The sequence below is a fragment of the Peromyscus leucopus genome, chromosome 11, assembly GCF_004664715.2.
Source record: "Peromyscus leucopus breed LL Stock chromosome 11, UCI_PerLeu_2.1, whole genome shotgun sequence".
NCBI lineage: Eukaryota > Metazoa > Chordata > Mammalia > Rodentia > Cricetidae > Peromyscus > Peromyscus leucopus.
In genome coordinates, this window is record NC_051072.1 from 20,843,394 (window position 1) to 20,915,482 (window position 72,089).

The window sequence follows — 72,089 nt, forward strand, 5'->3', positions numbered from 1 at the left end:
CACATGGAAGTGCCATGTGCTTGGTGTTGTGCTGAGTACCCAGTGCATCTCTCTCCTTCAATCCTTCCAACACTGGCCTGGGATATGCGTGCCATCTCATTTAACAGGACAGGAAAGCGGTCCCTTTGGTGATTCACTGAGTCTCTCCAGCCAGAGTTGTAAGTTTAGCAATCTCTTACTCCGAAGCCTGGGTGTTCCTTACGAGGCATAGGATGAGATCAGTCAGACATCATAGGGCTGGAGGAGCCAGCCTGGCCTTTAGAGATAAAGACCAAGCTTCCAAGGCCCCCATTTGGAAAAGTGGTCACCTAGCACCATTTGTACCCCATTACTTAGAGTGATGTATTTTACCAGCCTCAGGAGAAGTAAGAATTTGGACCATCAGGTCTTGTCACAACATCAAAAGGTTGGATACCCTTGATTAGAGTGAGAACTGAATCTACTAGTGGAAGGAATAGAGCATTCTTGTGATTCCTCTTCCTTGTTTCCATTGTCTTTTAAGAGAAGGGGAGGGGCCCGTAGGCCACTAGCTTGTGTTGTTTGTGTTAGCATACAAAGTGATGGGGTCCATTCTGGCATCTTCATACACAGGCGTCGTAACCTTTGCTCTCATTAATGACTCTCCATTCACCTGCTGCTCCGGCTGTCTCCTTCCTCCCTTCTTTACACTCCCAGCTTGAGTATGATCTGATGTTGATGTTGTAGAGCTAGGAGTGGGGAGACTCAGAAGTCTGACCTCCTTGACAAATCTTCCTCTTCTTTGTGTTGGGGTCATACCACCGTTGACTGTTGATCTTTGTGTTGGGGTCGTACCACCGTTGACTGTTGATCTTTGTGTTGGGGTCGTACCACTGTTGACTGTTGATCTTTGTGTTGGGTTGTACACGTTGACTATTATTTTGTGTTGGTTGTACCACGTTGACTGTTGATCTTTGTGTTGGGGTTATACCACTGTTGACTGTTGATCTTTGTGTTGGGGTCATACCACCGTTGACTATTGATGCAGAAGTCTCCCTTTGTCTGAGGTGATGCTTCCAGGGTTTCACCTACCTCTGGACAACTATAGTCTTAAGATACCGAGAGGAAAATTCTAGAAATAAACAATTTGTAAGATTCTTTCTGTTTTCCATGTATTGATTGATTGGTGTGTGTGTGTGTGTGTGTGTGTGTGTGTGTGTGTGTGTGTATAGGTCACAGGACAACTTGTAATGGTTGGCCCTTTCCTATAATCTGTGGGTTCCAAAGATTGAATTCAGGTCACCAGATTTGGCAATCAGGTTGTCAGGCTTGGTGACAAGTGACTTTACCTCATGAGCCATCTAGCCTGGTCATTGCTCCCACACACACACACCTTTTTTTTTTTTTTTTTTTTTTTTTGGTCTCCTTATATAGCCCTGACTGGCTCTAAGCTTGCCATGTAGGTCGGGATGATTTTAAACTTGAGGTGGCCCTCTTGCCTCTACCTCTGGTGTGCTGAGATTATTGGAGTGTACTAGCATGGACAGCTTAATATCTTATAAATTTAAAATAACTCTTATTATACTATTTTCTTATAACCTTTTTATTTAATCAGTAATTATCACTAATCTCTCTCTTTTCTGAATCTGTAAATTAGAAACTCTACCATAGCGATGTGTATCTAAGAAAAACAGCAAACAAACGCTGGAAAAACAAACTGGTTTTCCTCTGTTCTCACTCCACAGTCAGCACAGAAGAACTTGGTGAGCTCAAAAAGCCATGGGGGATTTGTCCCCAGAAGTAAGCAAACAATTCCACAGCAGTGAACACCAGCTGCATGTCCTAAAGCCTAATAGAGTCCTGACTCTGTCACCTGGAGCTACGCCCTAAAAGGAAAAGACGCGAGGACAGATGGGAACTGACCGCCATCAGCCATCTCCTTTATGTTCTGTCCTGTTGAGACTGTCCCCTGATGAGCTCTTCCTGCTTCTGTTCTTCCAGTCTCCTTGTTTGTGCCTCGCTCAACAAAATGTTCACTTGAGGCGAAGGAAACTAAAACATGTCACTTCCTGTGGGAGCCCACAGAGGCTTCCTAGTGAGAACTTACTCAGGGTCAGACGATCTGAACTTCCTTTACCCAGCAGGGCTGCATAAGGAGATGATTTGACCACAGGCATGTTTACCAGGTGTTTGGAAGGGTCTACATTTGGCTGTATGGTGTGCTTTGATCTTGCAAGGGGGAGGTCTTTTGCCTCTCCCCTTGGCATATTGTAAAAAGCCCTTTTGAATAAAGGATGAGGCTGTTGGGTATTGACCCAGGCCCTCCCGAAGCTATCCTGTGTCTCTGTCTTTCTTCTCATTGTCTAGGTCTCTCTTTATATCTGTCATTTCTTAATTCCTCTCTCCTCCATCTAAGAACCCTTCAAAAGGTTGGAGCTCGACTTCCACAGACTCTCACAACTTCAAAAGTATGCCCCCTTGCCTTAAAAAAATCTATTCTTGCTAAAGCAAAGTGAAGAAAATCTCGCCTTTACCCACTCTGTGTGAGAATAGTGTACTTTCTCTTTTCCTGGACAGCTCTAAGCTCTTACCACCCCAGAGAAGAGCCAGAGGGCTCCACAGTCAAATCTTACCCTACAGGCATCTTCTCTACGCTCACCTCCCCATGGTTCCCCACTGCTGGGAACTGAAAAACCCTTCTCTTTGGCCCATCTTTTCTCTACAAATTTACTGCTCATTTTTAAAGATGCCAGAGTTCTTTAGCACTGCTAAAGAGAAATTAAGATTTCTCTTTAGAAATTGAGATTTCTTCAGCGTGGCTTGTGCTGTCCATGTTAATAAGCTTGTTAATAATATTTCTCTTCATAATTGTCTTTAGTTGTGGATAGTCCAAGTCATCTATAAAGAAAAATAGCCTGTCCTCCTGACAAAATGAAGTTTTGTGGAATTCTCTCGATATATATATATGATCTTATAGAGATACATGTTTTTCCTGTGATTATACAACAATTTGAATTTTCTTTTGACTGTGTGTGTGTGTGTGTGTGTGTGTAGGTCAGAGGACAACTTGTATTAGTAAACATATGAATACCTGAATTATCCTTTGGCTACACATAGTAAAGAAATGCATATTATCCCTATGAACATATAAATTTCCATGTGTAATTTCTTTTTCTCTCCCTTTGAGTCATTTTTCCCCTTCTTTGATCGGCTATCACAAAGGCAGTCTGAGATAAATCCTAGCAGGCATCCCATTTCCCTGCAGCAGGATTAGCTCTGGTGGGGAGTGTGCGATGGAATTATAGATGCAGAGACGAAAGGGGCATCCATTGTACATTTACCAAGAGCTCTTTCCTGGAGAAGAAAATCAGAGCCTATCGGGCAAACAGCCCCTTAGGTGTGTTTTCTCTCCGCATGCTTCTGTAGGCTCGAATGAAGACACAGAGCTTGAAGCTGTAGCAGCCATCTTGTGACCACTAGGAACGCCCCTGAAACTTCTGCCTCTCATGTATCACTTTCTCCACCGTCACCACCCTCCGTGAGTGCAGGGCATTTACTGGAATTAGTGAACCCACGTCGACACATCACAATCTCCCCAAATACAGCATTTTCATTCGGCTCGCTCTTGGTGCTATCCACCTGTGTATTGGATGACGTGTGGCTGTATGTCCCACCAATACAGCGTCATACGCAGACATTGCAGTGCCCTAAAAATCCTTGTGCTGTGCTGTGGCTGTTATACATCTGTCCCTTGAAACACCTAAATATTATTGATTTTTGTACTATCTCCGTAATTTAAGGTTTTTGTGATCCAGGCTCTTTAGAGTACCGGTAACGATCAACGATGCTTAACCTTTACCTGCCTCTTGCTGAATTCATCATCACTGAATCATTCTTCCATTAGATTTGAAATCACTTTTGGCAGGGATACAGTCTGTAGTTTCTTTGTACGTTGTGTTCACAAATACCAAAATGTTGTCAGCTGTGGGTGGGGTACCCTGTAATCAGACCCTGCTGTACAGTGGGCAAATGCGAAGAAAGAACTTTAGAGCCAGAATGGAACATACAGCTTTGGCTCGCTGGGTCCAGTCTTCTCATTTTCTATGGAGAATCAGGCAGGGTGCTTAATATTTGTTAGTGACCAATGTAGTGCCTTGCCCCTGTCTAGCCAGCTCTCCATTATATTGGACTTTCTTATCTTGGCTGTTGGGCCCAACTCAAGACCATTCCAGAACAGCTCCAGGCTCCTCACACGAATGCTTACAGTAACTTGTGTTGTGGATCCACTCGGAGGACCTACTCTCCGCCATGAAGTAGCAGCAAAGATCAGTGAGACACCCTGTGGAGAGGCTCATGCTTGTATTTTCGAACATTCGAGAAGGAAACCAGGGGTTCCAGCAGAGTTGGAGTTTGAACCAGATGGGAGTGAAGACACACACGGAAGGCAGACACTACCATCTCTCCAGGGGCTCTGTAAGTCCAGACCACGGCAATGTGCTCCGCAGGGGCGCTTGCCCATATCTCAGCCCTGACCCAGACTTAGTCCTAGTCTATTAGATAGGTGTGTAGGACTACTGTGACAGTTGATTTTATGTGCCCACTTGCTTAATCCTCAGTTACTGCTAGGATGCTACTGTTTTCAGATGTGATTAGCATTGAAATCAGTAGACTCTGAGAGAAGCAGATCACCATCCATAGTGTGGGCAGGCCTCTCCCAATCCTTCTAAAACCTTAAAAAAATAAAAAGAAGCAGGGAGTCTGCCTTGCTGACCACTCTGGACTTGAGCTGCATTGTTAACTTTTTTCTGGGCCTCCAGCCTGCTGGACCACCCTGCAAACTTGAACTGTTCAATCATGAGCCAATATCTTTTAGTTCCCTTCTCTCCACAGCCCTGCGGGCCCCCCCCCCGCCCCCGTAGTCTATTGATGCTTTTTCTTTGGAGAACCCTAATTAATTTAATGTAAATATTACCAAGTCCAAAGACATAGAGCTCTTGTACTTGCTAGACTTTGGTGTCAGAGCGGATATTTACAGGGCGCTTGGGCCCAGTCTTCTGGGGACAAGGCTGAGGAATAACCAATGGGTTGGGGGGGGGGCTTAGCAGAAAACACAATGTACGAGGGCCGCCCTTCTGAAAAGTACCAGGCATGTATACAGCCTGCCCTTAAAGGTGAGTGCTTTAAAAACCGCTGCCTTTCCTGAGTTGCTGTTGTCTTTCTATCCATCCTTCTGCTGAAATTTGCTCTTGTCACTCTCTCAAGGAATCCGCAGAACAGCAGCCTCTCCCCACAGCTTCAGGCTTATCCTCAGGAAGACAGCCAAGGCAGCAATGACACACTTTGGGAATTAATGGTCCATCTCTGTCCTGTCCCAGAGCTAATCACTCAGCCAGCTGTACAGGAGGAGGGGGAATCAGCTGCGCAGATGCTCAGAGGCCCAGCTTGAAGCAATGAAAGATGGATGCTCTGGAAGGAGAGAGCTGGGGGAGGCGGCTGCAGGCAGAACCAGTAGGGGAGGGGATGGGGCCGGAAGCAGGGGAGAAGCCTGGCCTGGCCCTGGGCATGTCCTTCCAAGAGGCAGAAGCAGTACAGGACCTATTATTATTATTATTATTATTATTATTATTATTATTATTATTATTTTCTGTAGCTATCATAGATGCAGGATGCACAAGAAAAGATGCCAATCACTTGCCACCTTGTTATGAGCATCCTTGTGCCAGAGAATTTCAGCTACACCACCATCCATGTCGCTGCTGTTTTCCATACTTAGAGAACAGCAGCTCCTAGAGTTGGGTTGCTGTATGAAGTGATTTTGTAAATATAAATGCTCATGTATGTTTTAGAAGTTCATGTATGCCAACTTTTCATTTTATGTGTACAGGTAAGGCTTTGGCACTTGAAACATAGTTTCTTAACTGATAGACTGTTGGGATTTCCTGAATTATACAGTTTAAAACACGGCAAGTTACAGCTGTTGGCAACATTTTCAGCCAAGAAGGGCAGAGTGACGAGCATCTGCTCTGGGGTGTGTGGAGGTGGGTGCTGGTGTAGAAGTCTCCGTGAGAGGTGTAGCAGGTCCCTTACCCCATGCCTCATTAATCAGCTTCCATTTGCTATATTAAAAATACAGTTGTCGTGTGTCTTTGGAGATCGGTCCAGGGTAACAGGAATGAAAGATTACTCCTCTGTGTTCAGTCAGTAGAGGAGTCCTGCTACCATCCAGAGTTCACAGGCATTCTATGATGTTCTATGAAAGTTCCCAGAAGCTGCAACAATGGCAACTCTCAGAAGCTGTGGTTTGGGCCAAGGACTATCTCCCTACAACCTCAGCGGCATTTGGGACTGCTTGGAAGACAGTTTTTGGTTATGACTGGGGGTGGGGTGGGTGGCACTGGCATCCAGTGGGTAGAGGCCAAGGATGCTGCCTATTGTCTTATAGCAGTGGCCACAACAAGGAATGACCTGAGTCAGAGTGCAATAGTGTGGAGGTCGAGGGACCCAGCCCAAGAGAAAGTCTCCCATCCTCCAGACCGGCCCCTCCCTTCCCTCCATGTACGGAACCTGAGCTTAAAGTAGAACCATCCACCGTCTCCGACCTGTACTCTCATCTTGCATTTTTGAAGCCCTTTTGAAATCTCGTGTCAAGGAGGTCCCTGGCAGCAGCTGCTGACGTGTTCTAAATGTAGAAAGGACAATCGTTCGTGTTTAGACGTTGGTGCCTTAACTATTTTTCACATTCGGCTTCGCTTCATGACCAAACCACAGAATGAGTCACGCAGGGGGGCATCCTCAGGATCAAGATCTTGCTGGGGCGTGAAGCCTCCTCGGTGCCTCCTTTGGTCCCCAAAGAGACTTGCTCAGGAGGACCCTGCAGACTCACAGCAGGGAGAAACCCACTGGGTGGAGGCCTCCTTTTCTATCTGCTTCTTACGGCTCTCTGATGTCCTGAAAGTTAACTTAGAACAAATGGTAGGAGACACCCAGCCTTTGTCTGAGAGCTCCTCCGGCTGAAGGAATGCCTTGCTTCATTGAAATTGTCTAGACTCAGAAAGGAGGGTGCCTGCTGGGGGTTATATTAAGAAGACTCATAAATTAGGCAGCTGAAAACGTCCTTCCTCTGGACTGAGGCTGTAGCTTGGTTGCTGGAGTGCCTGGTTAGCATGTAGGGAGCCCTGGATTTGGGCCACACTACCACATGAATTGGTATGGCATGATGGTGTGGGTCTGTAATCCCTGAACCTGGCAGGCTGAGGCAGGCGATCAGAAGTTCAAGGTCATCTTCAGCTACATAGGAAATTATAGGATAGCTTGGGCTACATGAGACTGTGTCTTGACAAAAAAAAAATCCTCCTTCAGATTGTTTAGATTTGTTGTGGTTTGAATCTGAGAAGGTCAGTCCTGTGTTGGAATGCTTTGACCTCAGGTTATGATGCCATTTTGCAGGCTGTAGAGCTTTTAGAGGTCTGGCTGATGGGGAATAAGTGACTAGGGATGAGCCTTTGAATTTTACATCTGCCTGTTTCTGGCCTGCGTTCTCTCTCTGCTTCCTTTTCTGTTCTGTGTATGTGCCACGTGTTCCCACCTCAACCTCAGAACCATCCCAGTGTTGTGCCTGAGGACTAAATCCTCCTGAAACTGTGAGCCAAAGCAAAGCTTTCCGTCAGCAAGTTGTTTACACACACACACACACACACACACACACACACACACACACACACACACGCACAGGCTTAGTATAGTCTTCAAGGAAATGTTGTTACTTTGTTTCTCAGAACTGGGAATTGGAAAAGAGAAGAAGAGATGCCACGGACACACAATTTAAGGAGTAGGGAGGTCTTCACTCTCAGAGTGCTCCATGTTCAGGGTCAGCTTGGTGTCTTAGTCACGGCTTCTATTGTTGTGAAGAGACACCACAACCATGGCAACTCTTTTTTTTTTTTTTCTTCTATACAGGGTCTCTCTGTAGTTTTGGAGCCTGTCCTGGATCTCGCTCTCTAGCTCAGGCTGGCTGAGATCTGCCTGGCTCTGCCTCCTGAGTGCTTGGATTAAAGACGTGTGCCACCCCCCCCCCCAAGGCAACTCTTATAAAAGAAAATATATTAATTGGGGTGGTTTGTGAGGAACCTGCCTGACTCCATTTTGAAGGCAAGAGCCGTTATGTTGTAGTTTTAAGAAATAAGTTTCTCTTTACTGTGGGAGTTGAGTAGCCCTATTTCCTGGAATCTGACCTTCCCCAGCCCAAGACCTTGATTTGTTTTTGAGACTACCCTGACCCTCCTTAACTCTCTCTGACCCTCCCTGACCCCTCCTAATCATGTGATGAGTGATCACAGGATTTTTTAAAAGTTTTTATTTTTTTGTATTTTTTTTTATTGCCCCATTGTCTCTCTTCTGTAAAACTACTCATGATTTTACTCCTTAAAAGGGACCCAAGAGGTGGATTTGGGGCTGCCCTCTTTGACTTAGGAGGCAGTTGCTGGCCAGCTCTTGGATGCACCCCAATAAAAAAAAAATCAAGCTTGCCTCTAATTCAGCTTGAATTGTGGTAGTGGTCTTATTCTCACCATTGGAATTAACACTTGCCAACAATTTCGGATGTCCAGTCCATTATCATCACGACAAGGAGCATGGTTGCGTGCAGGTAGATGTGGTGCTGGAGCTGAGAGGGCTAGGCTACATCTTGCAGGCAACAGCAAATCAACTGACAGTCACACTGAGGGAAGCTTGAGCAAAGGAGACCTCAAGGCCCGCCCCCACAGTGACACACTTCCTCCAACATGGCCACACCTCCTAATAGCGCCACTGCCTTTGGGGGTCATTTTCTTTCAAGCCACCGCATGTGGTCATCAGCTTGGCACTGCCCTTGGGGCTCTATTGTTTTCCTTGATGCAAGCATCCTGGCCTCGAGACACCTGGTCTTTATGAAGGACCAGTGGGTTCATTTGTTTGTTTGTTTGTATCACTGAGAAGGGCATAGAAGGATACAAAATGCTTAGCTGATGTGTCCAAGGTCATGAGTAATCCTGTGTCTCCTAGTCTCATTGGGAGATAAGCCCTCAGGTGGTCTCCTGGTGTCAGATTCCTCCCTTCTACCCCTTCTGTCCCCAAATCAGCCCATTCATAGTTCAGGATTATTCCCCTAGTTCTCTGTGCTGTTGTATTGTCTTGTTATTTCCAAACAGTTTAGACTCCTTTATCTGACTCTCTAAGCAGTGCTTTGTAGTGGGTAGCTGTTCCAACTTTGACCTGGAAGCACTACCCCTAGTGAGGCTTCTGGTAACTGCCACGCCTTCCTATGACCTGCTCCTGGGGTGGGACCAGGACGGGAGCCCTTAAGACCCGAGATCCGCATGTGCCGGGCCTCTTGGTTCCTGGTGATCCTGGATGCTGGATGGAAGACTGAACCAGAGTTTTCCAGAGAACCCCACTGGACTGCACTTCACCTCTCCTGGATCCTGTAACCAACCCCTTTACTGTCTGTAAGTTACCCCGAAATAATCTCCTTTTATGCTACGTTGAGTTGCCTTGTTAAATCCCCACATTAGTGCTTCTCTACTTGCCCAACTTACCCTTTCTTTTCTTGTCCTTATTAATGAATCAAGACACATAATATCCATGTCCCAGCGGCTGAGACCATTTTTACCATATACAGCAAAAGAAATTTGCAGGTATGATTAAGTTAAAGGTTGGAGATGGGGAGGATTTTCTGAATTAGCCAGAAGGACCATAAATGTAATCACAAACATCTTTTTTTTCTTTCTGAAATGTATGCGTGTCTGTGTGTATGAAGGTGTACATGTGTGTAGGTACTCATAGAGGCCAGTCACACATTATGGTGCTGAGATCCGAACTCTGGTCCTCTTCACCATACAGCCATCTCTCCAGCACCACAGATAGCTTTCAAAGAGAAAGGCTGTGGTGCTGTCAATGAGAATAGACCCCATAGGTTCGTACATTGGCGTGCTTAGTCCCCAGGTGGTAAGCTGTTTGGGAATGATTAGAAGGATTAGGAAGTGTTCTTCAAGAGATCCAGTAGCTATAAGCAGACACTGATATAGTTCTTTCCAAGTGGTCATTCCTGAGAGGTTATTTCAGAGACAGATCCTTAAGAAGAGATCTGAAGGGCTGGGGCATACATGAGACCTAGGGTTCTACACCCCAGTACTACAGAAACTGGGCATAGTGGGGCATGCCTGTAAGAAGGAAGATCAGAAGTTCAAGGTCATCCAGTTACACAGTGTGCTGACTAGTTTTATGTCAACTTGACACAAGCAAGAGTCCTTTCAGAAGGGGGGCCCTCAACTGAAAAAAATGACACAGATTGGCCTGTGGACAAGTTTGTGGTGCATTTTCTTGATTGATGGTTGTTGTAGGAGGGGTAGCTCACTGTGGGCAGGGCTACTCCTGAGCTGGTGGTCCCATGTGTCTTAAGAAAGCAGGCTAAGCAAGCCATGAGAAGCAAGTCAGTAAGCAGTACTCCTCCATGGCCTCCGCTTCAGTTACTGCGTCCAGGAACCTGCCCTAACTTTCTTTCATAATAGACTGTGGTTAGGACATGTAAGCTGAAATAAACCCTTTCCTCCCCAAGTCACTTTTGTTCATGGAACCCTTGCTAAGACACATAGTGAGCTTGAGGCCAGGTTGGGCTATGTGAGAATGTGTCTCAAAATCAATCAATCAATCAATCAGTTAATAAATAAATGGGAGTGGATATGACCCTTATACACGATTGTTGTGATCCTAATCTTTTTTCCCATATAGCACATGGAATAGGAAGGTAGATGTAGCTTGAGTCTCTAATAGAATCTTTGAGATAGTCCATCTTTCCTATACCACTTGCCTCCAAGCTTCTTGCTGTGCGAGATCTAGCTCCTTAATTGGCTCAGCCACTGTTTTGTGTTCTGTTATATTAACCCTATGACCCATTGCTTTATTTGTGGGGAGGTTCCTCCTTTCTGTTTTTGATTCCAGTGTTCTGGTGCATTGTATCTTAAGCTGTCATTAGATCTGAATGATCAGCAGGTAAAAGTAAGTGAGCACACTGGGGTTCGATAGCTCTGGTCTATTAGGTATGGCAAGGGTTCCAGGCATTATAGCAGATGTAACTAAAGTTCTTTGTGGCTTCACACAGAGAAGCTTCCTTCTTGTTTATATGAAGTGCTTTCTGGAGTATGTTGTCATTCATGGATGTGAGCCTTGCCTTCTTGTGGTTCTTTGATGCATTGTCTAGATATAGTAGTCTGGCACAATAAAGAAAATGGACACACATTCCCAGTTAAGAAAGGGAGGTATGGGAGGCCTACTCCCACTTTTTCCTTAGGGTACTCTTGAGGAAGGAGGAGGGAGAAGTATTTAGATAGAAGGATGGAGGGGAAAGAAACAGAAACACAGGATAGCCTCGGGAGGGCCTAGATCATTATCCACCGGCCCCTTCTGTCTCTTCTAAAAGACCTTTTATAGGAATGCCAAGAGGTGGAGCAAAAGACCTCCCCCAGCACAGCCAAGTGCAGACCCTTCCAATCATCTGGTAACTACATGGGTGGTCAAGCAACCCTCTAAGGCAGCCCTGCTGAGTAAAAGCAAGCTCAGATCTCACTAGGAAACCTTTGTGGGCCTCCACAGGGAGGATGTCTGAGCAGGGCACGGTGGTAAACTTCTGTAATCACAGCACTCGGGAGGCAGAGGTAAGAGGACCACATGTTTGAGGACGGCTTGTATTAGGATTCTGTTTAAAAAAACAAAAATATCATGCCTGCAGGGCCAGGCCTGTAATCTTAATCAAGGAACTGAGGCCAGAGAATTGCAAATTTGAAGCTTACCCAGGCTACAGAGAGAGTTCAGGGCTAGCCTGGGCACTTAGTGAGATCCCATCTCAAAACAAACAAAAGGTGTGAGGGGTGGGGGGAGCAAATTTGGCTCAGTGGTAAAACTTGTCTAAGTTGTGAGAGGTTACAGGTTCAGTCCCCAATATCAAACCAACCAGCCAGCCAGCCAGCCAACCAGCCAACCAACCAACCAACTGATGACATTTGAACACAAAATCAACCAACCAACTGGTCAACCGATTCATGACATGTGAACACAAAATCACCTACAACATGACAGATTCATAGGATTTGATCTAGTCTTACATGTGTGATTTTAAGCAAGGGGCTCTGCGAATCTTTTCTTCAAAGGTCCCAATGCTCTCTTAAGAAAGTCAGAGAATGTCTGCAAAGGACTTAGGACCACATCTGACACACAGTAAGTGACTCAAAAGGACAAGCCTTAAATTTTTAATTTTTTCTTTTCTTTTCTTTTCTTCTTTTTTTTTTTTTTTTTTTTTTTTTTTTACCCAGAACCTACCTAGTACAGAATCCTGGCACATGCTGGCCACTCTTTAATTACCTTCTTTTCAGAAGATAGAAACAGAGCTCATAGAGCACAAGTTCACCCTCTAAAGAGTAGGTGATTTGGAGGGTTTTAGGATGTTGATGAAGATGTGTCCCTGTCACCACAGGATCCTAGCCCAGTTTTCATTCTGTGGAATGAAACTTTACACCCATTAGCAGCCACTTAGCTTTTGTTTCCAAATGGCTGGCACAGCATCTTTCTAGGTCAATCGAGCTCCGTGTTACTGACTTTTATTTTATAGAGTTAAAGAAACAGTTCCTGTTTACTCAACCACCATTGGTACATAGCACCCGTGGACAATGCATACTTTCTACCCCCTAACAAAAAGGACAAAACAACAGCAGGGTCACTATTGCTGATGGTGACACTGGCTGTGCCTTTCCAGTGCCAGCAGGTGCCATGGCCTGAGCCTGTGCTTTGCCTCTGTAAGGGAATTCGAAAGGAAGACAAAGGGCAAGACAGCTGCAGTCACCACATTCTCACCTCTTCCTCCCTGCCCCAGTCATGGCAGCTGATGCTTCTGAATGAGCAGAGACTGAACCAATGTCCAGGGAATTGCCTCAAAAGTCCCTCCCCCACCAAAGTATTGACCTTTTGATTTCGGAAACTTTCATAAATAGCATTATTTTGGTCACGCACAAACAAGGGTGAGTCAAAGTGAAAACAGCCTAGTTCTCCTTCCTAGCTAAGAATGCCTACACCTACCAGACCACTCAGGGTGTGTCATCCGGAATGGTGTTTGATGAGGCTCAGTCAGAGCTGAAGAAGGAAATGCTGTTTTACCTATTGAATTTTTTTTCCCTCTAGGAGGAAATCCTTTTTTTTTGTCATGCACCTTAACAATCACCTTTTCTTACACTCTGTTTTTTTTTTTTCAATTTCATGCCTTCTAATGTTTTATGAGTTATTTTTATTTTTGTATGTGTATGTCTGTGTGTGGATAAGTGAGTGTAGATGCCTGTGGAGGCCGGAAGACAGAACTAGATCTCCTGGAACTGGAGTTACACTTGATTATTGTGAGATGCATGAGATGGGTCCTGGAAACCAAACTCAGGCACTTGGAAAGAGCAGCAAGCACTCTTAACCACTGAGTGATCTCTATAGCCTCCTCTATTTTTTTAAAAATGTGGAGTGCACATGGGGGTCGACAATTGGTTCTCCCCTTCCTTTGGTAGGTCCCCTGGACTGCACTCAGGTCATCAGCCATGGTGGCAAGTGCTCCTAGTGCTGAGCCATCTCACTGGCCCTAATTAATAATCAATTGTGTATGTATTTACTGTTATTGAGATACATTCTCATCCCTAACTAGCATGGAATTTGATAGACCCCAGTGAACCTTGAGGTCACAGAGATCTGCCTGATTCTGCACCCAGACCCAAGTGCTGGGGATTAAAGGCAGGCATGCACCACCATGCCCAATCTTCTAGTTTAACTTTTAAATAATTTAAGAATTCTTAAACTGGGGGCTGGAGAGACAGCTCAACAGTTAAGATCATATGCCCATCCTCTATCCTCCGTCATCACCTCTTTTTACTTTTATTCCAATCTACACACAGACACACACACACACACACACACATACACACAGACACACACACACACATACACACATACACACAAAGGCTAGATACTGCATATAGGAGAGAACATGTGGTTTTTGAATTTTTGAATTTGAGTAATACCTTGCTTAATATTATACTTTCTAAATCTACCTGTTTTCCTATGAAACTCATTTTTCTTTGTAGCTGAAGAAATTTCTATTGTTTATGTGTACCACATTTTCATTATCTATCCATCAGCTGATGGGCATCAAGATTGGTTCCATTTCCTTGCTATTTTGAGTAGACAGAAATAAACACAGATGTGCAAGTATCTGTCTGGTAAAGGTATGGACTCCTTGGGGATGTCCAAGAGTTGTGTAGATGGATCATACTGTAGCTCTATTTTCAATTTTTTGAGAAACCTCACTACTAATGTCCATAGTAGATACACTATTCTGCACCCCTGCCAACAGTGGGAAAGGGTTCCTCTGGTTCCTCTTCTCCACACTCTCCACAGTGTGATCAGATTTCTTGACGATGGCCATTCTGATTGGGATGAGGCATTATCTTGAAGTAGATTACATTTTCTTTGTCTTTTTTTTTTTTCTATGACTAGAGCCGTTGATGAAATGTCATCATGGAAAATAAGTCAATTTAATCTTGACATTACTCTGCAGGGTTGGTGGTTTCAAAATGCTAATTGCTGTCTGTACCTATGGGGATGGTTCATTGCTCTTGTTTTGGAAATAGCCCAGTTCTCTTTTGAAGCAGCTGTGGCTACGGGGCACTGCTCTAACTCTAGCCTTGGTTCTGCCCCCTTTCAGTCCTTCTTTGAAAGCAGGAGCTGCTGTCTATTGAGAGGAGCAACAACAGACTTGGCTACAGTTTCTTTCTTTGGACAGTGGGATGTATTGGATTGTCAATTCAAGGTACTGCATTTAAGAGTTTGTTTACCTAATTCTTGACGTTCAAGCAGGTGTGACCAAGAACAAGGATGTTTATACAAAGTGTTACTGAAGAGCAGAGCTTCTTGAAGGCAGAGGCACCAGTCTGTCTGTCTGTCTTGGTTCACTGATCACAGTTAAAACTGCAAGACGGAAAGTGAGGAAGTCGACTGCTTTCAAGCAACAAACACATGTTCTGAAGATAAAGCCCTCAAAATACGATCAGATGGCATCAGAACCTTGACCTGGCTGCTCCTTTCTTTGAGAGTTGGAGTTGAGCTTCCTGTCTAGCTGTGTATAACTCTTGGGATCGCTGAGGTGGTGCCCAACTGTATTCTATTTGGACTTATTAACATAGATGTCACTCAGGTCTGTTATCTCTGGTCAGTGAATTTGCAGGGCTTGAGCAGGTCCAGTCCTTATTTCAACTGAAACATGGCAGTGTTGGCCACTGTTCAGTTACTATTGCTTTCCTGCTCTGGTCCTTGCTACGGGCACAATTGGTCAATGCTAGCTTAGCATTGGGTCCCAGGTAAAGAGAAGTGAAATTGGGTTGGTGTTTTCAATTGGTTCCACCAACACAAGCATTACAACATAGTATGCATGTTAAAAATGAAGAACTGTGAACATTCTACCCAAGTAATACCACATGTAAACTTCTTCCTGGTGTCTCTTTGAGAGATTATATATTTATTCAGACACTACTTCCACACTTGAATTTATTAAAAAAAAAAACAAAAACAAAAAAAAACTTGTTAGTGGAGTCAATTAGTGGTCTTTATAAGATCATTATTTTATGAATGTCTTTATTACTCGCATTACTGATCTGATTTCTAGAAAAAACTCCAGTGCTTTACAAGTAGGAAATGGCCTCAAAAGCTGAGCATTTCTCATCACAGGGACATATAAAATATGATGCTTCAAGACGACTACTTTCTCGAAGAAGAGTTTTAAAAATTAACTTTGGCCAATGTCAGAACCATTGTGGTGCTTGTACGGCCTCCAAGATGACTCTTGAAGGAGAAAGACTTTGAGATGTGAGTTATGGCGTATTTACTAGAAACTGATTACACTATTTTATAGTACATTAAATAACGCAGTGTAGCTCCTAGGAGACGTACACCGTTCACCCGCTGAAGTTGGTCTACACATGTATAAAGTGCATTCTTCTATAAAAAGTGATACAGGATTTCTAATGAAAGTTGGAGCTAAGAAGAGCTTTAGTACAGAGTTCACAAGAGTCACCTTAGGGAAAAAGCGCTCAGCAGTTTGAAATTTAAATGCTCCCTTAATATAGTTTCCGTTGCTCATTGCATACGACCTTCACAGAACACACATCCATTTGTAATGATTTGCGTAAGGAGCATTAAATCTTAGGAGTTGTAACTTTTTCATATTGTACTATGAAAGTTACTTTCCAAGAGCAGATAAGGTTATGAACATGTAGCAGCTTGTTTGAGAAAATCTTAAATGATTCATGGGTCTGCCTATGGGGAAGCAAAGGCAGATTTTCCTGTTCTCTTTTTACCCTCTCCAAATTGTCTCCTTTAGGATCCAAATGAGCAGCACTGATTATAGCTGCTGGCAGAGTGTTGCATGCACTTTTCTAGGGGAAACGATCATTCGGTTACCCCAGATATGGCACCAATGGCAGACCAAAGGAATAAATCCCCTCAAATCTAGCTATGTGAACCAATGAGTTAGGTTATGGCTACTAACTGGGCGAGTGGGTTACTAACAAGAGCACGGGTGAGGTTTTTATTTACTGGAACAGGGAACAACTTCTGAGTGCTTACACCACCGCTATGATTACTCTCCCAGTAAGGATCAATGGTCTAAACATCCTGGGAGGGGGGAGGGGACTGGGGAGAGGGAGGCCTCTTCCCTCCCATCCCCCAGCAACTGTTAACTGCCTATAAAACCTATGGGCCTTCCCCCTACAATGGACCGTGAATATGCTCAGTCCTGTTCAGTTCCTGTGCTGGTCATCACAGCTTTGAGGAGCTGACAAGGACAATGGCTGTGTCGTGCCCAGAGGACTGTGTTTCACACCAGAGCAAATGTTGCCCTCTTGGTTTGTGATTGCTGGTGTCCTTCTGACCTGGAAATAGCCTGTCAGACCTGAACTTGTATAACACGAGGTGAACACAGAGAACTTGCTGGCTCCTTCCTCCTCTGCCTCCAGTTGACAGTTCCCAGTGTCTCAGCAGATAAGGCAGAGAAAGTGTGGTGGTTTGAGTCACAATGTCCCAATAAACTCGTGTGTCTAAACCCCTGACCCCCAGTTGGTGGCGCTATTTGGGGAGGCTTAGGGGAGGCAGCCTTTTGGAAATATGCCACGGGAGGCAAGCTTCTTGCCATTTCCAGTTTGTCCTTGAGGTTTCATGAATTCTCAGCTTCTTGCTCTGGCTACCTAATTATCTTCCAAAGGCCTTTCTCCTCCTCTTCTTCCTCTTCCTCCTTCTTCTTTGTTTGTTTGGTTTTTTTGTTTTGTTTTGTTTTGTTTTTTGAGACAGGGTTTCTCTGTGTAGCCTTGGCTGTCCTGGATCTCGCTCTGTATACCAGGCTGGCCTCAAACTCACAGAGATCCGCCTGGCTCTGCCTCACGAGTACTGGGATTAAAGGCATGCACCATGATGCCCAGCATGGCCTTCCTTCTAATATCACCCCACTGGATTTTATAGAATGAACAAGAGGAAATAAACATTCAAGCCACAACGACTCTCTCTTAGTTGTACCCTCTTATTCCCAGCTCTTAGAATGACTGTCTTGGAGGACTTCCAGGGTTCCCTTTCATTTGTTTTTTCTTCTTCTCTAGGATCCAGATGACCCCATCCTAGGTGTCTCCAAGACCTCCGTACATCCAGGGACACCACATCCTTTTATAGACTAATGGCCCCCGTTGGTGCTGCCATCCCTGGTACTCTGCGACCTTCAGCAGCATTCTCGCCAGAGTTTCCCTGAGGTTTTCTGGAGGAACTTACGCCCTGCTAGTCCTTCTGTGCTGAGATCTGCTTTCCTGGTCTAGCCTGGAAGCTGAACCAGAGGCTGCTGACCTCCATCCAGGTGCACAGGACTCCCAGCCCAAGCTCCATTCTTTCCCCTCATTTCTTGGGCCTTCATCTTTGTGCATTGCTGGTATGTCCTTTGCTCCAGATCCGAACTCTCAAGAATTGTGACTTCCTAGATTTTTCTATGACTGTCATTGACAATCACTATGGATTACCCAGGGTTGGGGATTTTGCTATGTCAGGTGAGGGATATCTGAGGGAAAAATTCTATGTACACTACATTCTTATGTCTGCTAACTTTATTCCTCTAAGACAAAATTCTATCAATACAGCTACAGCTCCGTCAGGCATTCAGGACAGGAATAACTCTAGGTACACCAAGCTCTTTGTCCGTCTACTTTATTTCTCTGGGATGAAATCCTGTCTCCATAGCTTCAGTTCCGTCCTGGCACTCAGTTCCCCTTTGTCCCCTCATTTACTGTCCTCTCATAGTCCTGTTAACGAAGCTCTTATGCTTCCCGCCTCATCTTCGTCCTGTTTCTTCTCCCTCCATCTCTATTTGCTCTGTACTCCTGGCTCTGATGAACTCTACAAGAGTTCTGCCTAACCATCTATGAAACCTCTGTGTTCTTCTCTACTCCCTGGTTATACAGTCTTCTCTCCCTGGCCACGCTGTTCTCTGCCTCCTCAGGAATGTTGCTCTACCTTCCACCTTGATATATAAAAGCCTCTTTTGTTCTCAGTCAGTTGCTCTGGAGAGCCACTAGGCCTCAAGGCAAGGAGATGATCTGAGCTTCATTAGCACAAGAAACAAAGCCATGCATCTCTCAGCAGCTTGTCTTTGCCTACGTGACCTTATCCAAGTACTGGCTCCAGCAGGGAAGTTAGTTACCTAGAAGTTCAGCAGGTCTGAGGAGCTGAACTGTTCGCCATATGGTCTGGGAATATTTGGGCACGCAAGAATTCCATATCAGAAGACAGCTGAAATATTAAGAGCTGGATAACACCAAATATTTGTAATAAATGGCTTGCCTTTTAACAGACCCTTGGCTAGTCAAAGTATAGCTTTAATACACAGCTGAATCTCTGCAATATATTCTTGTGGCCCACCACAAATCACTAGTTTAGTTAGTATAGGAACTTATTCTTAGCTAATTTCAGGTCAAACTCTTCCTCCTTTTCCCCCTTCTAAATCCTGTGTAGAAGAGGGAGTGGGGGTTGGGGTGGGGTGAACCTCCATGATGTCAGAGCGTCAGGTAAGGGGCTGGGGTCTGGCGCATTTTCCCATGTGTCCGTGTTGCTCTTAGGAATGGATGAGGCTTGGTTCTTGTCCTTCACACTGGCACTTGAGGTACCTTTGTTCTTCCCACTCACTATGCAGGTCATGGTTGGTGAGTCCTTGACCTGACTGTAAGGCTTTCTTTGAACTCCTAGGCAAGGTTCTGGAATTCAGTGAAGCTGTCTCAGTTTTTTTTTTTGTTTTTTTTGAGACAAGGTTTCGATGTGTAACAGCCCTAGTTCTCCTGGATCTCGCTCTGAGACCAGGCTAACCTCAATCTCACAGAGATCCGCCTGCCTCTGCCTCCCAAGTGCTAGGATTAAAGGTGTGTGCCACCACCACCTCCTGGCCATAGAGACATTTCTACCCTGCAGTCTTCAGAGTGCAGAGGACTGCCGTGGGCAGCCATTCCAGCTTTGGTCTGGAAATTCCAACCCCCACTGAGACTTCAGTAACTATCACACCTACAAGGCAGGGCCAAGGGAGGGCCCTGAAGACCTGAGATTAGGAGGCACCACACTCTCTTCCTGTTTTGGACCCTGGACACTAGAGGTAGACTGAGGAGAGTTCTCCAGAGAACACCGCCAGACTGGACTGCGCTGTGTCTTTCCCAGAACCCATCACCTACCTATCCCTTCGTTTGTAAATTATGCCATTAAATAAATCTCCCTTTTAACTATGTGGAGTGGCCTTAATAATTTCACCAATATCTGGCGCCCAACGTGGGGCTCAAACCCATGACCCTGGGATTAAGAGTCCCATGCTCTACCGACTGAGCTAGCCGGGTTTTTAATGGCCTTAATAATTTTACCAATAGAGGACCTCTGTGAGTCTGATGAGCTTACTTTGCTCTTAGTGTTGGTTAAATCAGCCAGCGTGCTGCTTTTGGCTGGCTGCAGCCCACAGCGGCCATGCCAGCAGAGGAGAGTGCTGATTGGAAGAATCACAGCCATGGTTACCTTTTTAGAGCTTTATTGGGAGGTGGGGGAGAGGGAGAGAGAGGGAGAGAGAGAGAGGGAGAGAGAGGACAGACAGAAGGAAGGAGCGGAAAGGAAAGAGAGGGACGCACAGAGGGCCCACCCACTTTTTAGGCTGGGATGCTGTCACAGGCTGATGACGTAATTAAGGACCAAATCCTTACACTTAGACCCATGAATGAGATTATGTTAAGCTGAATCACTTGAGGAAATGTAACCAGAAACGGCTTTTTGATCAGTCTTCCCCTGCATGCAGCAAACCATAAAATTCTTCTGGGAGAGGTTTTTTTTTTTTTTTTTTTTTTTTTTTTTTTAGCGTATTAAGGCCTGAAAATCACCGGAGACTAGTAGTTGGGAATGCAATGATTTGAATAAATGAATTAGTTGAAGCCACTCTCTTCTTCCCATAGCTCTGTATCGCCCCTACATGTATTTCTTATAAATATCCCCAGAATTAATGATTCTAGCCCAAATAGCCAGTGTCCATTATTTCTCGATGATTTTCTTTGTGTAAAAGCATCAGGTTTTGACCATTTCTTCTGACATCACTGTCTCATAGATCCCAAAGTACATGTAAATTTTATAAAATGTTTATGTGTTTTCTCTTGCTAATCAGAATAAATATTAATTAGGTCCCTAGATCCAACCACAGAGCCTGCTTAAGAGTTAATGGAGAATGGGGCTGGAGAGATGGCCCAGAGGTTAAGAGCACTGGCTGCTGCTCTGCCAGAGGCCCCAGGTTCAATTCCCTGCACCCACATGGCAGTTCACAACTGTCTGTAACACCCAGTTCCAGTGGATCTCACACAGACACACAATCAGGCAGAACATCAATGTGCATAAAATAAAATTAAAAAAAAAAAAGAGTTAATGGAGGTTGGAGGGGAATCCTCTCTTCCCTACATATACCCCCAAACTGTCTTTGGACTTCATGTTTTCTTCTTCCCCTGAGCTGTTCTGGAGAAACCATGTGAGCTACTTTGTAGGCACGGAGGAGGAATTGTCCCTTCTGACTCTTCCCTTTCACAGTTTCAGAAACGTCTAAGTGGAGTGGGGGCGGGAACAGATTTTTTTTTTTTTTATTTTCTGACTAAGCACATTTTATTTAAGTTTCTAATTTATGCCTGAAACTCTAATAGTTTAATGGCCCAGAGCCCACCACCTTTGACTCCAGGGCTCTACCGCCACATGCTCACACACTGGTGTGGGGAGGGTACGGATCAGACACCTGCGGTAGAGACGGGTACTGCTGGATGCTGTCTGCGAGAGCAGCCTGACCGTCACTGTGGCCAGGGTCTGGGCCAGGTGTTTCCGGGGGCTTAGCCTCTTATTCAAGCGTTGGAATAAAAACGAACACAGAAGGCAAAGTAGCAAGGAAACTGCCTTCAAACATGAAGTGACAGGACAGCTCAGAGAGAAATACCCTGTCAAGAGTGACAGCAGGCCACGTGAGTGAGAACATTCATTCTTGTTTGCAGCTTTCTTTTAGGGGGTTCAAGGAAGTCTTCCTTTTATGGGGTTCAAAGGAAGGTGAAGTGTGGTTACTAGGCATAATTTAGGGGGTTTTCTATTTTTGATCGACAGTTTTCAAATTGTATAACCTTTTCTCTACTGAGCATGTCTCTTCCTGGAATGTATCTGATTTTAATTACATGCATGCTCAATTATGAATATGTATGAGATGGTAAGTAGAGGATTCTCTCTAAAAGTTCACTTAGAGGACAGTTTTCCTTATTGTGCATGAACTCAAAACCAGTTCAGATCTGATCAGCTCCCCTACCTTTATATCCAGACACGATAGGAGCATAACTAAAATAGAATATGCACAAGTCTGATAGTTGTTACGAGAAAGAAAAACTTATTTCATTGTTCAGAGTAGAGTGTGCATGCAAAATGATGTATGTGGTAGTCTTTTTTATTTAAAGATTTATTATTTGTGTTGGTGTGTTTCACCCATGTGTATGTGTACCACATGCATTCAGTGCCCAAGGAGGCCAAAAGATGGTGTCAGATCCCCTGGAACCAGAGTTCCAAATGTTTGTAGTCTTCATATGAGTGCGGGGAATTGAATCTGGGTCCCGCGGAAGAGCAGTCAGTGCTCTTAACTGCTGAGTGGTCTCTCCAGCCCACAGGTGGGCATCAAAGTTGCTAAATTAATGGAGATATGCATGTACATAGGGCATGTAAGTAAGAGACGTAGGCTGTCAGTGGCATTATTATGAGTGTGTGACTATTCCAAGCCAAGTGGAGTGAGTCCCAGGGTGCTAAGCTATTCCTTATGCTTACTCACCCCATAAAGAGTTCTTTTTTGAGACCTCCACTCATTCGAAACAAGAATCTCAATTTATGCCACAGGAAAAGAATTTCAGGACACATGAGTATGAAACAAACTTATATTAATAAAAGGTGGACCTGGAGAGATGGTTCAGGAGTTAGGAGTGTTTTCTATTCTTGCAGAGGACCCAAGTTCAGTTCCCGAACCCATGTTGGGCAGCTCACAACTCAAAACTACCCGTGATTCTGTCTCCAGGGAATCTGATACCTCTGGCCTCCACAGCCACCTGCATTCATGTGCACACACAGTCCTACCCACCCATGCACACGGTGAAAAATAAAATAAATCTCAAAAAAAGAGAAAAGGTTTTAGGAGTTGGAGAGATGGCCCAGTGGTTAAGAGCACTGACTCCTCTTCCGGAAGACCCAGGTTTGATTGCCAGCACCCACATGGTGGCTCTCAGTTGTTTGTAATTCCAGTTCCAGGGAAATCCAGTGCTCTCTTCTGGCCTGGAGTGCTTTTTAAACTCATGGCAGTCCTCCTGCTTCAACTTTCTATGTGATGGGATTATACACATATACCACTGTACTTTGAAATTTTAAGTGTGCTAACATTAGTTATATGCATGATTTAGATGGATTTTGAATTTGTATTTTTTTAAGATTTATTTTTATTTTATGTACATTCGCGTTTTTCCTGCATGTATGCCTGTGAAGGTGCCAGCCAGATCCCCTGGATTTGGAGCAGTTGTGAGCTGCCATGTGGGTGCTGAAATTGAACCTGGGTCCTCTGGAAGAGCATCTAGTGCTCTTAACCACTGAGCCATCTCTCCAGCCCCAAAGTTACATTTTTCAAAGGATTTAGAATATTAAGGGCTGGAGAGATGGTTCAGAGGTTACCGGCATGTACTCCTTTGGCAAAAGAGCAGAGTTTGATTCTCAGACTCACAATGGGTGGCTACAAACCACCTGTAACTCCAGGTCCAAGAGAGCTCTACACCTCTGACCTCATCAGGCACCTTCAATGCCAATGTTGATTTATGTGTGTTGTGTATGTGTGGGTCTACACGTGTGTGCAGGTATGCTCACTGTGTGCATGTTTAAGACTGGGGGACTGATTTTGGATGTCTTCCTCTACTGCTATTCATCCTATTTTTTGAGGGTCTTTTGGTGAACGCGGAGCTCTCGTTCATCCCGTCTGGTTGTCCATGACATAGGGACTCTCTTATCTACTCCCCACATTGTCCTCCAGTGCTAGTGTTAGAGATGAGAGCTGCCATGGCCAGCTTGTAGATGCTGGGGACCCCAAGCTTCTCATGCGTATACAGCAAGCTCTTACCCACGGAGCCCTAGCCTTGACAGTGTTAATGTTTATTATGACTAAATGCTTCACAAAATATATTTTAGAGAATCTATTTGAATTTTTGTTTGCATTTTTTATAAGTCAACAGTTCTGAAGATTCAGAAATGGATGCTTGTACAAGACTATGACTCAGTTTCCTCTCACTCTGCCTCTACTTCCTTAACATATACCACCCCCACAGCTCCCCTTAGAGTATAGCATTTTTTTTTTTTTTTTTTTTTTGAGACAGGGTTTCTCTGTGTATGCTGTGGATATTGTTCTATATAAATAAAACACTGATGGCCAATGACCAGGCAGGAAGTAGGTGGGACAAGGAGAGAGAAGAATTCTGGGAAGCGGAAGGCTGAGGGAGAGACATTGCAGCCACCGCCAAGACAAACAGCATGTAGAGACTCTGTAAGCACCAGCCACGTGCAAGTATAGATTTATAGAAATGGTTAATTAAGATAAAAGAACAGTTAGCAAGAAGCCTGCCGTGGCCATACAGTTTATAAGTGATATAAGCGTCTGAGTGATTATTTTATAAGTGGATTGTGGGATTGCGGGGCTTGGGGAACCTGGAGAGAAGCCCTCCAGCTACAGTGTAGCTTTGCGCCTTTCCTGGAACTCCCTCTGTAGAGGTTCCAGGCTGGCCTCGAACTCACAGAGATCTGCCTGCCTCTGCCTCCCCAGTGCTGGGATTCAAGGCGTGTGCCACCACCGCCCAGCCAGTATAGCATTCTTCTTCCATGAGGGTGGAGTGGGTGGGGGGTCACAGGACTGGGGTAACTCCCTATGTAGAAGATTCCAGTGCTTTCTCAGGTTTTTATCTACTACCCCTATCTTGCCTTCTCTGGTACCTCTGCGACAGGGCTTCTCTCCTGGAGTTCTTCTCCCTCCTTTGCTCTTCTGTTCCTCTCTTACCCTTTGACATTCCTTCCCCTTTGCCCCACATTCTAAATCTTAAACATGTTAAGAATTAGATTTATCACCCCCCCACACACCCCTTAGTGTTCAGTTGTGTTAGTTGCTGTAAAATTTTAGCTTGAAGAAAGGTGATTTAGCTGAGATCAGGTTGGCCTTGAGTGGCCCATCTTAGTCTCTACTATTGCTATAACTATAGCCTCTGTGCCAGATTACAATTCAGTTTTTAACAGATTTATTTATTTCAATGTTTATTGAAGTAGACCTGTACACTGTAAGAAGCACAAACTGCAAGTGAAATTTTATATCTGGTACTCCTGTGTAACCACAGTGCTGTGGGATGGTCTGTATATCAAATCTGTTGCTCTGATTGGTCAATAAATAAAACACTGAATGGCCAGTGGCCAGGCAGGAAGTAGGTGGGACAAGGAGAGAGGAGAATTCTGGGAAGCAGAAGGCTGAGGCGGAGAGACACTGCCAGCCGCAGCCATGACCAGAAGCATGTGAAGACGCCGGTAAGCCACCAGCCACGTGGCAAGGTATAGATGTATAGAAATGGATTAATTTAAGCTATAAGAACAGTTAACAAGAAGCCTGCCATGGCCATACAGTTTGTAAGCAATGTAAGTCTCTGTGTTTACTTGGTTGGGTCTGAGTGGCTGTGGGACTGGCGGGTGACAGACCTGACTGTGGGCAAGGCAGGAAAACTCTAGCTACACCACAGTCCACACGGAGGTATTTTCAGCACCTGGCAGATCCCTCCATATTGTCCACAGTGATGTTCTCCAGGGCAACCTAGAGGTACATTGGCCTGTGCTTAGACCTTCCTGGACAAGTCCTCCCTTGTTTCATTTTTTTTTTTTGACAGTGTTGCTCTAGCTGGGCACTGCACTCAGTGTGGGAGGGCTGGGCACTTCCTTACCCTTAGTAGGTATCGGTGTGAGTCAGGACAGGGTTTGCATCACTTATTAACTTTTGTGGCTCTGTAACACGGAGACAATGGCCATGTCAACTTTGGAGTGTTACCATGATCAATATCTGTAAAATGCTTCATGTAAACCTTTGTGATACACAGCTCTGTATTCAGGGCTGGCTCCAGTAGGCAATCATCAAACACCCATCTTAAACAGTCTGCTTGTGGACTAGATTTCTTCTGTTGGACGCTGCATCCGTGTGTAGACAACTTGAAAGGGGTGAAGATTCAGTATGGCTCCCAGTTTCTGCCTATAGTTCTTAGCTCCTGTTATTCGGTGAGTCGGAACATTAAGTCCATGGTAACCTGTGGAGGAGAAAGCTGCGGAGAGAAAGAGATGCAGGGTAAGATACAGTCTCCAAGGACACACCCCGACCTTCTCCAGCGAGGCTCTGCTTACTCTCGGCCACCTCGTCATAATGCCATCATATTATGACTATACGAGGGCATTAATTCACTGATCAGAGCCCTCAGGATCCAATCTCTCCTGAAAAGGCCATCAGCTGACAGCCCAGGTCCCCAGCACATGAGCCCACAGAGGGCATTTGATATTCGAAGCCCTACTTTGCACCCCCAGAACTTCATTTTAGGAATAAGAGTTGCGCGGCTTAGGAGAGCTGCAAGATTTCCTGGACCTTCTGGAATTAAATACTGCGCCTCTGGCTGGTTTCCTCTGATTTTGGCAGCCCGAGTCACACATTAAAGGTGGAACCGGAAGATTTGTGGGCAAATGGGTCAGCACGTTGCTCTTTCTCAGGATAGCTCCTTCATTTCAGGACAGCATTTACTTAGCAAGCGCCAAGCCCCGTCATTCATGTTCCGTTTGTACCTCACTCTCTTTCGGGTCAGGCCCAGTCTCTATGGCATCTCACCGCGGCGCCATCTCCCATTTTTTTTTTAAGGAGCATCCATTTCGGGCTCCGCGGCGGTCCCTTTAAGGCCCTGGAAAGGGCCGGCTCGGCGGTTGGGCGGAAAGGCCACGCCCCCGTCACGTGTCCTTGGTGCCATTGGGCGGAGCCAGAGCCTCTAAGTCGCCGTCACTTCCGGCTCCCTGTCAGTCCGGAGCGAGCGAGCGAGCGGGCGGGCGGCTGTTGGACGGCAGGAGCGGAGCGTGAGTGCGCGGGACCCCCCTCCCGCCCGGGCCCCTCTCTCGAGGCTGCGGCCCGGCCGCCGCAGACCCTCCGCTCCCCTCGGCCGCCACGGCCACGAGAGATGGCAGCCGTGGCGGGCCTCCGCTCTCGCCCGCGCCCCCGCGCCCCGGGCCTCGCGAGGCGGCCGCGCCGGGAGCCGACCAGGGGCGGTGGGCGCGGGCGGCCGAGCGGGCGGGCGGGCGGGGAGCCGCGAGGGGTGGCCGCGCGCGCGCTGGCGCGCGTGCCCAGGACAATGTGGCGGGGCTCCGGGCGGAGGCGCGGGCGATCCGCCTTGAGGCTGCGCTCGCCGACCCCCCTCCCTCCCTCCACCCCCGACCCGGACCACCGGCTCGGGAAGGGAGGGCCTCGGGGACGGTGGCCCCGCCGGGCCTCGGGGAGGGGGGCGCGCCTCCGGCGAACATGGGCCGGGCTCCCGGGCGAGGATAAAAATGGCGCTGGCGCCAGGCCCTCCTCACCCGCACGTTCTCGGCGCCCCACGCCCCCTTCCCCAGACCGGTTGGAGCCCCAGCCCCTCGCCGCGGGCCTGGAGGAGCTTCCGGGCCGCGCGACCCCCTCTACCCCCAACTCCCCAGGCGCCCCGCGCCTTCCCACCCTCCAGGGCCCTGCGTGCTGCGATGTTGTCTCTGCTCCTCCCCCACGCAAGTCACCCCTTTAAGTTACCATTTGCTCGAATCACGAATCACTCCCCCCTACCCCGACACCCCCCCCCCCAAAAAAAAAAGCAACCTAGTAAAGCTTCATTAAAGTTACAAGTCAAAGTATAAAGAAAGGACTGGCTTTAGTTACCCTGACATTGTGTTCTTATTGGGTAGATTTAGGTTAGATAATGACGTGGTTCTTTGAAATCATTTCAGTTCCCTAGACAGCTTTTCGTGATGGAAGATAGGTAAGGCCGGCAGTTTACAGATGGAAAATGGTTTCTCTTCAGGTTAATTCTCTTTTCAAAACAGGTTTTTTTTTTTTTTTGGCCAGTTGCGTGAACAGCTAGCATGGGAAACTAACTTGATTTGGGCGACTGGGTTGTGAAATGGAGCAGCAGTAAGAGGAAAATGGATGAACCTGGTTACTGAGCCTTGCTGTTTACTCTTAATGGACTGACCAGTTGTGTTCAGAACAGTATGGTCGTGCTGGCTTGATCTGAGCGTTTTGGAGTTAATGGTCAGGGTTTGGATAGCCCACTTTTGCCTTGGCCTTATGTTCTGGAACATTGAATGCCAGTTTGGTCTAGAGAGCTGGGTTATAATTTTTTTGACGTCGGAGGGGGAATCAGAAGTCTTTTTGTGTTGTGTTTATTAGGCCTTTTAGGCCATATAGAAACTAATAGTCTTGAGATGGAGAGAGAAAAAGATACTTTGGTAATTAGCTTCTTGCCACCTGGAATAAAAATCTTGAAAAGGAGTTAGGACATGCCTTAGGATTCCTTGAAATTTGGGTTAGATTTAAGATAGTCTGCTCTTCGTTTTCTGGTTGGGCACCAAGTAAACATCAAGTGCTGGGCTGTGTCTCTCTGGTGAGTTTTGCTCTGCACATAAAGCCCTCAGATTTTACTTACTTACCAAAGTAGAAAGATGAGTGCAAAATACTGTGAACTGTGTTTAACATTGTGAACTCTGATTATTACCTGTTATTTTGATAGTGTGGCCACAAAGTGAAAATTAGTGTATACAAATAAGGTAAAAGATGAGTAATAATGGCAAGATTAATTAGGTATCACACTTTCAAGCTGTTTGTCTTATGTTGGAGCTACATTAGGTCTGATCCTAGCGTGAGTGGAATTACTTATGTACATTGCTTTTGATTTGAAAGTAATTGTTCTCAGCTGCTTTCTTACAGTCTACCCATAAACTTTATAACCCCTCTAACATCAGTTCTTAAAAAGACTCATTGACTTTGAGAAAGAGGTGAAGGAATGTGCACATGGCTTTTCTTTGTCCGAACTGGGCTCTGAGTATTTGGCTGTGCTTGTTATTTGCAATTTATACATGTGGCCAGTGTAATGTACCACAAAATGGCAGAATGAGCCATGGAACTTCTTGGGTGTTTTTTTTTTTTGTTGTTGTTGTTGTTTGCTTGTTTGATTTTTGACTGGGAGAGAGCTAAGATGAAGGTAATAAAGCACCTTGTAAATTATTCATGTAATGTATTTTTCTTTCAGAATGCCTAAATCAAAGGAACTTGTTTCTTCAAGCTCTTCAGGCAGTGATTCTGACAGCGAGGTTGAAAAAAAGGTAACTTTTTACTGTCCCAGATTTGTAGTGCATTAATTCCTCTATAATGCTGGCATTCAGTTTTGAAGTGAAAGGCGTATTGGTCTTTTTAGATAGGATTTGATTGCCTCCAACCACCTCAGGTTTCCCTGAGGACTGGGATTGTGCTACCAATGCTGGGTTCAGAACGTAAGAGGATCTGCAAGGGTATTTTTGTAAGGGTAGATGACAGATGGACTGCTTGAGTGGAGTAGGAACTTCTAAACTCATGTGCAGGCATTAAGTCAGACGTAAGAGGTTGTCTTTGTGCTGTACTTGGGGTTCAGTCTGGGGTCCCAGTGCATCCCAAGCAAGTGCTCACAGCTGAGTTATATCCCTAGCTCTGGGTTTACTTTTTATTTGCGACAGGGTCTCAATAAGTTGTCTGGGCTGACCTTGGACTCTTGTCCGCATGCCTTAGCCTCCTGAGTTGCTGTGAGCATAGGCCCAGCTCAGACTAAACAAATACTCTATTGAGCACCTTTAGTAACCTAAAGCCACAGAATTTCTTTTTAGACTCTGGAGCACTCGATTCTAATTAGGCCGAAGACACTACTTACCATTATTTAGAAATCTGTGTCATTCAGAAACCTGCTTAGTCTAGGCTGCTGAGGTGGCTCAGTGGGTAAAGGCTCTTGCCACCAAACTGACAGCCTGAGTTTGGTCCCCGTTTTTCCTCATGGTAGGAGAGGAGACCAACTATACCAAGTTTGCCCTCTGACCTCATGCACCACATACAAGCATCACAAGTGCCATACACACAAAGTAATAATAAATCAGACTCCTAAAAGTCTGCCTAATCTGTAGGTAGTAAGTCCCTAGTGGGGTGCATGACTGAAGTTTGGGATGAAGACACTAATTTTGATGGCTTTCTCAGTCATTGCTGGCCTCCCCCCCATCTTAGTTTTGGTACATTTTAAGTTTGAAAGTTACCTGCTTCTAGTAAATAGAGTCATCCAGCACAGTCAGCACAGCATGCCCCATTTTGTCAGAAAAAGCTTTCTCTGGGGTAGGTGACAGCTGCTTTGTCAACTTCATTCCACTTAATTGATCACATCAGTGAAGTGTGACGGAGCAACCCATCTTGTGGTCAAGACTTCCTTCCACACAGCTGTATCTTGATAGAAACTCATCTCTGAATAGACATTCATATCCTAGAAATTGAACAAATTGCATTCATCCTTCTTTGTTTAGTTGTTTTGTGGAAAATAGGTAATTAGCAGACCTACGGTTTGCAGATGTTTAAAGCAGCAAGCGGGGCTAGTGATGTGCAGTTGGTAGGGTGCTGGCCTAGCACTCAGAAGCGCTGTGGAAGTGGAAGCAGGAGGATCCGAAGTTCAAGGTCACCTGGGATACAGGGGGCCTGTTCTATGAATTTTTTTTAAGCAGCAGCTCCCCCTTTTTTCCTTCTTTCCTTCGTTTTTTTTTTTTTTTTTTTTTTTTTTAATTTTTTAAAGTTTTTTTTTCTTCCCCTCTCTTTTGCACTATCTAACAAAGGGGAGCTCTTTATAGAGAAATTTGGGAAAGCTGGAGCCTGTGAATGTAAAGATAGACTATATATCATTTAATTTGAAATTAGGAGGCTTCAAACACCATACCTAGCTGTACTTGAAGAAATCTTTGTAAAATTTGTATCAGTGTAACATCTAAGTATGTTTATATAACTAATTTATATTGAAGTTATTTGCTGGGCATGTACCAGTCCACAGAATTGCCTTTTGCTTGCTGAGCTGATTTTTGTAGTTTGTTTCACCTAGTACTGTTAATCCTGTAAGCATTTACATTAAATGCACCTATGTTTTTCATTTGATAGCTTATTTATGTGTATTCTTAACCTAGTTTTATCAAATTTAATAAAGTAAGTTTAGTAACATTAACATAGTAGTTTGTATTTATCCCCTAAGAAGGAGCATGTCTGCCCTCTACTGTTTGGGCTGGGAGCTTATGTGGGTTTTTTTTTTTTTAAACTGTTAGCTCATTCTATAAATGAGGATATATAAAAGGCTGCTTCTAAAATATTATGAGGTTGAGTGCTATTCTTAACATATCACTGTCTATTTTCAGTGTTCTTTGTGTTGAAGTTTTTGAGTTGCTGATTTTCTGTACCTGGCATAAAATATCATCTTCCTTTCCTAAGCATGTATCGTGCCCCACCCCCAACAGGGTCTCATTATATAGCTCTGGCAGCCTGGAGCTTGCTATGTAGACCAGGCTGGAAGCATACATTCTTGAAAACAGTTCAGATTCTTTTGGAATATACAAGGAGTTAGTAAGTATTCATATGTTAGTCATAGATATGTTGTTTTTGATTGTTTTTTTAGGCAGTCACTGTGTATAGCCTAGGCTGTCCTTGATCTTTAGTTTTTCTGCCTCAACCTCAGGGTTACAAGGCATACCACCATACTTTTTTTTTTTTTTTTTAAGGAAAGCTTTTGGTAAATTTGATTTCCAAAAGTTGATTAAAAAATTTTAGGTCACTTCCCTTCCCACTTCCAAAGAAGTATTGTATGGATTCTGGGCCACAAAATCACTGTTGTAGTGTCTGAAGTATCTTTGGGGACTCTGAGAACAGAGTTTAGAAACAATTATTAGTTATACGTGCAGACTAGATTCATAGTTGAATTTTTTCATGTACATATTTTTCTTTTTTTTTTTTTGTTTGTTTTGTTTTTTGTTTTTCAAGACAGGGTTTCTCTGTGTAGCTTTGCGCCTTTCCTGGGACTCACTTGGTAGCCCAGGCTGGCCTCAAACTCACAGAGATCCTCCTGCCTCTGCCTCCCGAGTGCTGGGATTAAAGGCGTGCGCCACCACCGCCCGGCTCATATTTTTCTTTTAATGAATCAAGAATTTTTTTTGGTTCTTTAACTCTTTAAAGGTAATGAAGTCTTTTGAGCTTGACATTTGTGTATTCTTGCCTTTTCTTTCAAGTTAAAGAGGAAAAAGCAAGTTGTTCCAGAAAAACCTGTGAAGAAGCAGAAGCCTGGTGAGACTTCTAGAGCTTTGGCATCTTCCAAGCAGAGTAGCAGCAGCAGAGATGATAACATGTTTCAGGTAAAGTTGGATTGCATTCAGTCCAGTGGAAACACCCTTGAGTGATCTGAAGAACACCAGAAATGTCTTGATCTGATAGCACATTATAGGATCTATGTGTTGTGATCCTCTTAACTAATGTTTATTTATTTTTATTTTTAAAATGATTTATTTACTTATTTATGTATTTGAGTACTCTATTGACTTTTTGCCAGAAGAGGGCATCAGATCCCACTATAGATGGTTGTGAGCCACCATGTGGTTGCTGGGAATTGAACTCAGGACCTCTAGAAGAGCAGCCCTCTCTTTAGCCCTGGACTAATGTTTATTAACAAACGAATAGGAAGTCAAGGTAAATTGTTCAATTCTGGGCTATTAGGTAAAGTCTAGAAGTCTTTAGTTTTGCTATATTTAAACAATGCAAATCTAATTGTTAGAGAAATCCAAAAGAAGATTTAGAACTGTACATTTGGGAAGCAGATTTAAGTAGGTAGGTTTGAGTATTTGGCTGGAAAGTATAAATTTGATAGTATTTGAGAGAAATGGCCTAACTTAGGCTTCATAAGAAACAGAAGGCTAGGGATATAGTTTATGTGTAAAGTGCTTGGTAGCATGTTTAGGCCTTGAGTATGAGTGTAAGCTGGAAAAAGAAAAGGTTGAATAGATAAAGTGAGAGATTTGAAAACACAGGAAGAGGCCTAGTTTGGCATCTTGAGTTTATTATGTGTTTTTAGCAACTCAGCATTTGCTTCACTGTTTAAGAATGACTTGTGAGATGAGGCATTGTAAACAAATGATGCTGTGAGATTGCTGAGGTAATTAGAGACTTTTATCTGTATTGAGAAGGAAGAGAGAGTGATGGTTACAAAGATGGCACTGAAGAGTGGACCAGAGGACAGACCCCATGATGAAGAGGTAGACCTGATAGGGTCCAGTAGCACCTGGAAGTCTTGGCTGGGAACTATTCTTGTTGGAGTCTACATATGCTTGACCAAAAAGCCATACACCAGAGAAAGCGTAAACCAAAGAGAGGAGGTGGATGACAATGTGTGAGTAGCTTTCAAATGGTCGATGAGAGAAGAGGATGCAAGTTGAGATAAAATGGTGAAAGAAAACTAAAAGTAGTGGAAGCAAGAAATAGACAGAATGTAGAATTAGTTACAGGCTTAAATCCTCTGACTTGTATGTAATTTAGGATCAAAATTTGTTTACTTGATAGAGAACATAGGTGAAGGTATGTGATGAGGAATTTAAAAAATGCTATTATTGCTTTGAGTGGATAATAAATTGGATGCTTACTGTGTTCTGTAATTCATTCAGGCTTTGCCAGGTTCTGGTAAGCCATGTGGAATGTGGTCTGTAACCTCGTGGAATTTAAGGGGACCACAGTTACATACACATGCATAGTAAAAATTACAATAAAGCCTGAGAAATAGTGGGCAGATTATTTGAGAGAGTAAGTGTGAGGACTCTCATTAAAAAGAAGTAGCCTTTAAATCTTAAGATGTGAAGGTTCAGCCAGCTGTGCAAAGTGTGTGGACAAAGGAAGCATTTTCAGGAGCAGGAAATTGAGTTAATACCTTAAAGTGGGAAAGAACTGGGGTTGTTTATGAATTGCAGAGCCTTTGTGGTGGAAGCCTGGAAAGTCTAGCTGAGTATCAGGAGTACTTGGTGAAGAGACTGAAGGGCAGATCTTACAGGGCCATTGGAATTTTACTATTAAAAGGCCTGTTAAAAATCTGAAGGGTTTTTTGAGGGGGAGTTGGGGATGGTAGCACTTTTGAGACTATTATAACATCAAACATGGCCTGGGACTCCCTATGTGGAATAGGCTGGATTTGAGTTTTTAGCAGTCCTCCTGCCTCCTTCTCAAGTGCTGAGATTATAGACATAGCTACCGTGTCCCGCTCATTTCTAGCCTTTTAACTTGGTTTGCTCTTTTACATAGGATCTTGTATTTAGGGTGGCTGTGAACTTGCTATTGTAGCTGAGTGAGGCTTTGAACTTGTGATCATCTTGCCTCTCAATCTCCCAAGGATGGGATCACAAGTGTGTGATACCACAGTTGTCTTGTCTCTCGATTTTTATCTTTCCTATTCTACTCCCTAATTTTATAAAGAAACCAGGACCCACATTTTAAAGATTTTGTTTTGTCAGATTTTTTTTGGAGGGGGGAAATGGGGTTTATTTTTAAGGGATGATTTTTCTCACTAAGGAAAAAAATTACATTGGTTCTTAAATCCTCATGTGGAAAGGTTCCTGTGAATCCTGTGGCCTAAGGCCAGTCAACAGGTGATCTTTTGAAAATGTGTTATCTAGGAGGAACCATAGTTCTTACTTTCAAATTGGCTTTCAGAGTCCCATTGATTGCACACTACTAAAGGAGACCTGCATTTTTATTAATAATAGTGGCTTGATCATTTGCATTAGGAAGATAGATAAAGGATAGGGTTTTTAAAAGAGAAAGTAGTAAGTCCGTTGTGTTTTGTTTTTATTTATTTAAGTGACTATATATTTTCTATATTTTTCATTTTTATCAAGAAAATACACATACCCACACAGATAAGCAATTAATTATTATATTAAAGATGGCTTTCTAATACTGGGTTGTGTACTAAAATGTCGTTTTGTATGATTATTTTATAATTTGTTTTTCTATTTACCCTGGGTAGACATTTGGCTTTTTTTTTTTTGAGTCTTGGGCTACTAGGAATAATATTGTGAATAATCTTTTTGTTTTTTGTTTTTTTTTTTTTTGAGACAGGGTTTCTCTGAAACAGCCCTAGCTATCCTGGAACTAGCTCTGTAGACCAGGCTGGCCTCAAATTCACAGAGATCTGCCTGCCTCTGCCTCCCAAGTCCTGGGATTAAAGGTGGGCACCACCACTGCCTGGCATGAATATTCTTAGTACAAGTCTTTATGTATACTTTTGGCTGGGAGGCGGAGGTGGGGACTGGGTAAAAACCATATTTGTTTGCTAAATCATAGATATATGTTTACTTTATAAGAAACCATTATTTTCAAGTAAGTTGTGTTGGTTTACTCTGTCATTGGCAGTATAATATCCTAGGTGCTCAGCATCTTCGATGTTTTTGGTCTTTACATTTTATTCAATTTAGTTTAAAATGTATGTATTGGGAATTTAAAGTGGTTTTATTTTGTATTGATTTTTGTGTATCTTTGATCATGTTCTTTGGCTATTTTTATGTTTTTTGAGAACAATTTTTTTTTTCCTTTTCTTGTTTTCCTATTTAAAAACAAAACTGATATACTGTGTTGTAAGGCTGTATTTTGGATATAAGCCCTTTGCTGTACCAAGTATAGTGATCTTTTATTTTTAGACTTAGGAAAAATGTAATACTTTACAAAAACAATGTGGTTTAAAAGAGTCAGGAAACAACCCAGGAGACATAATGAAATGGATTGGATGAACACAGACAGGAGAGAGGCAGGCCTATGCTGGCCAGAGCCTTTGGCAGGCATCAGGTCTCCGTCTTGGAGCCTTGTTGTCCTTTGTCTTCTGCCCCTTGTTTGTGTAGATTTTAATTCAGTTACACATTAGGGGTAAGATGATTATTGTTGCTGCTAAGTTTTGTTTCCTGTAATAGGCCTGAATTTCTCCAGTTCTGCCCATTAGATTATTATTTTTGTTTTAAAATAGTTTCTTATTTTTTGGAGTTAAAATTATTACATAGTTTTCCCTTTCCCTTTCCTCCCTCCAACCCTTCTGTTCTCCCCTGCTCTCTTTCAAATTCATGGCCTCTATTTCTTGTTCTTAAATTGTTACAGCACACATGCACACACACTCTTTCTCTTTCTTATATACCAAAATATATAAATACAATCTGCTTTGTCTGTGTAATGCTACTTGTTTGTGTATTTTCAGGGCTGGTCATTTGGTATTGGATAACTAATTGGGGTGCTCTTTGGGGAAGACCATTTCTTCCACTCTCAGCATTCCTTGGTTGCTTCTAGTTCTTTGTCTAGGGTTGTGGCCTTCTTAGCATTCATGCTTCTGCCTTAGCATGTCTGTTTGTGTCCTTGTTCAGGTCTTGTTGGGGAAGCCACATTGATGAGACTTCATGTGTATAGCATCTCTGACATTTCTAAGAGACACAATCCTACAGAAAACTTCTGTTCCTCTGGATCTTAATTTTTCTGTCTCCTCTTGCACAATGATCCCTGAGCCATAGATGCAGGAATTGTGTTGTAGAAGGATCAGTTGAACCCAAGGCCTTTTTGGGGTGAATCTGTACCCGCTACTCATGCTCATCTAGAAGACCAAATTTCCTGTGGCTGAGACTGAATTAATGCATTTTTTTTTTTTTTTTTTTTTTTTTTTTTTTTTTTAGGTATATGGTTAATCTTATTTTCTTTAAGGTAACTTGAGTTCTCTTTAAGGAAAGGCTTTAATTTTTAAGTCCTTTGTATCAATATTTTCCTGTATGATTAATGCCTGTTTTCTTTTTTCGACATCTTGCTTACCTTACAGGTACAACATTTTTGCCAGTATTTTGGTGTAGTTTAAGTTTTCTTGTTGGTTCATACAGAATTCTCTATATAATGTGAGATAAGGGTCAAGATGCTCCTTGTTCAATTCTCTTTGTTAGGTAGACTTTTGTCTTAGTCAGTGTTCTATTACTGTGAAGAGACACTATGACCACAGCAACTCTTATAAAGGAAAACATTTACTTGGGCCTGGCTTACAGTTCAGAGCTTTATTTAGTTCATTATCATCATGGCAGGAAACATGGCTGCATGCAGGCAGACATGATACTGGAGAGTAGCTGAGTGTTCTACATCTGGATCTGCAGGCAGCAGGAAGAGAGAGACACACTGGGCCTGGCTTGAGCTTCTGAAACCTTAAAGCCCACCCCCAGTGACACACTTCCTCTAACAAGGCCACATGCCCTAATCCTTTCAAATAATGCTACTCCTTCTGAGTTTATGGGGACCATTTTCATTTAAACCACAACTGATCTTCCTTTGAATACCTTGGATCTTTTCCAAATAACTTGGTGAGTTTTTAAATGTGTTTCTATTTCTGGGCTGCATTCTTACCTCTTCACCTATGTCTATCTGCTTTAGTACCACATTGTTCTTACATTTACTGAATCTGGAAAGTGAGGACACTCAAAACACATAGTTTGTGTGAAGCCAACATTCTTTTTTTTTTTTTTTTGGTTTTTCGAGACAGGGTTTCTCTGTGTAGCTTTGCGCCTTTCCTGGAACTCACTTGGTAGCCCAGGCTGGCCTCGAACTCACAGAGATTCGCCTGCCTCTGCCTCCCGAGTGCTGGGATTAAATGTTGAGCCACCACCGCCCGGCTCAACATTTTTTTTTTAAAGACAGCTTTTCACTATGTAGTGCTGGGTGGTCTGGAACTTGCTTTGTGTAAACCAAGCTAATCTTGAACATACAGAGAGCTACCTATTTCTGTCTCCTGAGCCATTTTTCTTTTTGGTTTCTATGCGATTGACTGCACTAGGCTTTAGGCATCTCATTTAAGTTGAATAAAAGAGTATTACTGTAACTCTATGACTGGTTCGTTTCACTCAGCGCAGAGCTCTAACATGTGACAGGGTTTTCTTTATAAAGGCTAAATTGTGTTCCATTACATGTGTGAATCACATTCTGTTTGTGTTTTCATCTTAGGATGAACTTTTGGGTTGCTTCTACTTAGCTGTTGTGAATAGTGCAATTAAAGACATGGATGTGCAAATATCTTTTGGGAAACCTTACTGCCAGTCTTTTGGATGTATGGTTATATACCTCTCAAGTTTCAGTCAATGATAGAACACATATACAGTGAGGGTGCTACAGGATTGGTACCACAGTGTGTATGTTGTCTCACTAAGTACATATTGATGTTCACACAGGAGACTCTTCTGAGTATGCATTCCTCAGAGTATACCCAGTCTGTTAAGTTGTACATGAGAGTTATATACCCCAAAGTGGGATTATTGGAACTTGTCATGTCTCATATTTTTGTCAAAGGACATCCATTCTATTTACTTTAGCAGTTGTGTTATTTTATTAATAATATTCATAAATTTAAAAGTGAGACTGAAGGGAGATAGCCCAGTAGGTAGAAGTGCTTGTACAAACATGAGTATCTGAGTTTGAATCCTCAGCACCCACATTAGGTACTGGATTTGTTACAGATGCCATATTCCCAGTACTAGGGGGCAGAGACAGGCAGATCCTGAGTTCTCTGTGGCCAGCCAGCTTAGCCTTACCAGTAAGAGACCCTCTCAAGGCAAGGCAGAGAATGAGATACCTGAAGTCATTTTCCTGGATGTCATAGGTCATGTGCATGTTATCCCGTATGTGGAAATTGGAGATTTGCTTTGTTTTCTTATGTCTCTTTTAAGCAGCGATTTTCTCTTGGTTATCAGTTGATTACTTATATTCAGGATTGTAAGTGGCATTATCCTGCAGCAAATTGTGAACAGCTCTCTTTATGAATTTTTTTCTTCCCTCCTTGGCTAGATTGGGAAGATGAGATACGTCAGTGTTCGGGACTTTAAAGGAAAAATTCTAATTGATATTAGAGAATATTGGATGGACTCAGAAGGTGAAATGAAACCAGGGAGAAAAGGTGAGGTTTTATTTCTTCAATTTGATGTTAATGGTGATTGCATACCTACCTTAAATTATTGTAGGGTGTGTATAGGTCAAGAATTGGACTTACTTAGTTAATCCTTTAATAATCAATTTGTAATGAAACCTAGGAAAACAACATCCTAATGTCACTTTAAATTGATTGCTAACTTACTTTAACTTTGTTTTTAATATTATATCAGTTCTGAGGCAGATTAGTTACTACTACTTGGGAAGTTGTAAAATGAGAAACGGAAAAATCCTGGGCTTAGTGTTTCCTTTGGATTTAGCTCCAACAGGTGTTCTTTAGGACAGACTCCTTCAAGTGGGTCCCTGACCTCTTACCTTTGGTGCTTCCGCCAGTTCCAAGCCTCTGAGCATGTAGGAACACTGTCAGCAAGTAGCTAGAAAACAGTTGTTGAACAACTTGTATTGAGTTACAGTTTTTTTGTGACAGAATATGGGACAGAAGCAGATGAGGGGGGAGGGTTTATTCTGGCTCAGTTTGAAGGCACGTGGCAGCTGTCACGTGGGGCCAGTCAGGAAGTGGAGAGAAGAGGGGCCTGCTGCTTGGTCTCCCTTTTATCAAGTTTGGGGCCTTAGGTGGGTGGTACCTTCCACATTCAGGGTGGGTCTTCCTCCTTCAGTTGAACCTGTCTGCAGACATCCTCCTGGACATACCACATGTGATTCTAGATTGTCAGGTTGACAGTCAGGATTAACTGTTAATTTGTCAGTCCTGCTCTAGGAGCAACACTCATGAGACCCATTGGCAAAGGCATGCACCCACAGGTAAAGGGAGCTAGTGGGAAGAGGAAGGTAATCAACAGGAGTAGCAAAGGGGACTACTAAAGAGGGGAGTGGAAGGTGAACATAACCAAAACACATTATATATGTGTACGAAATGTTATGGTGAATCTGTTTTTGGGTATGGTTATGCTGATAAACTTTTTAAAAAGATTAACCACTACACCAGCTAAATTTGGGTAGTTTTGTGCTCTAGGTTGATCTTGGGCTAATAAGGTATGATGCCTCAGTGGGTAAAAAAGGCACTGCTGCCAGGTCTGATGATCCCTAGCACCCAAGAGGTGGAAGGAGAGAAGGGATACTGCCTATACTGTTGTAAACTCTGTGGACATTAAGTAAATGACAGATTGTTAATAAAAGGAAAGAAAATGCCTCCTCCTCTAGCACTATCCTGCCTGTTGTTAAAAGTGGCACTTATTTCATTCAATTTTGGAGTTTGTTTTAAAAGCTTCCTTTTTTATGTTTGCTGTTTAATTCCTGTCTGAGTTTTCATTCAGGATTTTCCCAGGTGGCTAATGAATGCCAGATTTCATTCTTTCATTTACTGAAGGAACTCAGTTAGCTCAAAGCCTTTTCTTTTCTTTTTTCTTGGTTTTTCGAGACTGGGTTTCTCTGTAGCTTTGCACCTTTCCTGGAACTCGCTTTGGAGACCAGGCTGGCCTCGAACTCATAGAGATCCGCCTGCCTCTGCCTCCCGAGTGCTGGGATTAAAGGTGTGCGCCACCACCGCCTGGCCTGCTCAAAGCCATTTCTACATGCTGCTCATTATTATATTCTTTGCAATTTCATGGTCCCTCAGCAGTTTTCTAAAAATATTGTTTGCTTATTTGTTGGATATATTATATGTTAATATGCTAAGGTTTCATATTACTCAGTTTAATATCACCTTTTGATGTGTAAGTCTCAATTACTGATTAAGAAACTGAGCCTAGAAAATGCAGCTAGTAAAGGTGAGCCTGGGCTTTGCTTCCTGATAACATGAATCCAGAGTGTACTCAAATCTATATCTGAACTCTGCATTCTACCATGTTTCTTATGAGTCACTCTCTAGGAAGTTTCCCAAAGTGGAATGGGTGCACAGAGTCAAACACCTTGAATTTTGGTGGAAATGTGGAACAAACGTTGGAAGTGATAGGATGTAATAATGGCAGTGTCTTATGCCAAATCTGGGTCCTGACTCATAGCCTGTACATATTTGTGGAAAATCTTCAAATTATCATTAGTTCTTATTGGTCAAAACACATTATGCAGATGCACTGTTGGAAGTTAAACTGGATACAAACTTGAACCTGGGATTAACAAATGTAAGAGTTTAATATCTCAATATAGATCTCTCATAAGACCTCAATATTCTAGTATTGTGCCATTCACAATGACAGTTTTGGGGCTGGTGAAGTAGCTTAGTAATAGAGGGTGTATGTGGCATGTTTGAAGCCTGGATTCTGTTCTCAGCACTAAAAAACCCACATAAGTAAAGTGGCACTTTTGATAAAATATCTGGGAATATCAAAATCCCCAAAGCAGCTTGATTTTTCACCTTGTATTTCTTAAACTTTGTTTAGGTATTTCTTTAAACATGGAGCAATGGAGCCAACTGAAGGAACAGATCTCGGACATAGATGATGCAGTAAGAAAGCTGTAAAATCTGAGCCATATCAAACCTGTACTGTTGTAGTTGTTTTAATCTGTCTTTTTACATTGGCTTTTGTTTTCTAAATGTTGTTTTCCAAGCTGTTGTATATTTGGATTGCAGAACAATTTGTAAGGTGAATACTTTTTTTTAATGTGCATTATTAAAATGTTCTGAGTGAAGCTATAAATGTCATCTTTATTAAAGAGAATTGCATTGTGCCCTCTACCTAGTGTAAAATAAAGTCAGATCATTACAATCTTAACTGTTGTAGCCTTTTTTGATCAAAAGACTAGTTACTGTTTAAGGCCAAAAGAACAATCTTTATAGGCACATAATTGATGCGGCCTTTACATTCAGAAGGATTTGTATTGCATTGAGCTTCTTAGAGGATTGCTTTGTGAAGTGCATACTCATTCTCTTCCTTTCTAACCAAATTTGTTGAATTTTCCTTTCCACAACAATACTTTTCCTTCAGTTTTCCTAATAACTTACTATTTCATGTTCCATTTTTTGCATCACTCTTTACTTGGATATATTACGCTGGTTTGGAAAGTCAAACTGTCATTGTTAGTCTACTGTGTTAAGTCTTAGCAGATAGTCCTGTGGTAATATGGCTTGTATGAGAACTCCAAGCAAGTGTATGTCATTACTCACAGCTCTGTGTAGGTGTTGCTTAGTCTACAGCACATAGTGACTTGATGTCTGATGAGCTCACTTAGTAAACATATTCACACTGGGATGGTGTCTGTAAAGTCAGATGTTAAACTAGATTAGACTTTAGTAAAATTGTGAAATTTACTGGCCTACTATTCTAATGAAGGTGGATTATATGTGGACATGTCACTGAGCTTTACTGTCTTGGTAGGTTATGTGGACAGTTTTAAAGACTTGGCTGTTTTAATCTGGACAAGAGACTTCTAGACTTCATGCTAAAAAGTTTGATGGACACTGTTGATTGGTTTTCATTTTAACCACAATGATAGACAGGCACAGATTTCAGGGCTATTGCTCTAGTGAATAGGACAGTGTTCCTTAGGGAGAGAGTGCCTACAAAGGAACTCAGCACACTGAAGGGACCTGGCCTAGGATGAGAAAGGGATTTTCTTGAAACTAAATGGTGCACATGACATTTGGTGACAACAGTATGGCAGTGTTGGTAGAACAGTAAGTAACGAGGATGGTTTAAAGACATGTGAATTCTAACTGCCAGTACGCGCTGCCATATCAGAATTGCAGTATGTTATTACCAGGTTTGGTTCCCATTGTCTAAACATTTTATAGAATTGTCAAGGATTTAATCTAAAAATCCATCTGCCTGGCCTCATATTATTAACCTGTCCTCCCACAGATACTCTTTAGGTAACTTTTTAGTGTTGTTAGTTATTACAAATTGATAAATCTCACTTATTTCTCCTTGATAGGTACCAAAGTGTTAAAGAAATATTGTATATATACTTTACTCATTCTTGAGGGATACTCTCCTTATTTGGAACATAACATGTGCTACATTTAACATAATTAGTTTTGTAAAGTATTATTTTGCCATTTAGAGAAAGGGTAGTTAGAACATAAAACCTCAATTTTAGTGTAGTTTAGATAAAGAGGGAATAATAGGTAAATTTCCTAGGCCATGAATTCAGGAGTGTATTTCAGCCATCTGTTTTGTAGAGATGATGCTGTCATCTGTTTGTTACCTAGGCATTACTAGTTGCTTAGCAGAATAAAATCTCCATGCAGAAAGCTTTCTCTGGCATAATTTGTTAGGTTGATAGCTAAATTCATTCACTAATGTTACAGAGTAGGTAGTGTACCAGAGTTCTTGGACTTTTTCTTTATGTGTGTAGAAAAGGAGATTTAGGTTAAAAGAGTAGAGGCTAACTCAGACTGAGAGGAAAGGGCCCAGTCTATCTATTCTGTGGTCAGACTCCTATCTCCTCAGTAAGTGTCTTAGTTTCTTTTCTGTTGCTGTGACGAAGAGCCCTGTCAAAAGCAACATGAGGGACAAGGGATCACTGACTCACAGTTCCGGTTACAGACCAGTTTTCAAAGAGGCACAATGGCAGGAGCTCCAGACATCCGGACACATTGCATCCACAGTCCAGAAGCTGAGAGCAGTGAATGCATGCTCAGTTCCCTTTCCTTTTCATTTAGTCTTTGGCTTAGCCCATGAACTGGTGCAGTCCACAGTGGGCAGGTCTTTCCACCTCAAAGCAATCAATGTAATGCTCCAGACATACCTAGAGGCCCATCTTCTATATGATTCTAGATTCTGTTAAGTTGGCAATTAACACTGACTATCATAGTAAGATTTCCCCCAGGAAGAAGACTTGATATTTAAAGCATCTTATTTGTTTTGTAATGCTGAAATAATTAGTATCTACCCTCAGGTTTTGCCCTTTAATATGCTCAGTAGCAAGGCTTCCAAATGGGTTTTCCTCTTTATCTTTTAGAGTAAAGCAGCCTTTGGCCAATTTCTAGTGCCCTTGACATTTCAGTTAATCAAATCACTGAAAAAGAAAAACTATATTTTGCTTTGCCTCACAAATGCTAAAACCTTGAGAAATACTACCTCATTACCTAGTCAAGATCCTGGGATAACAATCTATTCTGCATAATATCTGAGAGACAGCAACTTAGGGAACATCATGGAGGAAAATGCATCCTGGCCTGGCTACAGAGGGAAGGAGAAGGGACTGAACATTTATGTAAGTGTTCCTGACAGGAATGTTAGCACAGTGCTTGCCATAAAAGCTTGAAAATCTTAAGAACCGTTGAGTTATATTTAGGTATCTCTTCTGAATTCTTTGTGGTTCACTTTTTATGGGAACTAATGTAGTGAAACACTAATTTTTTTTTTTTTTTAAGAAAGGTGTTTTTCCAGATAAATTGTAGTGTAAAACATGCATATAGTGAGAAGTATGTAATTCTATAATTGTGGAATGCCTGTATGCTTTGTTTGGTACATCTTCCATGGAGGTGTCAATGAACCTAATACTCCACCTGTGAATATTTTAAATGTTGAAATAAAAACAAGAAATGTACCCTGTGTGTTAGCCCATTTTCACACACCTGAAGATGGATGGGTAATTTTATCGGTTGAATGGGTTTCAGTAGCAAATAACCTTTCTGTGTGAATGCTTCAGAATCTGTGGTAGCTTTAGAGTATTAAATCTAAAGGCCTGTGGGACTTGGTGTGGGCCTATTCTTTCTACCCACTTGATCCAAGTGGGAAAAATGCAAATGCCTAGGTGTACAGAGCATCAGGTTCTTTTCATCCTGCAAGTGCTTTACAGTCTGATGCCTTGTTTTATGTCTTAGTCATTGTTTTATTGCTGTGAAGAAATACCATGACCAAGGCAACTTTTATATAAGAAAGCATTTAAATGAGACTCACTTATAGTTTCAGAGGTTTAGTCCATCTACACGGCAGGGAGCATGGTGGTACACAGCAGACGTGGTGCTGGAAAAGTAGCTGAGAGTTCTACATCCAGATCTGCCAGCAGCAGGAGAAAAGACCTCAAAGCCCACCCCTAGTGACACACTTCCTCCAAGAAGGCCACACCCAATCCTTCTCAAGTAGTGCCACTGCCTGATGACTAAGTTCAAATCTGAGCCTGTGGGAGCCATTCTCATTCAAACTACCACGGTGTGCTTACATTTTCGTTGATAAAGTCTCATCCTTGTCGAGTTGTACATTCATAGTTACATAGAGAGCTCATTTACATTTCTGCTGAAGAACTTGTATAGGGCCGGGCTGTGGAGGCGCACACCTTTAATCCCAGCACTCAGGAGGCAGAGCCAGGCGGATCTCTGTGAGTTCAAGGCCCGCCTGGGCTACCAAGTGAGTTCCAGGAAAGGCGCAAAGCTACACAGAGAAACCCTGTCTCGAAAAACCAAAAAAAAAAAAAAAAAAAAAAAAAACCAAGAAAAAAAAAAAACTTGTATAGGGATAAACTCATGGAGAACAACTTCAGACTTTTATGCCACTTTCAACCTAAAACATGGACTTAAATGTCCAGTCAGGAGGAAAAATAAGTAGTACTTGAAATTTCTGTAGTATGGATCAAAGAAGTTAATAGAATAAAAGGGATTTTACAAACATGGAATAAGTTGCATTAGATGATGTACTACATAACAGTCTATTGATGTCCATTTGGGTAAATATCTTGCCACATAGGTCTTTACCTCACCCCTCCTGCTTTACAAAAGTTCCTCAGAGTTCATATTCTCTGGAATTGCTCTTCTACTCATTTTAGTTTTGGATGAAGAGTGACCTAACGCTGCTTGTGGCTCCTCAGAGTTTGCTGCAGCCTAGGGTATGGGTCATTTTCCTCTAACAGTTAAAAAATTAAGGGGCACAGAAAAAGTTTGAATCAAGAGCAAAGTTTTATTGGTAAGCAGTATAGACCTAAAAGGTCACACCTCCTAATAGTGCCACTCCCTTTGGGGGCCATTTTCTTTCAAGCTACCCCGATAAGAAGTTCCAGGTTTAACCACCCTGTTGAAGATGGATTCAGCGTTTGACCAGGTTTTGTTTTGTTTCCTTTTGCTGGGATTAAATACTCCAACAAAAACAAAGGAGAAAGACTTTTCTTTTTTTGGCTTAGAGTTTTAGAGTCCATCATGGGGAAGGGAAGACATGGCAGCAGGTAGGGAAGGCATGGGAGCAGGAGTGGCAATCTGGTTGATCACACTGCATCCAAGGCCACAAAGCAGAGCAAGACCAGCAAGTGGGGCCATACTAAATAATGGTTTAAGTGGGGGGGAATGTAGGGTAGAAGAGGGAGTTGAGGGGAAGACAGCAACTAAGGATGTTTGAGAAAGCCATTTGCAAGTATTGCTTCCTAAATATACAAGTGTGTATATATATAAGTTTAATTGGAGCTACCCTATACAGGTTGACAAGTCCCATGCCAAGTACAGGTATGCCTTCTCTTGAGTAGGTCAGAGGTGTCCCAGAGATGGCCCCTGCACCTTCCCAATAAAGACACAGGCTATTGTTCTTGGTTGCCCATCAGAACTTGATGGTAAGGCCCCATTGCTGAAGACGCCACATACTGTTGTAGCAGGATGTGGGGAAATCAAGTTTGTATTGACCAGAAAGCTTTTCCCCTGCTGGCCAGCTTTGCAATGCCAGAAGGAGCAATATAGACTTCTGGGGGGAGAAAAGTCAACAATTTCCTGAACTATGAACTGTGGGAACCACACTAGTGACCAGTGTGCCAAGATAATGGCCATAGGTGCAGTAGTGACAGATGTTACAGGGGTAGTCACCTGCTTTCTGACTTGAGTTAAGACCCAGTCCATTGGAGGAAATGGACCTGGTTCTGTAAACCTGGACAAGCACTAATGACTAGGAAGTTCCTAGGCCCCAGAAATAGATGTATCACTGCTATTTTGCTAAAGGGTCACAGCTAAGTACTCTCTCTCTACATTTGCATTTCCGTACCCATAAATTAGTGCAGCTCTGTCCCCATCGGAGAAGTTTCTTTGTACAGTGGACTTTGATAAAGGCAGAAACTCAAAACTGATCAATACAGAGAGTGTCTGTGGGATGCTTAGCCATAAATGGGACATCCATATAACAACTCTCTTACCCCAAGGCTCAGGGGTCATCTTGGAAGAGGAGGCAGGTTGTAAAAGCTAGAGGTTAGGGAATACCACTGTGAAACCTCCTTGTGGTCTGGACAGGACCATTGCACTCAGGGACTCAGCAGCTGTGGTTGCCTGCACAAGATGGAGCCAGGCAGCATCCCAGGACAGAATGAGGGAGGGGCTCATTAGCTTTCATCCAGTAGCTGAGAAGCAGTTCATGGTTTCTGGAAGAGGGAGAGTCAGTTTTCTGTTCTTGTTTTTGCTGTTTTGGGGTGTCTGCTACCTAGCTCCCAAATAAATCACACACGGGGGCTTATTCTTAATTATGAATGCCTGGCCTTAGCTTGGCTTGTTTCTTGTCAGCTTTTCTTAACTTTAAATTATCCCATCTACCTTTTGCCTCTGGGCTTTTCCTGTTCTCTTACTTCGTAAATCTGTAGCTTGCTGTGTAGCTGGGTGGCTGGCCCCTGGAGTGCTCCTCCTTCTCTGGATACTTCTTTTCTCTCCTCCCAGATTTCTCCTATTTATTCTCTCTGCCTGCCAGTCCTGCCTATCCTTTCTCCTGCCTTGCTATTGGCTGTTCAGTTCTTTAGCAGACCATCAGGTGTTTTAGATAGGCACAGTAACACAGCCTCACAGAGTTAAACAAATGCAACATAAACAAATGTAACACACCTTAAAATAATATTCTACAACAGTTTTCTTTAAGAGTATAACTTCTGATAAGTCCACCATGCTCCCATGGATGGCTTGACACCTGCAAGTAATCAGGTCAGCACAAACTGCACTGGGTGGGTTACAAAATACATGAAGACATGAAGTTAGGAGTAGGGTAGCTCTGGGAGGAGTTGGGGTGATGTGATATATACATACAAATATGAAATAATAAGAACATTAAAAATGAAAAACCTCAAAGCCCTCCCCTGGTGACATACTTTAGCAAGGCTCCACTCCTAAAGGCTCCATACCCTCCTCCATAACACCAGCCGGGACCAATGTTCAAAGGCATGAGCCTATGGGAGACATGTCATATTCCAACCACAACAGCTTAATTTCCCAACAATACACATTGGTAAAAGAATGGTAAGAAAACCCTCAAGTCCCCCTTCATCAGACATCCTGTTCAAAGCTTGTCTACTGTCCCAATGGCTTCTAGCAAAAGCTTCCAATCTAGCATCAGGGATCATTGGTTGTGCTTTTCGATTCGGCAGTTCTCAAGTTTTTCCTTGACTTTTACAGCTGTCATTTCTGAGATGTCTTCAAGTGGAGATCACTGGGGCCGATGACAAGTGGGAACGGTGGGGGGGTGTTCAATGAGGAAGAGAGGCCGGGGCTGGATAATTAGACTGTGAGGTTCGGTGTGGGATGTGGCCGCTGTGGGATACAGAAGAGCGTGGGACAAGGGCGGACATCCGAGAGGAAGAAGAGTATACCTTGTTATCTTTATCCCATGCTGAATCGGAGTCAGCTAGTTTTACGTCCCTCCCCTTTTGTGTTTTCCTGGTGTAACTCCGAAGTGCCACCTGAAACATGCTTTTATACCCCAAGTTTTAAAGTATATCCCGGGGGTCAAGTTTGAAGACTAATCCATTAGAAAATAATTTCAGAAGCCCCAAGGCTTTCTTTGGAGCTCTTAATAACAAAGGATTTTTGTTATCCAAGCATCGGTGATCAGATTCATGTTTAACCTGTGACTCATGGCTGTTGCTTTTGAATATGGAGACATTGCTCATTCTCCATACACTGAGGAGGTTCTTAGAAACACCTGATAATTCAGCACATTTGAGTCTTTACAGTGCTCCTTGAAGTAGAAGCCACTTTCATCAGAAAAGCACCTTGGAAAGGTTGATGGACGTACACATTAAAAATCTAAAATTGCATCCAAGACTAGGTTTACTAATTTGTTTTTGTAGTTATGTATTTGTCTTTTGAGATGGGGGTCTCCCTATATTACCCTAGCTGGCCTGGAACTCACTGTGTAGACCAGGTGGAATGAACAGAAATCTCCCTGCCTCTGCCTCTGGAGTGCTGGAATTAAAAGCATGCCGTACCACGCCTGCTTCACTGCCTTTTTTCCCTTTTTTTTTTTTTTTTTTAACTCTAGCAATAATTGGAGGTGTGAGGGAGGTTGAAATTTAAGAATGCTTAGGACTCCTTCCTTTAAGTATTGAAAAGAAGTTCAAGTAGCCGGGCAGCGGTGTCGCATGCCTTTAATCCCAGCACTCAGGAGGCAGAGGCAGGTTGATCTCTGTGAGTTTGAGGCCAGCCTGGGCTACAGAGTGAGTTCCAGGAAAGGTGCAAAATTACATAGAGAAACCCTGTTTCGAAAAACAAAAACAAACAAACAAAAAGTTCAAGTAGACTCAGGCCTGACTTTTTTTTTTTTAAATTTTAGAATCACCACTACATTTATATAACCCGTCCCTTACTTTACAGTGCCCTGTGCAGAGCCTGGTGTACATACCTGGGGGCCGAGTCCTCATTTTTGAGTACCAGGGTGGAGAAGCAGAGTGGCAGGTACTGGGAATTTATTTTCTCATTTAACTTTCGTTGTTCTATGAGAAAGGAAGGAGCGAGAGCAGTTTGTGTATGAAGACATCGAGGTTTCCAGAGAACAGCTGACGTGGTCCAAATGGCACAAGTGGCCGGGTGAGATTTGAACTCCATCTCTGTCTAACTCCCAAATTAAGCCCGTACTTACTCACATCTTTGCGTAGCGGGCACAGGAGGATGGCAGAATTCTCTGTTCATTGATTTAGCAATGGGCGTTATTGAGGTGACTCTTGCCCTAGTTTTCGCTGTCTGGAATCATGCATGAGCTAGGATTAGCATCTGACCCAGTGAATCTTGTTGGGTTTCTTCACAGCCTTCTCCCATTTCCCCACAGCAGCAGAAATCAGCAGTTGTCCATACTTCCACCTCCAGCTAGCTCAGGTGAACCCTGCCGATCGTTAGACCAGTTCTCAACCTTCCTAATGCTTCGACCTTTAATACAGTTCCTCATGTGGGGCTGACCTGCCCCTCCAACCATATAATTATTCTCGTTGCTACTTCATAACTGTAATTTTGCTACTGTCACGAATCGGAATGCAAATGTTTTTTGGAGATAGAGGTTTGCCAAAGGAGTCAAGGACCCACAGGTTGAGAACGGCTGCTTTGGACTAAGAAAATTAACTCGTACTAGTCAGGTGCCGGTCCCTGGTCAGAACTAATGAAATGGGAAGAGGAGGAACTATGCTTGAGTATAAAGACTGTGGTTTCCTTTTGTTCTGGTCTCTGCTGGACGCCAGGGACCCTGTGCATTGTGACTATAAGGAGAAGCTTAGCTGTTCCTGAACGACGACTCTGGAAGAAGAAAACTTCAGATTCTCTGACCTTGCTTCCTCCTTCCTCTTTGTCACCAACGACAGTCATTCCATCATTGGGTTTGGAGTCAGGCTCTTTACAGTGAGTGTAGGGTGCCTTCTGGAACACTCTCAGATTCCCTCTTAATCCTTCATACCTGGCCAACTGCCCAGGACGAACATGGCAACACATTCGTGCGCGGCAGCTCTTCTCTGCCTCGGCCAGTGTAGAGCCCTGGTAGAACATCCGAGGGAGGGACATGAATTTAGACAGTTGTTCCCCTGGCTTCCAACCTCCCTTCATGCCCGCCTTCCCTGCTTCAAGGCTCGAGTAATGGTGACCTCTTCAATTTCCAACTTACTTCCTTTAGCTACCCCCTTGCCTGTTCTTTTGGACCTAAAATATTCAGTAGGTCTACTTTCTTTAATATTGCTTAATGGTTTTCATTGTTTAGATGGTCTCTGTTAAGCCCTCTCCATTGGTGAGGGTTCTCCAGAGAAACAAAAGGATATAAGAAAGGAAAAGTGCCTCACATAATTAGAGAAGTCAATTTCATTTCATTTTTTAAAGTTTTATTTATTTACTTATTTAAAGCAGGGTCTCACTACATAGTCCTGGCTGACTTGAAACTTGCTATGTAGCTTAGACTGGTCTTGAACTCGCAGAGATCTGCCTGCCTCTGCCTTCTGAGTACTGGGATTAATGTCTGCCTGATTACTGAGCTTGAAAGGTTGAGCTTCTTAGGCTGTCTGCAGGCTGCAGAGGCAGAGCATCGAGCCTAGTAAGGTTGAAGGCCCGCGGATCAGGGCCAATGGTAAAGCTTTTGGTCTAAGGCTCAAAGGGCTAGGAACCTAGAGTTCCGATGTCCAGAGGGCAAGCAAGCGAAGATGCCGTTCATCCTCAGGAGAGAAAGAGGGAGAGGGGGAGAGAATATTCACACACCCCCACACACACCTTTTTGTTGAGCTGATGGGTGGTGCCTGCCCTTTTGAGCAAGAGCATCTTCCTTCTCTTCTGAAACCTCGTCGTGCTCAGTTACTAGCAAGTCAGTCTGATCTGATCCCGTTGACTCTGCAGCCGTGGGGCATGCATGCCCTCCGTGCGGGAGCAGTGACTGAGTTTCTAGACACTTCAATGGAAGAACGGCGTGTAAGAAAAGAAAAAGAAGTAGCCACAGAGACGCACGAGCTAGAAACCTCTGGCATCTTTGAATTGTTCTCCCCGCGGTTGCAGAAGCAGTTCTGGGACCAACCAGGGTTGGCAAACACCGGCTAAGTGCCCCCTCCCCCGGGGGGTGGTCTCTTAGGTTAAGGGCAATGGCTGAGCGGAAGGTGGCTGCATTGGGGCTGGGAATCGTCAACCTCCAGATTTTCCTGGACCTCCACTGCCTTCAGAAGCCGCTGTCATGTCTCCCTTTCCCCGTCCTGAGCTGGATTTATCCCAGCGACTGTCTTTCCAGGGGTAATGGGGCCTAGGCCAGGAGGGTCTGCCACGGAAGACGGGACGTTAAGCTTCCTCCATCCGGACTGAGGGACGTGGGGAGTTGTGAGTGCGGAGCCTCTACTAAGGGAGTCACACCGCAGAGGACCCCTCTCACTGTAGTGTTTTCTTTGTTTTTTTTTTGAGACAGACTCTCATATAGCCCAGGCTGGACTTGAACTTGCTACATAGCAGAGGAGGAGCTGCTCCACTACCAGAGTGCTGGGATTCTAGATATGCACCCTCTCACTCAGTTTATGTGCTGCTGGGGATTGAACCTGGGGCTTTGTGCATGCCGGCAAGCACTCTACCAACTAAGCTATGAACACACCCTACCTCCCACCACTCCTTACCCTTAAATTTACCAGCCACGTGGACTATTCTTTTCTTAATTACTTTGGTTTTACCTTCATAAGTTTCAAACCTATGAAAAACTCGAACAATAGTACAGAAGACATTCTCCACTCATTTCACGTTATTTTGTCTTGCTATCTGAAAGTAAATTTTAGAAATATATATGCAAACACGTGCAAACATGATGTTTTTACCTAAACAGTTCAGAGACAAAGTACTTTCCCCAAACCTTCTGTGATAATTTGAATGAGGATGGCCCCCATAGGCTCCTATGTTTGAATACTTTGTCCCTGGTTGGTGGAACTGTCTGGGAAGGATTAGGAGGTGTGGCCTTGTTGGAGGAGGTGTGTCATGGGGGGCAGGCTTTGAGGTTTCAAGAAGTCCAGGCCGTTCTCAATCTCTTTGCCTCCTACTTGCAGATCAAGATGTAAGCCCTCAGGGACTTCTCTGGCAGCATGTCTGCCCGGGCTGCCTTCGTCTTCTTTTGAGATAGGTTGGCTGTGCAGCTCAGTGTGGCCTCACATTCACAGGCCTCTTGCTCAGTCACCCAAGTGCTGAGAGGACAGATTTGCTCTACTGCGCTGGCTTTAGTAGTTTATGGTGAAGTATACAACTTGGGAATAGACAAATGGAAGGGCGGGGGGTGTGGGGAGCAATTTTTGCCTTCCCTGAGGGCTCCACCCTCCTGACACCTTCTGTATTCACCACTACAGGTCTCGGGGCCCCACCACTTAGTGCATTGTTGTGGAGTGCCTTAGTGTCCTTTCCTGTTGACACAATTCAACACTTTGACAAAAGCCACTTAAGGGGAGAGGGTTGTTTAAGGTCGTGGTTGGCAGAGTGTGTTCCTACCACATTCAGCCCACAAGCTTGGTTGCCAGATTACCTGAGCAGGCAGAAGTTAGTGAAATGTGGACGTCTGAGTTTGGACGAGCTTGAAATATGGCCAGAGCAGATATACCAGGTGGGAAGCAGACGCCCGCTCCCAAGGGCCCAGTTGGAAACCTTAATACATGAGGTGCTGTCACATTTGGCTATAGGCTGGTTTCATTTTTCCCCGTCGGATGTAGAAGTCTTTCATAGAGGAAGAATCTGTTGAAAAGGTCTGGACTATTTCTAAAAGTACCAGGATGAGGAAGTGTTTGTTGCCACTCTTCAGCTGGGCTCCCCAGGACTGGAGTCTCTATTTATGATAGGAAAATTTGGACTCTGCGTTTGTGCCTTTTTTTTTTTTTTTTTTTTTTTTTGGTAGATGCAATCATAAGTGTGTCCTGTGTGTGGCTGCTGAGGGAACCATAGGTATCATGGGCTATGCATTAACACTGTGCACAGGGAACTTCTGGCTGGCTCTGAATCACACACTTGTGAAAGCTCCATGCTTTCACATCAGGAAAGTATACGCCGCAGTGTGACATTTGAGACTCTAGTGCGGCATGTCCTCTCAAGGAGCATGCGAGCAACAGGGAGACGGTCCTTCAGCACCACCTAGTGGCCAGCGAGGGAGTGGGATGGTGACCGCACTGGTCAGACTGGTGAAAGGAAGGGTGGTCATTTCCAATCAGCTCTGGACCGGAACTTTTGTTAAATACAACAAAAATTATTATAGGACAAACAAAAAAGGTGTTATTTTTACTATTAAATTCAGCAAGCAGTAACATTTCAATAAATGTAGCTCCAATAAAAAAGACAAGGAAAAAGAAAACCGTGCCCATATGGTTCATAAAACTGAATGGAAAGTTGGAGTGTAATGGCCACTTCTGCATATTAAATGCTCCTTTCCCAGTTTTTTTTTTTTAGCAAGAGCTGATACACACACACACACACACACACACATATATCATACATACATACATGTATGTATGTATGCATATATAATAGCAAATATATATAAACATATATTTGGTTTTTTAAGACAGGGTTTCTCTGTACAGCTCTGGCTGTCCTGGAACTCACTCTGTAGACCAGACTGGCCTTGAACTCACAGATCCTCCTGCCTCTGCCTCCTGAGTGCTGAGATTAAAGGCTGTGCCACCACCTAAGATCCAATATATGTTAAATCGATAACCTTGTCACCCATGGGGATAACATAGAGCTTTATGTTTTGAAAAGATAACTTTGTGGCAGAGACACGGCTCACGGGGTACATTTGCAAGAGTTGAAAATTCTTTAAGGGCATCTTAGCAAACAGAATATTAATTTTAAACTTTTATTGAGAATAAAGTAGGTCAGGCTTATTTTCATGAGTTATCTCTAATCAATTTGAATAACTTTTCATGTATTTTAATAAAGTTTATCTTTTGATAATGGAAGTCATGAATTGCAGATTTGTTTTCACTTTTGTGTTTGGGTTGTAAAATCCCCACTCTCCTGCACAGTTCTGAAGGGCTGTTAGTTGTCATTAAGTTATATTGTACAGAAATAGGTTTTTATTTAAGCATAAGTTTCTATTTCTTAGATCTGATGCAACCTGCAAAATATGTGACCCCATTTACATGATGTATAGTCTTGTCTTCCTCTTTCATTGTATTTTTCTAACAGTCTTTAACAGTCAATTCTCTCGTCCCTGTAAACACGCTTGTAACTGTTCATTTGTTATCACTCCCCTGTAAAAGGGCCCTCCAAAGACCAGAAGGGGCTGCTCTCTAAAATTCCAACTTAAGGTGAGACAGCTGCTGGCCAATTCTAGGTGCACCTTTAAAATAAAGCTTACTTCAATTAGACAATCATGGATTTGGTCTATCTCCTTGACATCTTCGGGTTTAACACCATAAAATGGAGCAGGCTTTCTTTTGGGCCACCAACTAGCTCCCAAATCATGACAGAGAGACTTATTATTAGCTATGAACGCTTGGCCTTATCTTATGCTTAACCTACTAGCTCTTATAACTTATTTTAACCTGTTTCTCTTCATCTGCATTTTGCCTTTGGGCTTTTTACCTCTCATTCTGTATGTCCTGCTCTGTGTCTGTCTGTCTGTCAGCTGCCTGCCTGGCTGGCCCTGGGCACCTCCCTCTCTCTCTCTTTCTCCCTTGTTCTCTTCTCTCCCATTCCTTCCTTCCTTCCTTCCTTCCTTCCTTCCTTCCTTCCTTCCTTCCTTCCTTCCTTCCTTCCTTCTTCCTTCCTTCCTTCCTTCCTTCCTTCCTTCTTCCTTCCTTCCTTCTTTCCTTCCTTCCTTTCTTTTTTCTGAGCCTAGATTCCTCCTCCTATTTATTTTCTCTACCTGCCAGCTCTGCCTACCCTGCTACTGCCATTCAGCTTTTTATTAGATCCATCACGTCCCTTATGCCGGCAATGTGAAAGAGCAACACATCTTTACATAATTAAACAAATGCAGCATAAACACATGTAACACATCTTTGCCTAGTTAAAGAAATATTCCACAACATAAACAAATGTAACGCATCTTTGCCTAGTTAAAGTAATATTCCACAACAACAGAAGGAAACGCTTATTTGGACTTAACAGTCCCCAGAGGCTTAGAGTCCATGCTGGAGGAGGAGGGGCATGGCAGCAAGCAGCAGGCACGGTAGCAGGACTCCAAAGGCTTACATTTTGAACCTCAAGCAGGAAGCAAAGGGGAAGCTGGGAGGGGCTTTAGTCTGTAAACTCTCAAATCCCGCCCCCAGTGACGTACTTCCTCCAGTAAGGCCACACCTTATATTGCACCACCCACGGGGGACATCTTAGGCTGTGAGCTGTATCTCATTCAAACCACCACGGGCCTTATGCTGATCTGCCCAAATTGACCCAGCGCCCTAGAAGACCTCAGGCAACACTTTCATCTTTAGCAAGAATGAGATGGCGTATTAGTTAGCTTGTTATCCCCGTGACAAAATAGCTGAGAAATATAGGGAGGAAAGAGTTTAGTTCATGGTTGCAGAGGTTTGAGTCCTTGGTTAGCTGGCTCCACTGCCTTTGAGCCTGGGGTGAGGCATCATGGTAGAAGGAGGTGGTGGAGCAGAGCCTCACTTCCTGGCAGCCTGGGAGCAGGCAGAGGGGAAGGGATGGGTTGAGATATACTCCTCATAGGTTTTCCCCCAATGAGCTACTTCTTCTAAGTAGGCTTGACTTCCTAATTAGCATATTCAGTGGTGGCTGGGGCAGGAAGCTGAGTGGTCATATCTTCAGTATGGAGCATAGAGAGCAGACAGGAAGCAGGGGAGGTTTTTTACCCTGGAAGCCAATCCCCCAGTTGCATACTTCCTACAGCAAGGCTGCACCTCCTACACATCCCAATCACTGCCAACTGGGGACCAGTGGTAACATAGGGGATGCCCTCATAGGGACATTGTCATTCAAACCAACACAGGGGTTACCTTAAACTTTTTTCTTCTGAATTTTCTGCTTACATTTGTGGTCACCATTTTTCTTTCACAGCCACTATTGAACATTGAGTATTAAAAACAGTTTAAAAATTGAATTCACTTTGAAAAAGGCCTTTCCTTGTGCTCTCTTTGCCTTTTAACAAATTTTGTTTTTAGTAGTAGTAGATGCAAGTGGAATAAATTTATAATTTAAACAAAATTATGGAAACTTGGTGTAATCAAACAGCTTAAATATTTTGTTGTTGTTGTTGCCAGAAGGTGGTAGCAAAGCTACAGTCAGACCTTGGCTAAAATTTTTAAATGTCATCTCTCAACAGAAAACCAAACCAAACCAAATATGAAAAGCAAAACCAAGAACAAACTGGACAAACAATGGCATACCACCTGTTTATTTAACTAATTTTCATAAGTCCTGTTTTAATAATTCAGCATTATTTTTAAAAGCTATAAAAATATGCATAATTTTTACCTCCTATGCATTATAAAATGAGTGCTTATTAAAATTCTTTTGACTCAAAGACTTTTTTTACTTATTTTTTCTTGTATTTGTTTTTTGTGTGTGAATGAGTGAGAGAGGAGAGAGAGAGAGAGCATGCGAGAGAGCGTGAGAGAGCGAGCGAGAGAGTGAGAGAGCGAGCGCGAGCGCGAGCATCTGCAACAGATACGTGTCCATGCCACAGTAAGCATGCAGAGGTCAGAGGACAACTTAGGGAGTTGCTTCTCTCCTTCCATGATGCAGGTCTTAACTAGGGCTTTTACCTGCTGAGCCATATCTCTGGGTGCTTGACTTTTTTTTTTTTTTAAATAAGCAAAATGACTTTATTTAATTATTTTGCATTTTGAGAGTTTATCTGGAGGTTCTAACAGTGGTGGAAAGCTACTTGTATATCCTTGGCCCTCCTCTACTGGAGAAGGTCCAACCAATAGGGCAGCTTGGGGAGGGACACACATGGAGTGGTAACGGAGGATGGGGACACTATCTTGGCCAGCCACATTAGCTAAATCAACAGAGTGACAGATGGCACAGCCAGATCACTCTCGCATCCTATGGAAACACTCTCCCTCCCAAGCTATGAACTAAAGGTACAAGAAAATGGCCCAGCTCATTTTAAGTAATAGATTTGAAGTCATTTGTAGTTTCTTTTTTATAGCAGGAACACTTTTACCTGAGCAGTAAATGATATACCACACCAATTCATGTTAATCAAGACATACTGTCAATCAGGCTAATTTATAATCTGGGAAAGTATTCTTAGTGGAGTTGAGAGTTCTCCTCATTTTCAGGCCAGTTGTCTTAAGAGGTAATTCTGTGATTGGCAGATCACAGAAGGGTTCCTATGAGGAGGAGAGAGGGATATCTCTTTTAGATAGAAATATAGTGAAGAGGAGAAAGAAAGAAACACAGGATAGCTTTGGGAGGACCTGGATCAAAACCCAATGGTCCCTTCTGCCTCTTTAAAAGGACTTTTCATAACAATGCCAAGGGGTGGGGCAAAAGACACCCCCCTCTTGCTAGACCAAAGCACACCACACAGCCAAGTGTAGGCCCTTCCAAACACCTAGTAACCACACCCATGGTCAAATCATCCCACCATGCAGCCCTGCTGGGTAAAGCAAGCTCAGATTCTCAGACCTGGAGTAAGTTCTCACTAGGAAACCTCTATGGGTCTCTACAGCTCCCCCTTCTTAATATTTTAAAAAGTCCCTCAGACACCTCAGATAGACTGTGCCTACTTTAGGTCATCCTTCTTCCCTAATCAGCCTTACCCATCATGGAGATACACTTTCTATCAAGCATACTCTGTCTTAGGTTGGCAGCTAACAAGAAGGAATTTACCCATCTCTGACTACCAGCCTCTGGCAGGGGAAAATGCAGAGCTTAACTCAGCACTGACTCAGGTCCCTACTAAAAGCTTTCAAGTAACTGGAACAACCACAGCAATCCCTATCGCTGCCACACACCCCAGTAAAAGAGGAGAGGATGACCAAGATGGAATGACCTTTTCTGAATGGGTCTAAGATGTCTATAACAGCCTTAGCTGTACCAAGCCCTCTTTTAAATCAATAGACTCTTGGTGCAAATGCATCAAATAAATCAGTAAACTCCTGGTGCAACTGCATCAAACATAAAGACTCCCTTAGCATCACCAAACCATGGTTCATTAATATCAACAGATTAACATAATTCTAGCAAGAATATTACTATATATACTTACAATTCTTACAAACTTACATCCAAATGCAAACTCTCTGTAGGACTATTTACACTTTACAAACTTTAGCAAACATCTAAAAGAAATCTCTTAACAGAACTATTTTCATTTTCTTTCAACAAGACAGAGGGTACATGAATTGTGAGTGAATACAGGTAAAAATGTACATGAACTCAAAACTGTTCCATTTCTGAGGTTTGCAAAAGCTCAAAAAAGTCAGTTCTAATAACAGTCTTAAAAGTTCCCCTGAAAGTTTAAAATCAGAGCCTAACTCGTGACTCGAGAATCTTTGTATCTGGCTCCCTTGGGATTCAGCAAGTGTTGACACCAGGGGGCTCTAATACTTGGGGTGGCACTGCCCCAGCCACCTTCTCTGCCGGGCCCTTCCAGCCATCATTGAGTTGGTCGAAGTGTACCACCACACCTTTATCCAAATTTGTTGCAGCTCCCCTGAATGCAACAATTCAATTCAGTTCAACAAGTGTTGCTGAGACTTCACTCGCAGTTGCAGCAGCATTTTTATGGCAGTCTTTCCTGAGGAACTTTGCCTCAGGATGAAGGTGGTTGCCAAGGTAACTGAGCTGCTACAGAGCTCTTTGGAAAGCTGTCTGCACCTCCCATCCTGGACCTGCTCACCTAGAGACCCTGGTGTCCTGAGGCCCTGAGGGCTCTCTCCCACTCTGCGCTGCATGGATGAATGCTACCCCTCTGCTACAGGCTATAGTTCTCAAGCAGCCCTTCCGGGTCCTTGTTAAAGGACTTAAAGTGGACTCATTCCAATCACAGGGCCTGAAAAGAGTCCTATATTGTTATTTTTTGTCACTTCCTCCCTGGGTGAGTCTAATTCTGCCCCTACAGAAGGAAGAGGAGTACCCTTCTGAGAAAAAGAGACCTGAAGAGCCTCCAGTTTATGAGAAAGAGAAATTACTAAGTTTTTCAAGCCCTTCATTTCGTCCCTTGTTCAATCCCAAGACTTCTGTTCCTTAAACTTGGCTTCATGGCCAAGAGGGAACTGACCCTGATTGAATGATTTTGTAAAAATGCACCCATCTAGCAGCAGTTCCAGTGGAGTAGAGGGTTTTGTCTCACCCGTGCTCATCTCAGGGAACATTCACTCCTTCTGCTCAGGAGTCAGATTTAAACTGTTCTGAATTAGTGCCCACAGGCCAAAAACTTCCACTAGGATCTTTTCTGGCCCATGTTCCTCATAATATTGTTGCATTTTTTACTCCAATTCTCCTCCAGGATTCTGTGTCCAGAGTCCCATAGTCAGAAAACCAAGGGCACAGCTCCTTGGTGAACTCCAAGAACCTCTCTACTTGTTGCTGCTCTACCTTAACTCCCCTGGTTTTCAAACTCTCTGCAAGCGAGTACACAAACATCTGTTTACTATTTCCCTGCCCCATATCGGCTTCTCTTTTTCAGACTGCTAAGTTCGCAGTGGCTGCTTGTTCCTGCATGCTGTTTTCAGGTCCAGCACTAAGGAAATTCTACTCTTGTCCTAAGTGACTTTCTTATTAAACCTTCACCAATCCCTAGACCTAAAGTTTATTCTACCCTAATATACCTAAGCCTACACTTCTCAAACTATGCTTCACACACTTTTTTTTTTTTTACAACTTTAGAGAGGGAGAAACAGAGAAACACAGAGACACAGATACCTGCTGTAGCCTAACTTTTACTACTTGTTTTATATTTACAATTTTACTCCTGAAGAAGAGAATACCACCAACTGACCTTTAACTAATAACGAGACATGTCCAACTGCTTCCATGATGCCCCTACTCTCTCTTACTTATTTCCTCTGCACCCAAGTCCCACATTCAGGATACCATCGGTGGGAGGCCATCACCCACATTTTAAAAGGGTTCCTATGAGGAGTAGAGAGGGATAAGAAACTTTTAGCTACAAAGATAGTGAAGAGGAGAAAGACAGGCATCAGGAAGGAATACTGTCCTCATGGGCGCTCTCCAGTGTTGATTACTGACACCAGAGCTGCAGTGCTGGCCAGTGGTCTTTGATATGGCAGCTCCAAACTGTTTCCCAACAACTCTCCTTTGGGCATTGGACTCACTGAGTCAAAGGCTCTTTATTAAGTTAAACTTTCCTTCAACAGTGCTTTCTACTTAAGAGACAGAACTAAAACTGTCTTAATTAAATTAAATTAAAACTGAATTAATAGTCAACTAAAAAAAATTCATGGTGTTTTATAGGTTTTCACAATGGTGTGCCACTTGGTGTCAAATCATTCAACTTATTTTCCCAAAGGGAAGACACTAAGGTTTAAGGATGAAAATGATCTGTACTGAGGTTGTTATTGATTGATATGAGAACTATTGGGCTAAAGAGATGAGAAAAACCTAAGCAAATGCTCCTGTTTTCTTTCTTGTTCAGATTTTCAGCCTTCCCTTACCTCCTGTCACCCACCTAGTGCAAAGTCCCCTCTATCCTGTTTTCCTTCTTTTTTTTTTTTATTGAGCTCACTATATAACAGGCTCTGTATCTTGAGATACTGAAATAACTGTGATCCAGACAAATAAGGACTTGATTTTATAGTCTAGAATACACTAGGGTGTAGTGCTACCTAGAAGGACTCTCTAAGATTGTAGAAATAAAGCAGAGTCCGTAGCCTCTGGGCGATAGGGATGGTTGTTTACTGTGCTGTCCAGTACAGTATCCCTCTGCCAGGGCTTCAGTTCAGCTGACTGTTGGCAGGACTAGACTTGGAAGGTTTCCCTTAGCTTTAAAATTCTGTAATTCTGTTTCCACAGAATAAAATTCCACAAATTCCTCTGGCAACACAGCTTCAGTGTCCAGCGTCCCACTGGTTTTAGAGTCAGGGCATTTCATGGAAATACTCAGAAAATAAGCCATAGTCTATGGCACAATTTCCAGTGGATGCAGAGAGCACCTGGCACAAGGATGTATGCCTCAAGGAGAATCAAGTATTAAGGATGCCACTCTGCACCTGTGGACTTATTATGTACGAATTCTCAGTTAAGCAGTGGGGGTTCTCTTGAGGGAAGGATAAAATTGTTTATGATATGACTCAGGAAGCTGCACAGGCTTGATAGCTGAGTTACAGGGATGCCCTGAGGGTTTGGATAGGAAGGTGTGGCTCTTGGATTTGCATTGCAATATGAGGGTCCAGTGGCTACTACAGAATCTATAACTTGCTTAGAACACTTCAATTAGACAAATGTTGAGCAAAATCTAACAAGCCTGTTTTATAATATGATACTGACCAGGTCATGTAAGTTATCAAATACTGAAATGAAAACTATAATGGTCATATACTTGAATAACAGTTTCTATTAAATTCTTGTTTCCTCACCATTATGAAGTCAAACCAACACTTGATCAACTAAATCAATTCACCGAGTGATGCTATCAGCCATAGCTCTTCTGTCTTAGTTAGGGTTTCTATTGCTGTGAAGAGACACCATGATCATGGCAACTCTTATAAAGGAAAACCTTTCATTGGGGTGAATTACAATTTCAGAGGTTTAGTTCATCATCATCATGGTGGACATGGCAGCATGCAGGCAGACATGGTACTAGAGAAGGAGCTGAGAGTTCTTCATTTTGATCCACAAGCAACAGGAAGTGAAGTGTGTTACTGGGTGTAGCTTGAGCAAAGGAGACCTCAAAGTCCATCCCCACAGTGACACATTTCCTCTAACAAGGTCACACCTACTCCAACAGAGCCACACCTCCTAATAGTGCCACTCCCTATGGGGTGCATTTTCTTTCAAACCACCATATTCCACTCCCTGGCTCTCATAAGCATGTAGCAATATCATAATGCAAATATACATTCAACCCAACTTCAAAAGTCCCCATAGTCTATAACAGTCTAAAGTTCAAAGTCTCTTCTGAGATTCATGCAATCTCTTAACTGTAATCCCCTGTAAAATCAAAATAAAGAAGCAGATCACATACTTCCAATATATGAATTACCATTCCAAAACATAGGGAAGGGAGGACAGTGAGGAAATACTGGACCAAAGCAAGACCAAAAACCAGCTAGGCAAATTCTGAAATCTGCATCTCCATGTCTGATGTCAAAATGCTCTTAAGATCTCCAACTCCTTCCAGCTTTGGTGACTGAAACATACTTCTTTCTCTTGGGCTGGTTCTAGCCCTTGGCAACCAAGAATAGCTACCACACTCATGTGGCTTGTGGCTATATATTAGGCTATTGGCCATTCAGCTTTTTATTACACCAATTACAGTAATACATCTTCACATAGTGTACAAATATCCCACATCAGTCTTAAGTGATTTGAAGACAAGATGGCAAGTCCTAGAGAAGTCTAAATATTTGTTGATTTTGTCTTCTCTGAAATGTCAATGTGAAAATGACTTCCTAGTGATTGTCACTGGTTATTGTGAGTTAAAGAGAAAATGTGAGGTTTTGAATTATTGAGTCTGGTCTCTTCACGCAGTAGGAGAGGAAGAGCCACTTGAAAAGCATCCACATCAAGACATCTGATCCCAAGGAAAATGACAGTGGGCCAGCATTGGCATGTGGTAAACAATGATTTTAATTTTATAATCTCACTTGGTTTTGGGCAGAATTATAAAATAGAATGGTATTCTATTGTTTTCAATTTGAGATTTTAATGTAACCATTAAGTAAAAAATATATTGAAAATTCCACTTTCTAGTTTAGTCACTTAAGTGCTCAGTTGCCACATGTATTAGTCAGTATTTTCAAGAGGAACAGAACTGATAGAATGAATACACACACACACACACACACACACACACACACACACACACACACATTTAAAGGGATTTACTAGAATCACTTACAGGCTGTGGTCCAGCTAGTCCAACAATGGCTGTCTCCCAATAGGAAAGTCCATGAATCCTGTGGTTAGTTGTTCAGTCCACTTGGCTGGATGTCTCAGCAGGTCTTCATGTCAGAATCCTGAAGAAGTAGGCTCTACTTGAGATTGAGGGCGAGCAGGCTAAGAACAAAAGCATCTTTCTTCCTTCTGCTGAGTATAGGATGCCACTAGAAGGTGTGGTCCAGATTTAGGGTGAGTCTTCTGACCACAAATGATCCAGACTTAGGTAGGTCTTCCTATGTCAATGATCCAGTTAACTAAAAATCCCTGACAGATAGGCCTAGTGAATTGGGTTTTTAGTGAATTCCAAATGTAGTCAAGTTGACAACCAAGAATAGCCACCACACTCACGTGACTCGTGGCTACTATATTAGATAGTGAAGGTCTACACAGCACCTCTGTAATATGCCATGGTGTTATTGTGCTCTCTGGATCAACTGGCTTAGGTATTGGTACAGCTAGGAGGCCAGAGATGCATGGGCCTGTATGAGCTAGACATAGAAAGAAGCTAAGTGGTGGGGGCTCAAGTATGCTGTAGGAGGGACCGGCCAGCTTAAAGAGCTTGTGCCTGTGTTAACAGGAACTGCTATTGGGCTACAGTGGAGGGTTGCTTTCTGGAAATGTAGGCCCAGGGGTGATAGATCTTAACTGTGTGTGTGTGTGTGTGTGTGTGTGTGTGTTCATTTGTGCACGTGTGTGTGAGCACCTGTGCAGGTTTTTGTGGAGAACAGAGGTTCCTATTAGGTGTCTTCCTCCATTGCTTTTCACAGTGTATTTTGAGAAATGGTCTTGCTTGACCTGGCTTCCATGGCTTGGCTAGAATGGCTGTCTAGTGAGTCATGGGGATCTTGTGTCTTTGTTCCTCTCCTGTGCTAGGGTTACAGATGCATGTGATCATTCCTAGCACAGTGGAGCCCTGAGGCAGCTCATGATCCCCCAAAGTTCAAATTTTGTGGACCAAACTGCTTCACCTAAAACTGTTTCCGTGGAATCTGCTTCCATGGAAAAACAGGCAATTGGAGGAATGTGAACTGCAGGGGGCCAGAGCCTGGGGTTGAGTTTCCAGAAGCGGTCAGACTAAATAAAGACATTGTGGTAAGGGAAAAACAAAACCCCAAACATCAACAACAACAGAAAAGTAGAAACTTGCTTTAAGATTCAAAGTCAACTCCCCAGTGCCTTAGAATGGTGGGTAACAATGGCAGAGTGATGCCCCCAACATGGAGGAGCCTCAGTTAGAGGCAACAGTTCCCCCCAGTGATCCCCAGAAAAGTAAAATCATTTTTGTGCTCCAAAGCACCCTGATGCTAGGTGCTCCCCAAGCGTTCATTGCAAAGCCCCAGAATCACAGCACAGGAAAGTGCTGCTGAGGTAAAGGACATTTTACTGAGGGGAAAGTAAATTACAGAGACCTGACTCGTTTTTTTTTTTATTATTATTATTATTTTTTCTTTGATTTTTCTTTATTAAGAAATTTTCTACTCACTCCACATACCACCCACAGATTCCCCCCTTCTCCTTCCTCCCACCCCCAGCCCTCTTTCCCAAGCCACCTCGCATTCCCACATCCCCCAAATCAAGGTCTTCCACGGGGAGTCAGCAGAGCCCAGCACACTGAGCCTAGGCAGGTCCAAGCCCCTTCCCACTGCACCAAGGCTGTGCAAGGCGTCACACCACAGGCACCAGGGTCCAGAAGCCTGCCCATAGACCAGGGACAGATCCCAATACCCCTGCCTGGGTGCCCCCCAAATAGTTCGAGCCAAACAACCGGACATGACTCATCTTAACGAATAAGTACCCATCCTGCTGTCATATAGAATTCAGGAAACGACCCACCTAAAGTTTTTCATCTTTTTTCTTGGAGTCCTGGGACCCAGCCCCGGGGCTTTGAGCATGCTAGGCACGCACTCCTCCAGAGTGGCATCTCCAGCCCTACCTTGCTGTTAAATGATGACATTTACTACCTATCCAATTTAATCCACTGGTCTGGCATATGTGGGTTGATGGCGACTTTCAAATGACCCTAGACCAGTGAGGAGAGGGTACCTTCTGTAGAGCTAGGATGCAGCTCAGGCATAAGCGATTGTCTAGCATGGATCAGACTCCAGGCCCTGCATATACAGGACATGTGGTGCGAGTGTGCAATCCCAGCACCGGGGAGGTAGAGGCAGGAGGATCAGATGTTGAAGGCTGTTAACAGCTACAGAGGACTTCGAGGCCACCCTGGGCTACATGAGATCCTGTCTCCGAGTAAAACAAACAGAGAAGGTACTTAATAATTCGGCACTGTGAAATGGCTCTATCTTCAAATATATTAACTATAATTTTTATAGTTATGAAAACTTTATTACAAAGAGCTTGCAAATGAAAACATAACAAATCGAAATTAGTCAGGTCCAAAGGCTATACATCTCAATGAACTTTTATACTGTTTGTAACATTATACCACATTTATCTATTTGTTAGTTCAGATAGTTTTAGAAAAATGGTGTGTCTGCATTTTGAATTCCTGAATTATGTCTTAGTTATGACTCAGCTGTTCTGCTTATTGTTTTAAAATTGTTGATTTTATAATTTTTTTTGACATGATGCCAGGAATGTTGGGGGAAAAAAGCAGATTGAGAAACTTGAGGCAAACTGAGGCAAACATCAGCAAATTTCATCTGAATGCAAAAGGAACTTGCAGTGTTCACCAGCTATTGCAACAGTCTGGATTTCTGTTTTGTTACATTTCATCGCAATAACCAACATTTATTGAGTGACCATTGTGTGGCCTCAGCTAAGAGCGCCCACGTTGGCGCATAGGGCTAAGTTCCACATTCTCACTCTTAACCATTACAGGGTTGAGCCTCAGAAACAGGACCATTAGCATTTTCTTCTGATCTGCTGATCAAGTTGACAAATGATGATGGGGGCGGCTAGTGTGTTAGGCATTTGAGACTCATTTCAGGCTACAAACTGAAACGAGTCATTGAGCAATGTTGTAAAGTGCCATTAATGTTTTTTTGCAGATACAGGAACTACATTCTTTCTTAGAGTGCTGCTATTTTCTGGAAAAGGAAATGCCATTCAACCGCAAAGACACTGTCACCTTTTGATCATAGGGGCCCTTCTCTTTGGAGATTTTCTGCATACACTGTACTTTGTTTAAACCATCACAGAATTTGGGGAGATGAGACAAATGTCCAAAAGAAAGCTTTATTTTGTGTTTGTTTTCAGACAATGATGGAAGAGGCCAGGAAGACAGACACACTTCTCAGTGTTTCTTCAAACAATCAAACATTTATCCTTATTTCCACACATAAGTATATTTCTCACCTTCATCAAGGAAATTTCTCTTTGCAACAGATGGAGACCATCATAGAAAACCACAATCAATCAAAATGCAGAGCTGTGGAGCTCAGTATTAAAGGATACATCTACGAAACACTCCCACCTCTGAACTCAGGGAACATTGAGGAAGAGGGGGCAGAAAGACTGTGAGAGCCAGAAGATCAGAGTTTTCTGTGAGATCGTATCTCCTAGTAATGTCAGAAGCTCGACCCATAGAGTCTCACCAACATGACTGTTCAAATGTAAGATGAACAAGGGTGACACCAATGAACATTCCAGACTAGAGGAAGAGAAACTCATGTGCCTCAACCCTACACAAGGAACTATAGGCAGCTGAGGAAGTCTGGGAAAGGGAAAGGTGGCCTTCCCATGGAAGAACATACCAATTGGTTGTCCAGTGCCAAATGGTAGCCCCTTTCCAGTCCATTCCACCTGGTAAACATACAGGTAGCATAATATGGACAGAACAGATTATATTTAGGACTATGTCTGTATATACATATATACATGTACTAACAACTAGTTTAAAAAGAGGCTATGAATTTAAAGGAGAGTGAGGAAGGGTATATGGGAGGATTTGGAGAAGAAAGGGAAGAGAGAAATGTAATTATGTTACAATATCATAAATTAAAAAAGGAATAAAACTCATTAAAAGAGCGTTTTATTTCCATGATTCCAATTTGGGGTAATTATTCATGATGACAGTTATGAGAAAAACCTCCTCAACTCAATGATGTCCTGGAATGAAAACAAGCCCCTCCATCATTCAGTCTACCATGGGTTCATCAAGGACCACTTGTGTGCATAGCAGGATACCACACAGGTCCTGAAGGATGTAGAAGTGGCAAGTGATAGCCTCACCGTCTACCTTCTGACATTTTCCAGTCAGGGCCTACACTGGGTTGAGGTCTTCCCTGAGGGACCACTGTAGGTGGTTTAGCTTAGTGCATTATGGGAGGATGGCTGTGTGATTTAAACAATTTGCACTGAAGTTGGTAGTGTGTGTTTTAGAATCTGAGTTATATATACAGACCTTTAAGGTAGGATGTGAATGAGGAAAACATGGCTGTACAGGTCCCACGTTCAGTGAGAAGAATCAGAAGGGGAGTTGTTGTGTTTAGATGATTCAGTAAAGATGAGAAATGAATCTATGCTTTCTGGTTAAATATGGCCTGTTTCCAGGGAGACAGGGAGAGGAAAAGTGTGTGTGTAGATGGGACGCTTTCTTGTGCTTACCAGCACAAATGTAGAGGAATCTAAAAGGCAGGTGGAATGGACTGGAAAAGGAAAGCCTCAAGCTGAACACATTGGGGGACTTAAAATATAGGAAGGCTCTAATATGGCGCTAGATCTCCTGAAGGACTGTGGGATACCATCATGTTAGAAAAGTAACTTCTATACTCTCTCACACTCTACAAGCTTTGTAATTCCTGCCATTTCCCTTTGCTATTAATTTATTTCATCTTTTAGAACACCCATGGAAACCTCCCTCTCTCAGTTACTATCCTTCGAGTCATTAAGACTTAGCTAGTCCTGTGCCATCTGGAAGGTGACAGTGTCTAACGTAGGCAGTAGATGTCAGTAAGAGTCAAGGTGTCCACTTGGTGAGAGCTTTTGGGTGAGAAGCTTCATGTCCCCTTTCATGGATTAACTCCCTTCTTAGTTGGCTTTATAAGGTCTAAAGCCCGTGCGTAGCATGTACTTAAGGCAGGCTTGTAGCCTTCTTTCCATTTCAGGTGTGACGTCATTGCCAGGGTCTGTGATGACCGGCCCTCAGTGGCCTTTTCCTGTAGCTCATTGACTCACACACTAAGAAGCCACAGTTGCCCTTCAAGCCTGATTCAATGGCATATAATGGTATCTAACTCTGGCCTGATGCCCTTTGGACTCAGAACTTAAGTTGTGGCCAAAATCTTAGCTCCGAAGATGGAGACGGGATCAGGTACCACATGGTCCTGAGCGCAGGAGCCAGTCTGAATGTGTCCTGTCACTTGATAGCAGACAGACACTCCTCATGAGCTACTCAGGACTCCAGGCGCCAGGAAGTAAGTTGAGGTCAGGGAGTTTGTTTTATCTACTGATTTGGAAAAATATTTAGCCTCCCTGGAACAGGGATGTACATTCCGTGAGCCTGAAGCCATGAAATTTGGCAAGTCCCGTATCAGATGCCTAATACTGTTATACAACGCAGTCTAATTTAGATGGCAAGGCTGCCAGAGGGACCTAAGTCTCCCCCTAGGACCAAAAGTCCCCTCTGACAATTCTTTGGGCTCAACCATCAATCCCAATTCATAATAACCATAAGAATGGCATCCACTGCCTGGATTTGACCTACAGGTCACTACACACAGCTTTGCATAATTAGACATTAGTATTTAGCCCAGGAGGAGATGGGGGGTGACTTGTGCAATGATTTGGCTGCTCTACAAATAACAACAAAGGTATCTATCTGAAGCTCTGAATGATAGTGAAAGCCTCCTGAGCTATGCCCCTCTCCTTTTGGCCCTACCTATTAGAAAATAAAAGTTAGCTTTCATGTCCTTCTTTACCTAAGAGGTCATTACATGTCTCAGATAACTTATTCCTAACTGCTACAAAAATCACTTTAATTCTGGCGCTTAATTTTGCAGGGTGTATGTGTATCTTCAAGGACAAGCTCTTGAAGCTGTGACAGTAATGCAGTTTGAGAACAACATGAACTAGAAAGGCAAACTGAAAATGAGCATGTCCAGCATACACCCTCCAAGTGCTCAATGCTAACTGTGCATCTTTGTATGCAAACAGAGCTGTTGAAATAGTATAACAGATCTTAGATCCGAACAGATCTGGATTTAACTGTGGCCCGGAAGGTTCCTCAGTTTTCTCATCTGGATGTTCCATCCATTTGAGAAAAGTATACTCTCTGGAACATGAGGAGGTCACAAGAAGAGAGACAGCTGCAGCTAGATATGTGTGGAGTTGTGTTGAATAAAATTCCACTAGCTCTTGAGTGGCAGGGTTTTCTCAGAGCCTTTGTACGTCAGGATTTAACGTGGCCCTCAAAGAGGGATCGATGTATAAATTAACAAATAGCTAAAGCTTGCCCAAACTTGCTCAACTAAGGAAACTTTTTTTTTTTCATTAAAGTATTTCATGGGGTTTAGGAATTCAGGGAAACAACTATGTCTCTCAGGACTCTTCAGGTCACAAGTGACGGAGGCCAACTACTAGCTCAGGCAAAACGTGGAACTATTTGCTCTGGGAACTGAGTCAAAGGCAGGACAAGGGTAGGGAGAGTCTTGTGGGCAACTAGAAGAGCTTATATTTATAAAATATCTGTATTTGTTACATTTATTTAAAGTGTGTTGAGGGGCTGCATGCATACCATGGCACTCTTGTGGAGGTCAGAGGACAACTTGCAGGAGTCAGTTCTCTCCTTACACCAGGTGGGTCCTAGGGATTGAACTCAGATCTTCTGGACTTGGTGGCAAGCACCTCTACCTGCTGGGCCCTCTTGTTTGCCTATTATTTGTTATTTGCTGTGAGATGACCATGTAGCAGGCATTGTTTAAGATGCTTCATATGCATGGACTCATGTTGTAGAATATTATTTTCAGATGTGTTCCATTTGTTGATGCTGTGGGACATTTGTTTAATGATGCCAAGATGTGTCGCATTCTTTTGTGTTGCATTTGTTTAACTCTGTGAAGCTATGTTACTGTGCCTGTCTAAAATACCTGATTGGTCTGGTAAAGAGCTGAACAGCTGATAGTAAGGCAGGAGAAAGGATGGCAGGGCTGCAGGCAGAGACAATAAAAAGGAGAAATCTGGGAGGGATCAATGAGCAAGAAAAGGAGGGAGATACCAGGGGCCAGCCCCCGGCCACCTAGCCACATAGCTAGCCACGGAGTAAGACGTAAAGAAGGGTATCTAGGGTAAAAATAAAAGCCCAGAGACAAATGTAGATGGGATAATCTAAGTTAAGAAAAGCTGGCTAGAAATGAGCCAAGCTAAGACTGGGCATTCAAAAATAAGAATAAGCCTCCATGTATGATTTATTTGGGGGCTGGGTGGTGGGTCCCCCAAAGAACAAAGAGCCAGAAGAGCCAAAGAGCAAAAAACAAACAACAACAGATTCATTTCATTGTAAGGTTTCCATGAACTAAATGCTACTATAACCTTTTCTTTACAAATAGGAAACTTGACTTCAGAGAAGGCAAGTTCCCCATGATTACCTGGGCAGTCAGATGTTAGCCCACACTTAATGCTTTTCATGGGACTTAAACTCTGTCAAAGTTCATTTTCCTGCTATGACCCTTCAGTCTTCAGTCTACTTTATTCTCTTCATCAAGTTTTTCTCACGAGATTAGAAACCTGGCTGTCTTCAGCTTGCTCTCTCATCTCCTTCAGGGAAGGGCACCTCTTCCAATTTCTATGGAAAGCATTCAGGCAATGGGTTACTCTATGAATTGCCCTGGACTTGGGCCATATGTCTGATTTTGGGCCATTTGCCAGATGGGGGTTGAGGTGAGCATACCAATCAGCTCTACCCACTATGGCTGGAACATCGGAGTCTAGGATTAGCCACATTTACTGCATCAGCATGGTCATGGTCTATGGAGATCAGTTACCTAAAACAAGAAAGGTGTGTGTTTACCTCTCTAGGTCTAGAGCACTGATACTCTAAACTCTACCCTCCCCTGGGATATTTTTGTTTGTGGTTGGTTTTTGTCTTTTTGAGACAGGGTCTTGACTGGTCCTGAGAGTCCTCGCTCACTTGCTTCTGCCTCTGGAGTGTGCTGTGATCATAGTCCATTGTCTGGCTCTTTCTTGTGCAAATACTTATCATCAAGTGATATATATTTGCAGAGCCACTAGCATGGTTCCCACACAGCAATAGGCAGGTGATTCACTGTGTCTACTGTTTTCTTCAGGTTGCAGAAGATAAAGACCTTCCTTCTGATGTGGGCAAGCTAACCCCAGCAGGCGTAAGAACTAGCTATGAGTGCTACCTTTTATACAGGTCTGAGAAGTAAAATGAGATCTTGACTGCTGTGTCAAAGCCTAGGTCTGAGAAGCCAGCGTCAGCTGGAAGACACAAGAGCAAGATCAGAGAAAAGGGCTTTCGAGATCCACGTTTGTCATAAAGTAGAGACGTATTCATGGAGCAGGCCAGAAGCCAACATTCAGAGGTCCAATCTGGATGAGAGAGCGCCGGGACACACCGGCAGAGGTGGTCCGATTTAAATCGGGGAGGGACACTCAGGGGCTGGAGTGAAGGCTTCCAGGTGGCTGGAAGTCAGGGGCAGCTCTCAGATGTAGAAGAGGGAAACCGAAGACTCCTCAGACACCAGGATAAGGAGGCTGGATGTGTCCCAAATTGAGTGGATGGGGAGCTAACTCCAGTTCGTAAGCAGGGAGGATGTCTGCCCCCATCCACACACATTGATTTGCTTCCACCAACTGCACCCCTATTCACAAGGTCACTGTTCACTGCCCAGCAGAAGGGAATTCTCAAGT

The 72,089-nt window shown here is 43.3% G+C and overlaps 1 protein-coding gene across 1 annotated transcript; it reads left to right on the forward strand.

Moving 5' to 3' along the window:
* The first annotated feature begins 26,635 nt into the window (after positions 1-26,635).
* Sub1 (SUB1 regulator of transcription) lies at positions 26,636-41,352 on the forward strand. The gene is made up of 5 exons (XM_028884419.2): positions 26,636-26,730; positions 28,926-28,998; positions 31,945-32,067; positions 38,540-38,648; positions 41,020-41,352. Exons 2-5 carry the CDS (start codon positions 28,927-28,929, stop codon positions 41,097-41,099), a joined length of 384 nt encoding a protein of 127 aa, XP_028740252.1. The 5' UTR covers positions 26,636-26,730; position 28,926; the 3' UTR covers positions 41,100-41,352.
* Positions 41,353-72,089: the final 30,737 nt, after the last annotated feature.

What these genes read in the sequence shown, in the direction of transcription:
- Sub1 (XM_028884419.2), top strand. Translation starts at nt 28,927, where the DNA reads ATGCCTAAATCAAAGGAACTTGTTTCTTCAAGCTCTTCAGGCAGTGAT. An exon ending in GAGATGATAACATGTTTCAG is followed by an intron (nt 32,068 to 38,539) that starts GTAAAGTTGGAT and finishes CTCCTTGGCTAG; the next exon opens with ATTGGGAAGATGAGATACGT. An exon ending in AATGAAACCAGGGAGAAAAG is followed by an intron (nt 38,649 to 41,019) that starts GTGAGGTTTTAT and finishes AACTTTGTTTAG; the next exon opens with GTATTTCTTTAAACATGGAG.